Source organism: Pelodiscus sinensis, chromosome 2, assembly GCF_049634645.1.
Source record: "Pelodiscus sinensis isolate JC-2024 chromosome 2, ASM4963464v1, whole genome shotgun sequence".
NCBI lineage: Eukaryota > Metazoa > Chordata > Testudines > Trionychidae > Pelodiscus > Pelodiscus sinensis.
Window position 1 is genome coordinate 218,200,844 of NC_134712.1, and position 71,676 is coordinate 218,272,519.

General features: G+C 44.0%; 2 protein-coding genes and 1 long non-coding RNA gene across 5 annotated transcripts in view; 1 reads left to right on the forward strand and 2 right to left on the reverse strand.

Annotated features, from left to right (window-relative positions):
* Window positions 1–1,829: 1,829 nt before the first annotated feature.
* PTER (phosphotriesterase related) lies at window positions 1,830–45,300 on the forward strand. 3 transcript variants are annotated; one of them, XM_075922450.1, is made up of 5 exons: window positions 1,830–1,969; window positions 23,776–24,257; window positions 30,095–30,360; window positions 38,389–38,529; window positions 43,895–45,300. In XM_075922450.1, exons 2-5 carry the CDS (start codon window positions 23,826–23,828, stop codon window positions 44,103–44,105), a joined length of 1,050 nt encoding a protein of 349 aa, XP_075778565.1. In that variant the 5' UTR covers window positions 1,830–1,969; window positions 23,776–23,825; the 3' UTR covers window positions 44,106–45,300. The 3 variants fall into 3 exon arrangements, with proteins under 3 accessions (XP_075778565.1, XP_075778567.1, XP_075778566.1); XM_075922452.1 differs by lacking the exon at window positions 1,830–1,969 and adding an exon at window positions 2,423–2,444; XM_075922451.1 differs by lacking the exon at window positions 1,830–1,969 and adding an exon at window positions 13,479–13,615.
* Window positions 44,898–53,882, reverse strand: C1QL3 (complement C1q like 3). The gene is made up of 2 exons (XM_075922453.1): window positions 52,391–53,882; window positions 44,898–47,496 (listed from the first exon to the last, which is right to left on the reverse strand). The coding sequence occupies exons 1-2, from the start codon at window positions 52,976–52,978 to the stop codon at window positions 47,317–47,319; spliced, it is 768 nt and encodes a 255-aa protein (XP_075778568.1). The 5' UTR covers window positions 52,979–53,882; the 3' UTR covers window positions 44,898–47,316.
* A 16,668-nt stretch (window positions 53,883–70,550) lies between these two features.
* The window catches only part of LOC112545179 (uncharacterized), a 5,903-nt gene continuing 4,777 nt past the window's right edge, over window positions 70,551–71,676 (reverse strand). Inside the window, exon 3 of the long non-coding RNA XR_003088618.2 lies at window positions 70,551–70,854. This is a non-coding gene — a long non-coding RNA (uncharacterized LOC112545179). The remainder of the gene's footprint in view (window positions 70,855–71,676) is intronic.

Sequence of the window (71,676 nt, forward strand, 5' to 3'; positions counted from 1 at the left end):
AGGGGTGCTAGGCAGGGTAGCACAGTGCGGCATGGGCCTGCCCACAATAAGAAGAAGCATGATGGCATCAGCTCAGTGCCAGGAGGGCTACTGTATGTCAGTTTGTAATCAGTGCCCTTGTACGAGGCTGGGTGGAGCAGGGCTGTACCTGCGGTGACATGACACATTGACCCTGGACAGACAGTCGCTATGAGGCAGTGGACACCAACCAGTAGATAGGGATATACTGGTACATCTTGTAGCCTCTGTCAGGTGATCCTGACTGGTGTGGGCAAGAGGATATCAAGTGCCAGCACTTACATGCCCCTCCCCCCACTGCTGTGGATGTCCTGCACTTTGCCTTGCAGCTGATACCACGCCTGGGAGTCTGCTGCTTTGTGTGCACAGCAGGGGAGGAAAAAGAGGGGTGCTGATGTCAGGGTTCAACTTATACCATTCTGTATCCTTTCAACACAGGACCAGGGATGGAGTTTTCTTGCAGCTTTAGGGAGTGTTACAGGGCAAGGGCATGGGTAAGCCTGCCTTAGGCACACTCCACCACCATCTAGGAGTCACCAGCAGTGACAAAATGGAGCATACATCACTAACTCCTACCCCTGGCACGAACCCAGTCCTGTATCCAAGCCCTTATCATTGCTCTGAGCACCCACGCATCCAAATACCCTGCCAAAGCCTGCACCTAGAACACCACAGTAAATGCAAGCTCCAAGAGCTGCTCAGAGCCCTTCTCACGCTCCAGATCCCTTAAGCAAAGACCAGAGCATGCGCACTCAACCGTCTGTCCCAGGCTGAAGAAAGAGACTGAGGATGGGCAAGAGAGGGAGGATAGAGGGTGCAGGATCTGGGACTTGGAGAAGGGGTAGGAAGGAAGCGGGAAAAGGGTATTTATATATAAGGTACATATTGGATTGCACTTTCAAAACGTTGGAGCCCCCTGCTCTGAGCTCTCTGACCCATGTCCCCATTGACAACGGGAGGAATCACTAAAATTTCACTTGGCCATGTTGGCGAGGAGTCCTGTGGCACCTTATAGACGAACTGAAGATAGTGCCACAGGACTCCTCAACGATTCTTCAGATTCAGACTAACACGGCGACCCCTCCGATACTTGTTTGGTGATCAGGATCTGGGACGGAGTTTGGGTGCATGAGGGGTGCTTGCTAGGGGGAGTTTGGGGGACAGGTGCGGGCTCTGCCATGGGTCAGGGGATTGCAGTACAGGAGAGGGTGTGGATGGGAGGGACTTTAGCACATCAGCATAGTACACAAGAGAAAGGAGATGCAGTGACTTCTGATAGAGAAACGAAGAGAAAACTATTAAATACTAAAAAAGGGACAGGAACCGTATGTAGAATATTCCACACTTGTACACATACAGAGGAACCGTGGTGTCTAAGCATTGACCGCCTAGGAATTGGGAGGCCTGTGCCTTTAAGAACTCAAGCCCAGGAGCCTGCCCCCTTCTCCGGGGCTGACAGGCAGTGTCCAGGGAAAATAAAGAAAAAAAAGACTTTGCACCCCTGGAAAACCGATATTTACAAGGACATCAGGTGGCTTGTCCCGCTGGGTGACTGTTCCCACCTCTCCCCCTCTGTAAACGGGGGTTTTGTCCCCGCACAGGGTCTGGCAGTGTCGCCCCCCCCCCCGGTTTAACCAAGGCTACCACTCCCTCCCCCCCCCCCCATTTTTCAAATTTCATGCCTCTTCTGCAGCTAAAAAAAGAAGATTGATGCCTCCAGCCGGTAAATTTCTGCCCCATGCTCAGAACCTGACACCCCCCCCCTCCTGCAATTTGCCCCCCTTCATCATTTTTAACCCCTCCAAAGAGGAGGGAGCAAATCTGAGGAGGCAGCGGCTACAGCGAGGGATACTGAGTGCGCATGCTCAGAGCACCCAAAGTCACACATTCTGAGAAGTTAGCGTTTCGGTCGCTGCACCGGCGGGTTGGGTCGCGCCGGAGGCGGCAGGGGGTAAGCGGCGTCGGAGTCAGAGCGCCCCAGGGAGCGGGCCCCGGGGGAGGGCTTCCCATCGGGCAGCGAGGGGCCCGGCCCAGAACAGCCGCGTCCGCCGTGGGGCGGGAGTCGGGGCTGCAGCGGGGCGCGCCTTGAGGCCGCAGAGCCACCCCCGCGGGTCTCGCTGCAGCGGCAGCCCCGCCGGCTCTGCTGCCCTAGCCCGCTCGCAGCTGCGGGGCCACGTGCTGCGCTCCCCCGCCCTGGGCCGTGCAGCCCGCGGCGTGGAAAGCGGGCGGTTGAGTCACACGCCTCGCTCGCTTTTTCAAAGGCCCCGCAAGCGGCGAGGCAGCGAGACAGCTTGTCCCGCGCCACGCGGTGAGTCAGGAGCGGAGCGGAGCTGAGCCACGAGGAGCTGGATTCTCACGCCTGTGCGGAGAGCTCAGCCTCCGCCGTAACCCTTCCTGCACCGAGCTCGTGAAGATCTGCGCATGGGGTTTGTGTCGGGTACTAGGTGCTTCAACACGCCTGTTTTGGGGCGGGGCAAAGGGGTTTTTGCGCAAAAAGAAAACGTCCAGGCTACCGCTACACTACAAGGTTTTGGGGCAAAAACCTGGGGAGCGTCCCCACCTCAAATGAGCTCTAGCACTATTAAATGGGCAGTTAAACGGCAGAACAGAGGGATTTTTCCGCCCTAGGGAAACTTCCTTTTCTGAGGCATAACTGCTTTTAGCACTACAGCTGTTGCAAAAGAAGCAAGTGTGGACACTCCACAGAGGTTTTTCCGCAACACTTGGCCTCCAGGGGGAAAAAAGGGTGGCTGCTGGGCCACTCCAGCCAACTCAATCAGAACTTTATTGTTCCTATCCGCTGGCACCCTTTAAAGCCGCAGGCCTCCTGCACAAGCATTGTGGCTGTAAGTTTGCAGGGAGCAGGTGCCTTCAGCACACTGCTCTGCTGCAGCCACAAATGGCCTCCCACTAAGCTTCCCGAGACCACCCTGACCCTTCCAGGGACCAGTCAGAGGGGTCACAGGACCCCCTCCCCAAGGGGGACCAAGAGGTGTGCCCCTATCTGGAGCAGGCCAGAAATAAAATCCCTATTGGAATTGTGGAGTGAGGAGGACTCCCTGCAGGACCCCCAGGCAAAGCGCCCCAATGTGGTAATCTATTCTCGCATGGCCATATCCCTGATGGAGTGAGGTCACCCTGCCCCGACCATGGAGCAAGTACAGGCAAAGGTGAAGGAGCTCCATCAGGGATACGTGAAGACCAGGGAGCGGAGGAGGTGCTCAGGGGCAGGACCCGAAACCTGCCCATACTACCAGGAGCTCTACCACATCCTTGTGGGGGAGAGCCCTCTTCCCCCTCCATTGTGGTAGACTCTGGGCTGGAGCAACCCATCCTCAAGCTCCTGAAGCCTGTCCCCGAATCAGAGGAGATGGTGGGGCAGGTCCAGCCGCCACCGACAGAAGAGGAAGAGGATGGCGACAATGAGCAGGACAGTGGCACCATCACCCTGTCCCAGGAACAAGTCCCTGCCAGCCTGGATAGTCTCCCAGGCCTCCGAAGAGGCTTGGGAGGGAACCTCAGGTACGTTGGCGCACACAGACACACATGGGGGGGCAGGGGGCACACACTGTCGCACCAGCTGCTAGGCCAGCACATGCTGCTGCAGTCTGGCCATGTGCAACCACATTCAGCGGGAGGGTGTGGCACACGGTCACAGCAGCCAACCCCTCTATGTGCCTGGGAGCCTGCTGCCAGCCTCATGCCTGGGCACATGAGTCTTGCCCCCAGGGAGGAAGAGGGGAGCACAGCCAACTTCAAGCAGGCTACTCGCAAGGGCACAAACCTCCCCCTCTCCCTCCCCACTCTGGAGTTCAGCACGCAGCACCTGGTCATGCCTGCACATGAGAGGCAGCAGCTGCTCCCACCTAATAGCTCAACCAGCTGCAGGTATGTATGCAGACCCCAGAGAGAGGCAAGCTTCTCACTGTGCAGGGTGGACTGACCGCCCCTCTTGTGTCTTCTCCACAGCCAGAGCAACCGGGACAGAGGGCCCAGCCACACCACTGCCACAGCCACCACCCAGAGTCTGGAGAAGCCACAGATGAACCAGGCCTGGGGAGGAGCTGATGCGCCAGCACATTGGGGTGATGTGCGACATCCATGCCACCATGTCGTGCCATTCGGAGTGGCAGCAGCAGGCGTGGAGTGACCTGATGGTGCGCTGCGACACCCTGCTGGACATCCTGTCCCGCCCGAGGGAACAGGCGCCGGCTGCCGCTGCTCCTGCCTTCCATCAACCTGTCTCCCCTCCCCCATTCCCATGGCCCACCCATCTGCCCACCCTGCCATGCCTCTCCTCCCTTCCCATGCAATGCCTCTGCTCCCTCCCTTCCCCATGGCCATAGCTCCTCCCCAGTCATGCCTATGGCCCCTCCTATGGCTCCTTTTCCTGCCCCCCCGCCAACCCTGGCCCCACTCCTGCCGCCTCCCTGCCCAGCACATTGGGGCCCCCAGAGCCGCCCAACCCCAACGACGTATCTGCACACAAGGGGGATCAGCTATCTGCCCCAGTACTCCTCCCAGTGCTCATCCTCCCTCCCAGTGATGATCCCCCCTCCCATTTCACACAGCTCCCCCTCCCCCTGACCACCCTCATTTTTGTTCAATAAAAAGGCTAATTTTGATTGGAAACCAAACAAGTGTGTTTATTGGGAGGTCGGGGTAGGAGCAAGGGGAGGGGGCGAGAGGGGGAAGGGACAAAGAAGGAAGGGTAGAGGCCCTGGGGAGCTTTACAATGGTTCCTGCGAGAACCTCTCCCTCAGGGCCTCCTGGATGCGCGCCCTCGCTTCATGGGCCTGGCGGGTCGCAGCTGTCCGGGGCTCCTCAAAGCTCCGGCCCTTGTGGGAGGCCTCTGCCACCATGCTGGGAGGAAGGTCTCCCCCTTGCGCTCCACCAAGTTGTGGAGCACACATCAGGCCGCCACCACCTCAGGGATATTCTGCTCCCCAACGTCCAGGTGGGTGAGGAGGCAGCGCTCTGTTCAGGTGAGCATTGAAAATGTCCTTTGTGCAATCCAGGTGGCCAGTGTAGGGACGCATTAGCCAGGGCACGAGTGGGTATGCCGTGTCCCCCACTATACACACTGGCATAGTCTGGTCACCCACAGGGAACTCCCATTGGGGGGAAAAGGTGCCCGCCTCCAGCTGGGTGCACAGGCTGGAGTTGCGGAATATTTGAGCATTGTGAGCCCTGCCCGACCACCTTACATAAATATTAGTGAAGTGGTCCACCAGGGCCTGTAGCACTACAGAGAAGTAGCCCTTGCGGTTCACAAACTGGCCCGTATGATGGTCCAGGGCCCGGATGGGGATGTGCATGCCATCGATTGCTCCCGTGCAGTTGGAGAATCCCAGTACTGCAAAGCCGCCCATGATGGCGTCGAGGTCCTGGAGCCGGATGACTCTGTGCAGCAGCAGGGAGTTGATGGCCTGGACAACCTACGGAAGGAGAGACGGGAACCCATACAATAGAGCTTGAGAGAAGAGCTATGTGGTCCCAGTGGGGCGTAGCCACCCCCCTTTGGGCCGGCCACCCCTCCTTCTGGCCCCCCACCCGCGGGAGCCCCCCCCATTAGCTGGTGCCTGCCCCTCCTCCCCCCAACCAGGCCAGTATGCAGGTGAGAAGGCACCAGCCCACAGGGCCAAGGCTTTCCCCCCACTCCGTACAGTGCTCAGCCCCCCTGTCCTGAGGGTCCCGCTAATGCAACAGTCCCCTACCCCCATGCAGGGGCTGCATCCTGTGATGTCCTTATCTGCATGAAGACGGCCCCAACGGTGGACCTCCTCACCCCAAACTGGTGTGCCACCGAGCGGTAGCTGTTGGGGTGGCCAGCTTTCACAGCGCAATGGTGACCCTTTTTTGGAGTGGGATGGCAGGCCATAGGTAGATGTCATGTTGTTGGAGGGCAGGTACAAGCCAGGTACAGAGCTCTTGGAAAGTGGCCTTCCACGTGCGGAAGTTCTGTATCCATTGCTGGTCATCCCACGTCTCCATGACTAGCCGGTCCCACCACTCCGAGCTGGTGTCCAGCCTCCAAATTCTTCTGGATATGGTGGGCTGGGGCACCCATAGAGGAGCACCCGCCGCCAGACATAGGTTAAGGAGGAAGATCTTGGGGTCCACCTCCATGAGGAAGAGATCCCCTGCTTGAAGCAGGCACTGCAGGGAGTGCAGCGTGGCCCTGGGAGTTTGTGGCATGCCCAGGGGCAATTGCGGCTCCATAGCGCAGGGCAGACTCGTGGAAAACTGTGGTCTGCAAAGGACAAACACAGCAGGCATTGCTGAGGCTTTGCTTTGCCAAAGAGGCTAGCAAGCAGGCACCAGAGACAGAGAAGCGGCTGTCCAGGGGCTCCCTTTAAGCATGCGTCTCTGGAGGGCTCCAGCAACAGTACTCAACACCAACTGATGACCTCTAGCCCAGCTACAAGTGGTTCTGGGTGGCTTTTATATGTGGGAGAGCGTCCAATAGTGTGGACTCTCTCTTGTGCAAAAGAGTCTCACAAAAGTGAGGTGCTTTGATGTGTGGACGTGGTCTTGCATAAGAAGCCTTTGCACCAAAAAACTAGCGCTACAGACTTCTTGCACTAGAACACTGCAGTGAAGACGTAGCCCCACACTGCTTGTTTTTGCGCAAAAACCCCAGCGCAAAAACGGATTGGCAGAAAATATGCAAATGAGATCACAACTCATGCAAATGAGCCCCTCATTAGCATATTTTGTCGATAGATCTCGTAGTGTAGACATAGCCTAGTAGTGGCATCCAATCCTCTGCTTCTGGGGAAGAAGCAAAGGAGGACACAGGATAGGAAACAGGAAATACAGATCATTCTCACAAAAGAAAGTGGGTGCCTGCCAGTTGGACTTTCCCCTGGTGTTAAAAAACAGCAATCCTTTTAGGGGAGATAACAAACCATATTGGGAGCACACAGAAGGATTGGAAGAGACTGGAGTGGTAGAAGTCAAACCCCCGGCCTAAACCAAAGTTAATTGGCCAGGTGTCACTCAAAGGAGAGACACAGCTCTGTTGAAGCATGGTTGTTTGAGGAACTGCAATCCCAAAAGTTGGCCTGCTTGAGTACCCCTTTGCCCAGGAAATCTGTCAGCAGGGTGGTAGCAGTGTTGTAACAGAATGAGAACTAGTGGTTGAACTACTGTCAAACCAGTAAAAGGAATTTCTGCACTGTGTCAAAGGATTCACTGTCCTTAGTGTTTTGACGGTTCGTACCCATGAAGCACTGGCAGGCTAAGCATCAGGAAGGAATGCTCTCTTTCTAGTTGCATTCAACTTCAGCACAGAGAATCACGTAGTTTTTACAACCTCGGCTTCCAACTCAAGCAGTAATCGGGTTGATAATCTGGACAAGGCACCAGCGTTATCCACAGCAGTGAAAGTAACTTAAAATATCTTACAGGTATTGTCCTATTGCAATCTGGGTCCCTGCCAGCTCTTTAAATAGCTTCCTGCTGGCTTTTGCCGCAGTTAAACCGGTTCTTGATAGAGCTACGTACCAGGGCAAATTCGCTCACTTTCACCCGGGTTATCCGTCAATGCTGTCATCAGAGAAGGCACGGTTTGCTAGATCCTATTATGAGGTGTTTAGATCCCCAGAGCAGTTAAATTACAATCAGCATATAAAGGTCTGGGTTATTATTTCTGCTGTGGCTCCCATGTTAAGAGGACAAACCAGGGAGCAGAGGAGAAAGCACTGTGGGGTCCCATTAAGCAGCCTGAAACAGAAATAAACAAATACAACACAACATTGTAAGATGGTGTGTCCAGACCATGAAATGGATGGCATAGTATCTGGTAGCTCCCATCTCCCCATGGTGATGAAGGCATCTCCCAACTTTCCTGCAGAAGGTTGCTATGGAAACAGAAGACAGCTCTTCAGAGTCCCAAGGACTCTTCATGGAGGTCATCATTGAGAGCCACATAATGTGTGATTTTTATTGACATGAATGGCTATCAGCATAGGTAAGTAAGTCACCTCAGTGGGAAACTCAGTACAGAGGAATAGGCCTAGTTGGTATCTGAATGCAAGCTCTTAAAGGAACCTGTAGGTATTAGATTATGGAACGTAGTGTTCTTCAGCTTTTATTAGAGCTAGCTAACTGAATCCTGCGCATAGTTTTAGCACAGTCTGCTGTTAAAGATATCATCTTATGGGTAGAAGCAAGGTTCTGACCATTTGTGGTCATTAAAGATTTGCATGGCATCTCTTGCAAGAAGCAAGATCTTATCCTTGACTGAATTTCCATTGGGCAATTGTATTCTGCCTGTCCAAAGTCACCCCGGTAGTTTGATGCATATGTCAGACTTCACTTTCTGTCCTCATCTGTTCTGTGGTGTTAAAAGGTTGCAGCCTTCTGCCTATGCTGTGGCTGAATTTGAGTGATGGGTGAAGTGATCCCTTTAATAAACAATTTTGTATTTTTCTGTCAGGTACATCGGGATCATTGAATTAAAGACACTATATAAATGTCAGGTATTATTATTAATGACACTTTTGCATTTGAGGATTAAAACAGGCATAATATTCTTCCTAGTGTCATCATTGTCATATTCACTTTTGTTGTTATAATCAGAGATGGCAACAATGACATTCAGATGTTTAATTACATTTCATAAAGGTGACTAGTACTGATTTATAACAAGAATTAGTGCACACTGCAAAAGAAATTAACATTACTGCTTCCTTCTGTTGTTAACAAGCAGTCAGTTTCCAGACCTGTTGAGGCATTTAACATAAGAACGGCCATACTGGGTCAAATCACAGGTCCATCTAGCCCAGTAACCTGCCTTCCTGCAGTGGCCAATACCAGATGCCCAGAGAGAGGAAGTACAATAGGTCAATGTTTCTTAAACTGTGAGGCAGTCAGTTCCCAGCCTGTAACAATGTTTGGGATTCTTCCGTCCCAGGTGCAGAACTCTGCACTTGTCCTTGTTGAATCTCATCAGATTTCTTGTGGTCCAATCCTCTAATTTATCTAAGTCACTCTGGACCCTATCTCTGCCCTCAAGCGTATCTACCTCTCCCCCTCGCTTAGTGTAATCTACCAACTTGCTGAGGGTGCAATCCATCCCTTCATCCCGGTCATTAATAAAGATTATTGAACAAAACCGGTCCTAGAACTGAACTTCGGGGCACTCCACTAGAAACTGACTGCCATCCTGACACCAAGCCATTGATCACTACCCGCTGGGCCCGGCCTTCTACCCAGCTTTCTATCCATCTTACCATCCATTTATCCAATCCTCATTCCCTTAACTTTGCTGGCAAGGATATTGTGGAAGACCATATCAAAAGCCTTGCTAAAGTCGAACTTCAGACTTGTAACTTTAATTTCCTTTGGTGAAGTTAAAGGCAGACTTGAGATGACAGGATCAGGCCCAGAGTTCTCTTATAGCTCTCTACCAGGCTATGCAAAAAAACACAGGGGGCATTCCTTGAGTGAAGTATAGTAATATAGGCTTTTGCTTTGAAGTCACTTCCTATATGCTGTGTATATAGGGGTAATTAGTTGCATTGATTACCTTAAAACAGTTTATCATTCAAAGGTTTACAAGTAGTTTACTAAAAATTTCCAAAAGAAAGAAAATGATATTGTTACATCCAAGTTTAATCCAGTTGCCAATGTTCCCTTTTGATCACCAAATCAATAGAATATAGTAATGAAATATTACAGACAGGAACCAAAGTTTAGCATCTACATGCTAATTATATCACATTGTTAAACTTCTCACAGATATAGGTAAATACAATTAGGGTTTGTCTATACTTCAGTGGATGCAGCTGTGTCAATTTAGTGGGGCTGGTCAATGGCAGAGCACTATCCCATGGGCATCTGCACTTCATCTCCCCAAGAGGTAGAAGGTAAGTCAGCTGGAGCTCATCCTCTGTTGACATAGGGAGTTGGAGACAATGGTGTAAATTGACCTAAGTTACATTGACTGTAGCTTTACTGTAGTATTTACCACTAACAACGCATAACTCTCATCCATTAAACAAGTAATTGATAACTATCTGCAAGGAATGGTCCTGTTTACCTCTTCAATACTTTTCTAGTATGTTCTTAGAGGTTGATCTTTAGGTCACTTTAGCCTGCTGGGTGCTTAACCCTAGTTGGTTCAGTGTCACACCAGCAAAATGGTATGACACTTCTGGATCCTGCTGAACTCTGCATTAAGCACAGATGACCAGTTAGTATCATGTCCTAGTTTTCAAAGCAATAAATGGCTCAATTTCGAGATATATTTAAGACTGAACTATGTTTTTCTGGGACAGTGCTCAAACAAAGCCCAAGATGAAATTTGAGAAACTGGGGGCCAAACCATTGTTGGCAAAGGGGATCTGGGTAATGAGAAAACTTCCAGCAAAAGATGAGGCAAATTCAGAATCTATCTTTAGGAACTACTGTAAAACCTTCCTGTTTGAAAAAGCCTTTCCACCATAAAAATGACATAACACTGATGTCTTCTTCAACCCAATAAACGTTTACTAATCAAAGGATATATATCTAATAATTATATATATAATTAAAAATTAAAAAATGTACCCTATGCTAAGCAGATTTATTAGCCTGAAAAGTGAAAAGTACCTGAGCTTCTATGAAGTTTTCTAGGGACTTCACTGTTGCTGTTGATTTTATGGGGAAGGTACTCTTATGTTACATTGGTGGACAACATTATACAAATCTGTAATTTAGATATATGGATGTGTGATAACTTCAATAATTTTCTTAGTGTTGTAGGATGTCATTTTTGCTCTTCTGAGACAAATATTTTTAAGAGGGTTTTACATGATATCAGCTACACTCTCCCAGTTACAAGAGATTAATTGATTCTACTAGTCACTGCAATAATGCAAACAATAGCATGCTTCAGTATGCTGTTATATTTTATATGTGTAGTTTTCTACAGCAAGGGTAGGCTGCATATTTTTTTATATACACATGTAATATTTATAAAAGTCAGTAGTTCAATGAGAAGTAGTAGTATTACAAAACTTCTACTTGGTATTGGTACTAACTAGTGTGCATGTTTCTGAAATTATTCCTGAAAAACTACTAGGTTAATTTACTATGAAATATTTCTCTAAATATAGGCTTCTCCCTGTTCCACTAAAATCATTGGGTGCAGGATCGGGCCTTTAAACCATTTTCCTCTATTTATAAATAAATATGTAACCTGGGCTATGTCACATTTCCTGTGTTTCTAGAATTGTGTCAGGAAAGATTCTATTATGCTCTTCATGAAACAAGGCAACCCTTATTTTCAAAACAGAAAATGCATTAATCTTTTCTAAAATGTAACAAATAGCTACTGAACCATGACTATTAGATTTCATACATTTTCTGTCACAGTAATCTGGATTTAGTGTTGTTATAATCTCACATTGTAATGTAATGACAATAAAATGATTTCCATGCAATTCTAGGGAGACCCTGTGCTAATACTGCTCTAATGTGCTTACCAACTCAAAACTATTGTAAACATGTGGGGCTATGTTTATGTGATTATTATGTTGTAAGTAATATGAGATTACCATGGGAAACAACTAATTCAAGATGAGGGAGACTTCTCAATACAAGACTATTATAATGGCATAATGGCACAAAAGCAGATCCAGATGGGAAAACAACAAAGGGACAAATCCTGCTATTGGTATTCAGGCAAAACGTCTGTCAAACTTAATGGAGGCTTTGCCAGATTAAGGACTGCGGGACTTATTCATGGTCTTATTACCAGTGGACAATAATACCTGCACTAGTGTTTAGTAGCAGACTAAATTTGAGGAGGGTATTTTGTGCAGTTGATTGTTGTAAAGATTCTGCTAGAGTTATTATAATAAATTCTGGATAGCTGTTTCAAGACCCTAAAGAAAAACTACAGTACTTAGTTGCACCTTATACAGAGAAAATGATAGTTACTCTATCGAAGTGTCATGCGCTCATTTATTTTTTAGAGACTGTCATTTCTGTGTTTATACAGCACCTGGCACACCTAGGATCCTGGCCCATGGATCCTAGAGCTACTGTAGTACAAAGAATAGTTTCAATGCAGTTTTTAGAAATTCCCATCTTTGTTTTAGTATTTCCAGACCAGATCTTGCCTTGCCTCTCTTTTTTTCTCAGTGGGAGTGGACATTTTACTTGTGCTTTTTGAAAGCAAGTTGGGATTCAGGAAATATATCTTTCCATTGGCATATACAGGCAGTCCCTGGGTTACGTACAAGATAGGGACTGTAGGTTTGTTCTTAAGTTGAATCTGTATGTAAGTCGGAACTGGCGTCCAGATTCAGCCGCTGCTGAAACTGATCAGTTTCAGCAGCGGCTGAATCTGGACGCCAGTTCTGACTTACATACAGATTCAACTTAAGAACCCCAGGCATCCCCAAGTCAGCTGCTGCTGAAACTGATCAGCGGCTGATTCCAGGAAGCCCGGGGCAGGGGCTTCCTGTAGTCAGCCACTGGTCAGTTTCAGCAGCGGCTGACTTGGGGACGCCTGGGGCAGAGCAGCTGGGGTGCTGCTGGGTTGGTCCAGTAGCGCCGCCGCTCCTCGGCGCTACTGGACCAACCCAGCAGCACCCAAGCTGCTCTGCCCCAGGCGTCCTGATTCAGCCGCTGCTGAAACTGACCAGCAGTGGCTGAATCAGGACGCCTGGGGCAGAGCAGCTGGGGTGCTGCCGGGTTGGTCCAGTAGTGCCCAGAGCAGCGCTACGGGACCAACCGGCAGCGCCCCAGCTGCTGTTCCACAGGCGTCCGGAGCAAAGCCGCGGAGCATGGGGGCAGCGGGACAGCCCAGATGCGCCGTGGTTGTCCTGCTGCCCTCGGGCTCCGTGGCTTTGCTCTGCTTTGCTCCCCATCTCCCTGGTCTGCAGATTTAAAGTGATTTAATCTTTCTAATTAGTGATAGTGATAAAAATAATATTATGCAGTTGTTTACTTTCAGGAATTAAGTGCTCTCTATAATGAGGTACAAATACTGTCTTTGGCTCCGTACTCAGCCAAATACAAGGAAGCTGGGACAGAGAATCCTTTACCCCAGACTTCACACCAGCATTTAGTTGTTCCATGGCTGTTAGTGCAGCCTCACGCAGAAAGGTAATTGGAAGATACTGAATTTTTAGAGATGTCCACTTCCTTCCTCAAATCCTCTTCAAAACCAAAGCTCAGGAAATGGAAGTATCTCTTTGTTTTTGAAGACTCCATCCATTGTAGGGAGTGGGCAGCTCAGGGAGTGCCCATTAGTCTTGTTATCTAAGTTGGGAAAACCTGCAGTGAACTAAGTAAAACTGACCAAAGGATGACAGTTCTGTTTCTTGGCATCTTTCTGGGTTTCAGAATTTGTTTGTTTGCATTCTGCATTGGAACAAAATCAACACTGTTTGAATGTTTTACAAAATATGTTTGTAATGAAATATCCATTTTCAGATCAAAACTTGACTTTTGAATTCAGGAAGGAGGGCAGAACCATGGCAGATGTGATCCTACCAGTCTGGGATGTGGAAGACCCAAATGCAAGTCTCTCTGCTGTTTCATTCAGAATTGAGTTTTTCACCTCAGATTGTCAGCAGCTTGACTCATGATTAATCAGGTATAGCAAGGCTCCCACATCCAAGACCAGTGCTCTAACCCCAAGGCTACGAAGTATGAGAGAATATCTTTCTCTCCCCTGATAAAAACAATTATAAAAGGATATTTTTCTGAAAATGTTTCCACAAGCCTTGGAATTTAGTCCTCAAAAGATAGATGTTTCTATTCAGAGTTGTTTCCATTCTGATTTCTAACATGCCAAAAAAGCTAGAATCTTTGTCAAAACTTGAGAAGTCAATAACTGCAGTCCCTTGAATATTCAACTGCATTTTTCTCTTCTGTTTCCACATGCTTGTGTGTGTGTCGCAAAGTAATATAACGAAACTATAATGACTTTCATTTAAGTCTAAGGTGATTATAGAATCATAGAATACTAGAACTGGAAGAGAGCTCAAGAGATCAAGTCTAGTCTCCTGCCCTCACGGCAGGACCAAACACCATTTAGATCATCACTGATAGATGTTTGTCTAATCCAGGTGTGGGCAATAATTTTTGCCCAGGGGGCCACTTCAAAGATTTTTTTAAGTAGCCCTGGGCCACCCTGAAAGGGGCGGTGCCTAAACGGGAAGGGTTGGGGCTGCACCACTCTCTAGACCGGGCTCTAATTGTCCTGGGGCAGGGGGAGCACACAAAGCCTCCTCCGCTCTCCCCCCCGCCCTGAGTGCGGCGCTTCAAAGCGCCACATGCTCCTGGCAGAGTGGGAGGAGGCTTCACACGATCCCCCACCCCCAGGCCAATTAAGTGCAGAGTAGACTGGAAGAATGACTTCTCGTTTCTTGCTCACAAGCCCCTTTGCCCCCCCCATCCCACTAGGCACCTGTGCCCTGGAAGAGGCTTGGCATGCTCTCCCACCCCCAGGCCAATCAGGGCCTGGAGCGGGGGAAGCCTCCTCCCACCCTGCGAGGAGCCTGTGGCACTTTGAAGTGCCGCAGGCTCCTCGCAGGGCCGGGGTAGGGTGAAGGAAGCTTCACGCAGCTCCCCCGCCCCAGGCTCTAATTGGCCTGGGGCTGGTGGAGCATGCAAAGCCTCCTCCGCTCTCCCCCCCCTCCCCCCCGCCCTGCGCGCGGCGCTTCAAAGCACTACATGCTCCTGGCAGAGTGGGAGGAGGCTTTGCATGATCCCCCATCCCCAGGTCAATTAAGTGCAGAGTAGACTGGAAGAATGACTTCTCGTTTCTTGCTCACAATATTCTTCTTAATGCATCCCAGAATCATGTTTCCTTTTTTTGCAACAGTGTCACACTGTTGACTCATATTTAACTTGTGGTCCACTATAACCCTCTAAATCCCTTTCTGCCGTACTCCTTCCTAGATAGTCACTTCCCATTCTGTATGTGTGAAACTGATTGTTCCTTCCTAAGTGGAGCACTTTGCATTTATCCTCATTAAACTTCATCCTATTTACCTCAGACCATTTCTCCAGTTTGTCCAGATCATTTTGAATTATGACCCTATCCTCCAAAGCAGTTGCACCCCTTCCCAGGTTGGTATCATTTGCAGACTTAATAAGCATACTCTCCATGCCATCATCTAAATTGCTGATGAACATATAGAACAAAACAGGTCCCAAAACAGACCCCTGTGGAACCCTACTTGTTATATCCTTCCAGCATGATTGTGAACCATTAATAACTACACTCTGAGAACAGTTATCTAGCCAGGTATGCTTCCACCTTATAGTACTAGGTTGTATTTGCCTAGTTTATCGATAAGAAGATCATGCCATATCAATTGCCTTACTAAATTCTAAGTATACCACGTCCACCGCTTCTCCCTTATCCACAAGACCTGTTATCCTATCAGAGAGCTATCAGATTGATTTGACATGATTTGTTCTTTACTAATCCATGTTGGCTGTTACCTATCATCTTATTTTCTTCCAGATGCTCACAGATGAATTCCTTAATTACCTGCTCCATTATCTTCCCTGGCACAGAAGTTAAACTGACTGGTCTGTAGTTTCCTGGATTGTTCTTATTTTCCTTTTTATATATGGGCACTATATTTGCCCTGTTTCAGTCTTCTGGAATCTCTCCCGACTTCCATGATTTTTCAAAGAAGATAGCTGAAAGCTCAGATACCTCCTCTATGAGCTCCTTGAGTATCCTAGGATACATTTCATCAGGCCTTGATGACTTGCAGACATCTAATTTTCTAAGTAATTTTTAACTTGTTCATTTTTTATTTTATCTTCTAAATCTACCCCATTTCCACTAGCATTCACTGTTAGCATTCACTTCATCATGAAACTTCTTGGTGAAGACCGAAACAAAGAAGTAATCAAGCACCTCTGCTATTTCCAAGTCTTCTGTTATTGTTTCTCCCTCATCACTGAGCAATGGGCCTTGGTCTTCCTGTTGCTTGTAATATATTTATAGAATGTCGTCTTGTTGCCCTTGATGTCTCTAACTAGATTGAGCTCATTTTGTGCCTTTGAATTTCTAATCTTGCCCCTGCATATCTGTGTTGTTTGCTTATATTCTTCTTTTGTAATTTGATAAAGGATTATATGTATATATATATATATATATATATATATATATATATATATATATATATATATATATATATATATATATATTATACACACACACACGTATATTTTGCTTAGGAACTCCTGATCATTGGCCAACACTTGGGTGAGATTCTTCATCATCTATTCTCATTGAACAGTATATATTGAAGGGAGTAGATCCAATGAAATTAAGAGAGGAAGTGCTACTCATCATGAGTCAGGCTGCAGAGAAGAGCCCTGTCAACTGGAAAAGCACTTCAAGCTAGGAAGTAGTTATTCCAGTGTAGGGAGTGCTATGGCTTGTGTACACTACAAAATTAGGTCAACGTCATTTAGGTCAACCTATAGCCTCTTTCTTGCCCCCCTCTCCCCTCTTTTTTTGCTATTTATTTGTACCTCTGGACCCCTTCCTCCATTTATCTGCAGAAGTGGGTTGTGCCCACAAAAGTGCATGATACTATCTATATTTTTTTGGTTAAACTCTAAGGTGCTATAGGACCATTCGTTGTTTTAATGTTTTTTCTATAGCCGGTAGTAATTAGCTGTTGATGTCCACACAGTTCTCTGCTGCTGCTGATGGAGCGCTTCCTCACCAGAAGCACTTGCACTGCCTGAAGTGGGGCATTGTGGAGCACTGTCAGCCATATGAGACTCACAGTTGTAGCCGCCCCATGGTGACAGCCCCAGCTGTGAGTCCCATGCAGTCACATCTTTACAGCATAAAGCCCACCTGCAGGGAAATGGACATTCTTGTCAATTTCACATTGCTATTGTCTGGACTCAGTGCAATCAGACTCTGTAAGCTCTGTGTGAGAAGCTGGGAGCCCCAGTTCTCAGTGCGTGGCAGGCAAGCTAGGAGTAGGGAGCTTGGGGGGAGGTGGAGGCAGCGGGGCTCCTTACAGGGAGAGGGGAGCCCAGGCAGCAGCCCAACAGGAGCTGGGAATCCAAAAGGTCAGCCCCAATCTAGCTGGAACCCCCCCAGCTGTCCCAAGGTGACTGTGAGCCAAATGCAGGGAGCTGTGAAATTGACACAAATTTACATTTACTTACAGTTGATGTAAGTAGTGCAGTCTATATGAACACTGTGTTATCATAACTATACCCACATAACAGAGTGTAGACATAGATCTATAAAGGTACAGGTTATAATTGCATTCTTTGTTTTTGCTGAAACAGACTAGCATGGCTACCTCTCTGAAACCTTCCTTAATAATGTTTACTGATGTTCTGACTGTATATGTAAATCTCATTGTCTTACCTAAGAGAAGAAACATGTTTTTATGGAAATGAATTAGATGTGTATAAGACAAGGAAAGTGGGCAATTAAGCCACCATTCAGCAAAGTACATAAGCAGAAGCTTAATTTAAAGTCCATGAGTTGATCCCATTGACTTCATTGGGGCTACTCACGGTTTTAAAGGTAAGCACAAGCTATTTGATGTATTGTAGTCTCAATTGCTGTTTGTAGGTTAGTTTATATATGTGAATTAGCTACAGTACCATCATGTGTATTCAAGGCAAGAATATCATTATAGTATGCTAGAATTATGGTATTTATGAAAGTCAATACAGAAGCTAACAGGACAGCGATTAAGACTTCATCTCAATTAGAATATAAATTAATTATATTTTCCATAATTCTTAATTGAGGATTGTGGGTTTCTAAAGCTGCGTTAGCTAGCAATTAACTGACGTCAGTGAGAGTTACTTATGTTTTTCAGGAAGAAAGCCCACTGTATGATCTTGCACAAGTCACTTAAAATGTGAATACTTCATACATTTGTAAGGTCATTATACGGCTTCAGACAGAAGGTGCTACGGAAGTATGTACTTGTATTTCTCTTAGGTTTGCATATATGCAGTAGTATAGAATCGTAAAAGTCAACATATTAACCCCTCTACAAGAAGAATCCAGCACGGGAGTAAATAGTTCTAGGTTTTGTCTGGAAGAGATCAACAGACAACACCCATAGGCTATAAGTGGATCACGCACACAGACAAGGATCTTTGCAGGGGTCAGGTTAGATTAGTAGAGATTTAATCTAAAATATCTGTGCCAGAAACTAATTAGCAATAAATTCATTTTGAAAATCAACATACATATCAAAATTGCTGTCTGAAGGCAATCAGAAAGCCTGATTCAATGAGAGTGGCTTTTGTTGAGAAATATATATATTACAACATGATAAAAAATAAATAGAAAGATGTAGAAAATAGAAGAAAATACCACAGTCTAGTTGTTAATTAGCAGTATCTAGTTTTACCTTAGAGCTTCTATTTACATTATTTCCATGGAGGGTCCTATGAGTGGACTATCACCTGGGGCACCATAGTCAAGAGGCAAAGAGAGGTGTAAGCCTGGGGTGTGAGGCTGTGGAAGGGAGCTTGGGGTAGTGAGTAGGGGGGAAGGTAGCCGTGGAGCATGGAAAACCCAGACAGGCTGTGGGGACCAGAGGTGATTGGGCAGAGCCCAGGGAGGCTGCGAGGGCTATGGATGATGGGGAGAGGTGCAGTCCAGGAAGGCACTAAGGCCTAGGGGCAGTTGGCGGGGGGGGGGGAGGCGAGGGAGGAGAGGACGGGACTTTCGGGGGATGGCTAAGGGACCAGAGGAAGCAGCAGAAACCATGGTTGATAGGAATGGGGGCAGCCTGGGGAGGAAGCAGGAGCCCGGGGTGCCAAAATACTTCACCAGAATGCTATTTGTCTTAAGACCAGCCCTGATTACATTATATGTACTTGTTCAAACATATTTATAAAAGTAGCTTCATCAGACTAAAAAGGGCACTTAGGAAAGGCTGTGCACGAAAAAATCACTTGAAAGGGTTTTATTTGGAGTTTAAATATCACTGGTCATAATGCTAGGTTTTGGTTGAAGGAGAGAGTATAGTTTTTTTAGTGAGAAGAAAAAAAAACAGCAAAAAAAAAAAGGATTGAGTGTTTAAGACAGTCATCTTACTCTTTTCGCCCGGACTGCAGGAATGACTCAGATCATTGAATCTTTTCCAAAATAGTGGGCTGATCTACACAACACCAACTCTAATCAAGAACATTCAATTAATGATGAGGTCAGACAACTTGATTTTAATCACAACCAACCACAGTTACTGAAAGAGAAAGGTACTTTGCTTTTAATGATTCACACAAGTGCAGTCCCCTTTGAAATCTTATTCTTGTGACTTTATGTGACAAATACCAACTCATTATATTAATAAATTAGAAGTCTGTTTTAGCAAAGCTCTGCTTCCTTTACAATCACAAACAAGTCAACAGAATGACCCACCAGGAGCACTATTACTGTAATCCTATGTTATGGAAATATCCCCAAGTAATGTTTTATATTAAGTCTACCATACAGAGCACAACCATTTCTGCTGGCATTTACCCTTTAAATCCGTAGCAGAGCAGTCTTTTCTAATTGGGATTTTCATGCAGCATCTTCTTATATACAAGACACACACATATAGTAAATCAACCATATCTATCTCTTATGGTTGACCAAGTTTCATAGCTAGATTAACCACAGACACTGAAAACTCTTTACTTTACAATGTCAGTCTCTAATCTCTAAAAGCTGGTATTTTTTGCTTAGATTGGAACACTTTGGGTAGCTCTCTGTCGCTGTGAAATGATATTACTCATACTAATATTGCACTTTGTTTATCCCTAAAGATCAGAGATCTAGACATTAACCCCTTTGATATTGAGGGTTCAGTGCCCTTTTGACATAGTTCTTCTGTTGCATTAATAGATAAAAACTTAAACATGAAAAATCTGCTCTTAGGGCTTTACCAATAATAGACCCATGTTTATGATATTATTCACAAAAAGAGAGACACAAATGGAAAGGCTTCTCTCTTTAATCAGGAATGTGTGCTCCAGTTAGTACTATCCTCTGGACATCATTAAACATGTATTTTGTTTTGTAAGTCATGATTTTATTTGACTAGGAAATATAATTATATATCCTCAAGCCTTTGCAGCTAGCATCAGGCAGATCTAACTTGAACTGGGTAGTCAGCCTTGTTTAATGTTAGTATGGGAAGAAAACTTAAAAAAATAGAGAGAAAGAGAGTTGCTATTAAATCTAACCAGTAGAGATTCAAATTAAATATGTACAGATTGAAAACCTTTGACATTGTCGAATTATAAGTAGTAGCCTCAAAGATCATCATAGTCACTGCCCAGTTAATAATTAAAGAAATAAAATAATTATAATTAAAGAAATAAAATAACAGTGTTTAATCCTAATTATCTGAAAATATAATACTGTAGATTCTCCTCTAGGAATTCCTGCTGTTCGAGTGCCTAATTCCACTCTCATTTACGCTAGTGTAAATCCCGAGGGATTGCAATGTAGTTAATCCATATTTACACCAGTGTAACTGAGACCAAAATTTGACCGCTGGTTACTTAAATAGGTAGAGAGATTGTTTCAAAATCTGCACATAGTGGGGGAAACAAAGTGGCCAAACATAGGCAGATTCTGATCATTAAAAGGGTATATTCAATCTTAATAATATTTTTTATTAAATGGAAATTATCCAGCAAGTAATAGTCAGCCTTGATGCCAAGTATATACAGTTGGCGGCTCAAGCTTACAAAATGTGGCAGCTGCTAGGGAGTAGAGAGTCCTAAATGATTATAGAGTGGTTGCCCTTGAAAAGGAAACATTTGTTTTATTGGGATGTTGCATTTACCACAGTACGTTGTGATGTTTTCCTTCAATTTGAATGTGATTTTTTTTTTCCTTGCAAAACTCTTGATATAAATTTAACTTTAAATTTAGCTTTATTTCAGATGACAACCACCTAACTAAAATTGACAATCAAAGAACAAGGGGACTAGGATATAAGGGTGGGAATTCACAAATAGTGTCAGACAATGACACGACAGGGTGCTAAATACAGCAGAAATGCTGCTGGGATACTGGATGGCTCAAGGGATGAGTAATGGAAATGTCATATTTGTCCTCTAGCGCAACTGGTGGACTCAGTCGCAACTCCAAAACTCTTTCCACACTTTGGGTGCCAACAGCCCCAACTGCCTCCTGCCTAATTGACAGAATCTCCAGCTTTTCCCGACAGCTTCTATAATGCTGCTGTTTTTTGTCATTGTGAAAATCTGTGTCACACTAACTGAATGTGTGTGAACAGTTTTAAATAATTGACTTGAACAAGAAAATAAACATAGTTTTGCCAGTCGCATTATTCATTTCTCTACATAATCTGATAAAAATGTCCACCCTGGAAAGTACTAGAATCTGCCATTCAATTTCCAGCTGCCCATAGAATCCAGGGGGACCTTCCTGCAGGGTTCAGGTCCAGCTTTCTGCCAATTTCACAGGCCCTTGCCTGATGTGGTTCACAACACCAGATAGGAATTGACAAATATTCAGTGAATATTCACAGCCACAAAAGAATCCAATGGGGATTGACTAATGAAGAAACAGTGAAAGAACTAAATATATGTATGGAGCCAAATGGAGCCCCCATAACTACTAATGCCAATCTAAATGTCAGAGTCAAAGAGGAATTGTTCAGGGTTCCCTTTCTCAGCACCATCAAGTTTAAACTTACTTTCCTTGCCCTCAGGTTCCTATATATCTTTACAGGGCATCTCCACTATAAGTTACCCCGGTATACATCCGTTCCACAGTAAAGTCGTTGACGTTTGTAGGAACTGATGCATTCTAAGTCCTCCCATTCCCTGCTATAAGTCGTGTGAAACACTCCCCCAAATTTGCTTAAATGGAAGTCAGCTGTAGGAAAAAAATTCCCCGCTTTAAGTTGTTTTGCTATAAGTTCAAGTTTTTTGGAACGTATCTTGGAATTATAGCGAGGACAGCCTGTACCTCTCTGTTTATCTGATCTTGTTTCATATTGGTTCTCCCCACTCTCACACAACTATCTTTCTTCATTTAGCCTGCATCTATACTCTGAGCTAAGGGTGAGTTTCAGCTTGCCTAGATGTACTCACATACGTTTTCATTGAGTTAGCATGCTAAAAACACTAGTATAGCTGTGGTAGCAGGGACAATGGTGACACTTCCTAGATGCCAAGAGAACATATCTATGAAGTTCAGGTGGGTTTCTACTGGAGACTGCTAGCATGTTCTGTTGCTGCCCATGCCATCATGGCCACTATTTTTAGCATGCTAGTTTAGATGAGAACTAGCACAAGTAGGTATATGCAAGCAAGGAATCATACCCCTCGCTTGTAGTGTAGACATAGCCTTATCCAGCACAACAGTAAGTACCAAGAGCAATGCTCCATTTTTATGCTTCTCCTATAGCCATCTCTTTGCTCTTTTGAGAGCCACCCCCTTTGTGAGCTAGTTGGCAAGGCTGCTATCTTCTTTGTTTATAAATTTTTTAATTAAATAAAAGTTTAATGGAGATTGCCTAACTCCTAGAGCTGGATGGGACCTTGAAAGGTCATTGAGTCCAGTCCCCTGCCTTCACAGCAGGACCAAGTACCATCCCTGACAATTTTTGCCCTAAATCTCTGAATGGCCTCTTTAAGGATTGAACTCATAACCCTGGGTTTAGCAGACCAATGCTCAAACCACTGACCTATTCCTCCCACCATACAAATTCAGTCATATTCAGTTTGAATCCCACCCTACAAATTCAGTCTTAGTGGGGTGTATAAGGATTAAATAAGGGGTCTGGGTAATCGCTACGATGATGGTGTGGGTACAGCATGGGCAGGCATTGTCCTTATTGATTTATAAACCTATTTTAATGCCCCTTTTTCCTTTTCCTGCTTGCTTGGGATAGATAATCATATAGCTTGTACCAAAGATGTAACTTCTAATGAACACTAGTTGTCTATAACTGTATGTTATCTTCCTCCTTCCAAACTGCTAGGAAACATATTCAGGGTCACAGCTCCGTCTTTCCCCCCTTGTAAGTTGCTGATTCAAGACGTTTGTAATGTAAAACTGCTTATGTCAGCTAAAAAGCTGTAAATGCTCAACAGGGCAGGTATTTATCACATGGTTCTGATTATGCATTATATGGGTGTTCATTTTACTAAATTAGGGTTTTACGTGTGAAGTAATTGATAAGTGTATGTATGTACTAACTAAGATAAAAAAGTATGTCTGTGGTTAATTTTTTGCTCACTCGGACCGGGGCTTTGGGTGTCTGAGGCATAACAAGTATCTGCAGTGAAGCCTGTTTACTCCATCTGCCTCTGGGTCACCTATTCTTTTCTAACAAATCTGTCACTATTTCTGTAGGATATCAGTGTGCAAAGACATTTATTATTTTTTTCTCTATACATTACAAACAAGTAAACAAAGCATGTTTTAATATTTTCCATTTTCCAAACAGCTGTCCAAAATATGAACAATAAGGGGGTCCAAAGCAGAATAAACGGGAGTAAGGTTCATAAGGAAAATCTAGGCTGAATATAAGGGAGATTTTCCTGCTAGTGAAGCCTGCTAAACTAAACTGTTGGATAGTTTCTCACAAGGAAATAAAGGAAACTCAATCTTAAAACTTGTTTGGACAAAACATTTGAAAATATGTTGTAACAAGCAATCTACATTGGTATTGGGAATGAAATTCCTGTATTTTATAGGAACTTTGTTGCTTTTTATAAAACTTTATTCACTTTTATTTCCCTATCTCTTTTTTCTAGCAAATGCTTGTTTGGAATCTGGATTTGCTCCTTTTAAAATAAGAAGAAAAATGGCTTCATTGAGTGGGAAGGTACAGACTGTATTGGGCCTTGTAGAACCAAGTCAGCTTGGCTGCACCATGACCCATGAGCACTTGACAATGGACTACACCTGCTGTTATGTCCCACCTTCCTCAGGCCAAGAAACTTTGTCTGATGAGCCCATTGAAATGAAGAACTTGTTTTGGATTAAACAGAATCCCTATAGCCATAAAGAGAACCTTCTTCTGTATCAGGAAACAGATGCGGTAAAGGAAGAGCTATTGCAGTATAAAGCAGCAGGTGGTGGGACTATTGTGGAAAACACAACCATGGGTATCAGCCGAGATGTGAAGACTTTAAAGAAGCTTTCACAGGAAACTGGGGTACACGTTATTGCTGGGGCTGGGTTTTATGTGCATCACACTCATTCTTCTGAGACACAAGCTATGTCAGTGGAGCAGGTAAGTACAAACAAGTACTTAGTGAAATACTGCCCTACAGATAATGTACAGATGACAGGAGATCAATGACTGTTCAAGCACAACTTGACAAAAATTTAAATATACTCTGCTTGAAAACAGTTAAAATTGTGTTTGTTTATATTGTATCTGCACCCAGCATTGCCACTAGGATCTATCAGCATTTCAATTTTCTTGTACAGATTTACTGTAACTTAGCAGTAAAGAAATGACTGTGTGGCTACCTCTAGACTGGCATGATTTTCCGGAAATGCTTTTAACAGAAAAGATTGTCTAGATTGGCAGGGATGCTTTTTGCGGGAAAGCGTCCGTGGCCAATCTAGACGCACTTTTGTGCAACAAAAGCCCCGATCACCATTTTCGCGATCGGGCCTTTTTTGCGCAAAACAAATCTGAGCTGTCTACACTGGCCCTTTTGCACAATAGGGACTTTTGCCCGAACGGGAGCAGCATAGTATTTCCGCAAAAAGCACTGATTTCTTACAGTAGGAAGTCAGTGCTTTTGTGGAAATTCAAGCGGCCCAAGTTTTTCCAGAAAAGCGGCTGATTTTCCGGAAAAACTGGCCAGTCTAGACACAGCCAGTATGTATAGCATCCTGGCACAGCAGTGAAAATTCTTTTTACAAAATACTGGGATGGAAATAGTATCTCTCCGTTGTCCCCTTTATTTTCCTTGTCCCTCTTTTCAATTAAGCTGTCCCCTCTGAACCACCAAAAGTTTTTTTAAAAGGAAATAAATATATAATTGTGGCACTGATAAGCAATTTGCAAACTGTCCCTCTGTTCTCTCTGCCTGTACATTATATCCTGTTCCCTTCGCATACTGGTTCCTGCCTGCCTCCTTCCCCCCAATGTGTAAATGTGAAAATGCTTAGGCTGTGTCTACATTGGCATCCCTTTCCGGAAAAGGGATGCTAATGAGACACTTCAGAATTGCAAATCCGTGGGGGATTTAAATATCCCCTGCGGCATTTGCATTTACATGGCTGCCACTTTTTTCCGGCTCGGGGTTTTTGCCGGAGAAAAGCGCCAGTGTAGACGCGATTCTCCGGAAAATAAGCCCTTTTCCTTGAAAGCAGGAATAAGGGATCTTCTGGAAAAGGGCTTATTTTCCGGAGAATCGCATCTACACTGGCGCTTTTCTCCGGCAAAAACCCCGAGCTGGAAAAAGGCGGCAGCCATGTAAATGCAAATGCTGCGGGGGATATTTAAATCCCCCACGGATTTGCAATTCCGAAGTGTCTCATTAGCATCCCTTTTCCGGAAAGGGATGCCAATGTAGACACAGCCTTAATGTTTCAGCAGGAACACGTATACCAAAATAAATACATTTTGACATCTCTAGGTGAGATCCATGCACATTACTATGATAAATATCCATTCAGCTGTTTTTAAGCTGATACGAGGTATTAACTATAAAACTCAAGAAGATGATAGAGGAGGTATCTGGGCCTTTAACTATTATCTTTGAAAAGTCATGGAAATCAGGAGAGACACCAGCAGACTGGAAAAGGGCAACTCTAGTGCCCATCTATAAAAAGGGAAATAAGAACCCAGGAAACTACAGACCAGTCAATTTAACTTCTGTGCCAGGGAAGATAATGGAGCAAATAATTAAAGAATTCCTCTGCAAACATCTGGAATAAAATAAAGTGATAGGTAATAGCCAGCATGGATTTGTAAAGAACACATTTGTCAAACTAATCTGGTAGCTTTCTTTGATAGGATAACAAGTCTTGTGAATAAGGGAGAAGCAGTTGACGTGGTATACCTAGACTTTAGTAAAGCATTTCATATGGCCTCATATGACCTTCTTATCAATAAACTAGGAAAATACAACCTATATGGGGCTACAATAAGGTGTGTGCATAACTAGCTGGTTAACCGTTCTCACAGAGTAGTTATTATCGGTTCACAATCATGCTGAAAGGGCATAACAAGTGGAGTTCCACAGGAATCTGGTTTGGGAGCAATTTTGTTCAATATCTTCTTCAACGATTTAGATATTGGGATAGAGAGTATGATTATTAAGTTTACAGATGATACCAAGCTGAAAGGGGTTGCAAGTGCTTTAGAGACTAGGGTCATAATTCAAAATGATCTGGACAAACTAGAGAAGTGGTCTGAGGTAAATAGGATGAAGTTTAATAAGAACAAATACAAAGTACTCCATCTAGGAAGGAACAATCCATTTCACACATACAGAATGGGAAGTAACTGTCTGGGAAGAGTACTGCAGAAATGGCCACCGTGCTGTGCTGACCATCAGCTGATCCGGCACAGTGGGAAGTCTAGACGCTCCACGGTTGACACGGGAAGCCTTTGTCGACCGCTTTGGTATGCCTCATGAAACGAGGTTTACCAGAGTGGTCGACAAAGGCTTCCTTTGTCAACCGCAGAGAGTCTAGATTACCCACTGTGCCGGATCAGCTGTTCGTCAGCACAGCACGACGGCCAGTTTGATGTAAACGAAGCGACGATTATTTAAATCGCCACTTCATTTTGCTATGTCTAGTAAACTCATCTACATGGCTCCGTTGACGGAGCCATGTAGTCTAGACATACCCTAGGGGTCATAGTGGACCACAAGCTAAAATATAAGTCTACAGTGTGACACAGTTGCAAAAAAAGCAAACATGATTCTTGGATGCATTAAGAAGAGTGTGGTGAGTTAGACACAAGAAGTCATTCTTTTGCTCTACTCTGCACTGATTAGGCCTCAGTTGGAGTATTGTGTCCAATTCTGGGCACCAAATTTCAAGAAAGATTTGGAGAAGATCTACAAAAGAGCAACAAAAATAATTAAAGGTCTAGAAAACACGAGCTATGAAGGAAGACAGAAAGAATTGGGCTTGTTTGGTTTAGAAAAGAGAAGACTGAGGGGGGACATTATAACAGTTTTCAAGTATCTAAAAGTGTGTTACAAGGAAGAGGGAGAAATGGTTCTCCTTGACGTCTGATGATAAGACAAGAAGCAATGGGCTTAATTTGCAGCAAGGGAGGTTTAGATTGGCCATTAAGAAAAACTTCCTGCCTGTCAGGGTGGTTAAAGACTGGAATAAATTCCCTAGGGAGGTTGTGAAAGCTCCATCCCTGGAGATATTTAAGAGCAAGTTGGATAGACTTCTATCTAGGGTGATCTAGACCAGGGGTGGGGAATAATTTTTAATGGGGGGGGGGGGCATTCCAAGATTTTGGAAAGTGGCCAAGGGCTGCATTTCTGTGGGGGGGGGGGTGCAGTCTGGGTTGAAGGTTGGGTGCAGAAGTGAACTTGAGATAGGGAAGTGGTGTGAGGAGGCAGTGGGGGGTCTGAAAGGGAGTTTGGATGAAGGAGGGGGCTGTGATCTGGGGCAGGGACTTGGAGTGCACAGTCTAGTAGGCTGTACGGTTCAGGAGAGGATTTTGACCTGGGGAGGAGTTCTTTGGGGGTGCAAGGTCTGGGAGGGGGTTGTGTCTTGGGAGAAAGAGGAAAAGAGTTCTGAGGGTTTGAATGGTGGCCTGGGGCAGGTAATCAGAGTGGAGAGAAGGGCTGGGGTGCCAGAGGCAGGCTCTGTCTGGGAAATGCTTACCTGCAGAAACCTGAAGCAGATTGCTGCAGGCTGCTTGTTGCTCCACATGGCTCTGCTCCTGGCATGATGGGGAGGTTTAGTGGGAAAGGGAGGGAGAAGGCTTCTCATACTGCCCCTGCTCCCAGTAAAAATTCTCAGTTCCTGTTGGCTGGAAACTGAGAGATTGGCCAATGGGAAATGAGATATTTTGCTGGGGTGTGGGGTGGGAACATCATGAGACATTCTCCCTCCTCCCTTCCCAGCCATCCAGAGTGGAGAACAGCTGGCTTTTTAAACAGTGAGCTGTTTGTTCTCTGACTAAGGATTCCGGCGAGGTGGCTGTGGGCCTGATCTGGTGGTTTGGCAGGGCAAATCCAACCCACTGACAGCCTCTTGGTCCTGCTATGAGGGCAAGGGACTGGACTTGATGATCTCTTGAGGCCCCCTCCATTTCTAGGATTCTGTAGTTTCATTGATCTTAATGATTTATGGCAGCTGAAGAACTGGACCAAATTGTTTCCACTGGTGCAATTTCTCAAAATTATGAGTGAGTTTAGATTTAGACATCCGGCAAGACAGGTCAATTTTAATAGCGCCATAGAGTAAAAGTTTCCTAATTGTGGTCCATGGACCACTGGTGACTTAAAGAGTGAAGAGTATGTGGTATTGTTGAAGCTATGTTGGTCCCACAATAATAAAGAGACGACGTGCATTAGGTAGTACCTTTTTATTGGACCAACTTTTGATGATGAGAGAGACAAGCTTTCAAGCTGTCTTTCAGAGTTCAGTGTAGTCAGAAGTCCATTCCAGACTTGATTAATCCAAGCCAAGATGTTGACAGATAACTGGTTGAATATAGATGTCTGCAGTGACCAAGCAACGAAAAAGGATCAATGATTCCGTAGAGAAATTGGTACGGACATTGTGGTCTAGCTCTTTTGTTAGGACACAGCTAAATAAGTTTTGACATTGGTTAAACAAGGAAGGAATTTAGTGTCTCCAGCAATCCATGCCATGATTGCCAAAGCCTGTTGAAGATCGAAGTGTGGTAATGTTGCAACCCAAATGGTGTTCTTCTGACAACCATAAGGAATTCTAAGAACTGTATTCTGTTTCTAGTGCATGTTACCCATCCTTGTGACAGTTCAGTTGTATGCATGAATTGAAAGGCTTACGATTATAGTGGAGAAGTATTGGAGCAGATCTTTAACTAGTTTCAATTGTCATAGCTCCATTAAGTTCAATTTACAACAGCTGAAGATCTACTCCATCGTGTTATGTGTCCATGTCCGGGGAGACAGAATGAGGAAGAATGAATAGCAGATCAACTTGACATGGATTTTTTGTTTTTTTTCCTGGTGTTCTAGTTTTAAGGTACTAGCTTCTAGGTTAATACAGTAAATTAACTTTGCCAATCCTTTCTCTCTCCTTGTTCACTTGGTTTTTACTATGTCCTGAGCTAATGATTAGATATTAAACATTCAGGGCCAGATATTTAAAAGGTCTCTATCATTGGTTTTGCACACAAATGTGTGTGCCTGTTTTTGTGCGGGCAAATAATGGCATCAAGAAGTTTAACCACCTGACCATGCTTGCAGGTATCTACATGCTATTGTCTGTGCCTACAGAATTACAAGCTGCTTTAAAAAATTACCCTGAAAGAGTGTGGACCAAAGTTTATTCTTGGTTACAATTCAGAAGTCAGTGGAGTTGCTTCAGATTGATTTTGGCACGTCTGAGAGCAGGATTTGGCCTCATGGTTCTTCTTTAGGTCTTGACAGCTAGAATCTTCCCCAAGCTTTAAAAAATCTAGTTTTGTTCCTTCTCTACTGGTATAATGTGTATTTACTTTCACCTTGAGACCTTGTCTGAACACAGAAGTTTCATGGGTTTAACTTACATAGATGTAAAACCTGATTTGGGGCTTTTCAACACAGTTGTGCCAAGTTAACTATATCAGTTTAGAAGCATTAGTTTCTTGGTTAAATACAGTTATATTGTTTCAACTATTGGGTGTAGACCTGCTCTTAGTTAAACCAGTGCAAGCTTTTATGTTCATGCTCTGGTTTTGGTTTAAACCTGGCTTATGTTGTTGGTGTAGCTTGCACTTGGTCAGCCATTTTTCAACCACTATAAGAGCGGGTACCCAGAAAGCTGGATATAGTTCACTAATCAGGTTTAAAATCTGCAGCTTTGTGTGTAGCCCATAGCTGACACTTTTCAACACAAAGACTATCATTAACAGAAGGATTTATTTTTTATTTTTGTTAGCTTACAGACATTATCATGCACGAGATACTCAGTGGAGCTGATGGAACCAACATCAAGTGTGCTGTGGTAGGAGAAATTGGCTGCTCATGGCCTCTGACTGAGAGTGAAAACAAAGTGCTTCAGGCAACAGCGCATGCTCAGTCACAGCTGGGCTGCCCCATTATAATTCATCCTGGCAGGAACAGCAATGCACCTTTCCAGATTCTTCGCATTCTGCAGGAGGCCGGAGCTGATATCTCAAAAACAGTCATATCTCATCTTGACAGGTAAATGAATAGGCTACCCCTGTATCACATGTCTATAATTTTCCTGGATGTGCTCTCTGTTAGGGATGTTAGCATATACTTGTTTACACGATTAACCGATAAACCTGGATTTACCAGTTAATCCTAAGGGTTACATGCATTCCCTCCTCTTCCCCCTTGCTGCCTCTGTATCAGAAGCAGCAGTGAGGGGGAAACAGGAGGGTAGACGGGAGCAGTGCTTGGAGGGACTGTCTTAAAAGCTGGCTCCCCACAAGCACCAGCTCTCACGGAGCCGCCTGCTTCCCCCTCCCCACGTTGCTGCCTCTAATAGAGAGATAGCAGCGAGGGGGGAGGCAGGCAGGAGCCTGCTCCCCACAAGTACCGGTTCCCCTGTGCTCCTCTGCATATAAATGTATAACTGCTAAAAAGTTCAGTATCTATCTTGTTTACACAAATACACTTTTTTAACATCCCTACTCCCTGTAGATAGTATAATTTCTGGATAATACATGGCAGCTTCAGACAGTTGGAATTTATCCAGTGATCTAACAGTGTAATCCACACACCTACTGCATATGATTCAGTGTCCCATATAGTGGTGCTTAGATCACTTTACAGAGAGAGAGAGAATGAGTGTGCTCTACAGCCTTAGCTCAAAGCTAACTTTTAGCTCAAGCACTAGAGGCTCATGCACTGAGCTCCATAGGCCCCAGATTTGGTTCTGCCTGTCAACTTTACAATAGCACTACAAGAAACATTGCTTTGTGTTTAGTGATTTCAAGAACACAGTAATGCTTCTTCATACGTAACCCATATGTTTCTGGATGAAGCTCCTAGTTTACAAACAATCTTGGCCAAGATTTTAGAAAGTCAGGGTATGTCTACACTATAAAGTTAATTCGAACTAACGGATGTTAGTTCGAATTAACTTTGATAGGCGCTACACTAGCGCTCCGCTAGTTCGAACTTAAGTTGAACTAGCGGAGTGCTTAGTTCGAACTAGATAAACCTCATTCCACAAGGACTAAGCCTAGTTCGAACTTACTAGTTCGAATTAAGGGCTGTGTAGCCCCTTAATTCGAACTAGTGGGAGGCTAGCCCTCCCCAGCTTTCCTGGTGGCCACTCTGGCCAACACCAGAGAAACTCTATTGCCCCCCTCCCGGCCCCGGACCCCTAAAGGGGCATGGGCTGGCTACGGTGCCCGTGCCAGGTGCAAGCCTGCCAGCACCCAGCCAGCAGACCCTGCACCTGGCACGGCTCTAGCCAGCCACCCGATGCCCCCCAGCCCTCCCCCTCTTCCCGGAACCAGGCTGGCGGCTCCCGGGAGCCTGCCCTGGTCCACAAGAGGCGGGCACCCGCCTGGTCAAGTGCAGATATCGTGGACCTCGTCCACGACCTCTGCACTAGGCACAGGAAAGTGGCCGTCTAGGGCAGGAGAGCTGCCAGCCTGGCCACCCAGGAGCAGGTGTGCATGAAAATCAAGGTGGTGCAGTGAGACCCCCGACCCTGAGCCCTGAGCTTACAATGGCCATACTGGGTCAGATCAAAGGTCCAGTTAGCCCAGTAGCCTGCCAACAGCGGCCAACACTAGGGATCCTGGAAGGGATAGACCAAAGACAGTGACAAAGCCATTTGTCTCGTGCCATCCCTTTCCAGCCTTCCACAAACTTTGGCCAGGGACACCATTCCTACCCTCTGGCTAATAGCACTCCATGGACCCAACCTCCATGACTTTCTCTAAGTTCCCTTTAAACTCTGTTCTAGTTCTAGCCTTCACAGCCTCCTGCAGCAAGGAGTTCTACAGGCTGACTCTTTGCTTTGTGAAGAACAACTTTCTGTTATTAGTTTGAAGCCTGCTACCAATTCCTTTCCTTTGGTGTCCTCTAGTCCTTTTATTATGGGAACTAATGAAGAACTTTTCTGTATGCACCCTCTCCACACCACTCATACTTTTAGAGACCTCTATCATATCCCTCCTCAGTCTCCTCTTTTCTAAGCTGAAAAGTCCCAGTCTCTTTAGCCTCTCTTCATATGGGACCTGTTCCACACCCCTGATCATTGTAGTTGCCCTCCCCTCTCCCACCCTCTCTCTTTCCCTCTCCCACCTCCTTTTCCCAGTCTCCCCCAGTTTTGTTCAATAAAGAGAGATTCTATTTTTGACCACACGTTTTCTTTATTTTGTACATCAGGAAGGGGGGCTAGGGAAGGGTAAGTGGAAGGAGGTGAGGGAGGAATGGGGTACGAGCCCCCGATGGGGAGGACTGGGCTGGCTCTGCGGGCTTCTGGGGGTGGAAGCTCTCCTGCAGCCCCCCAATTTCCCCCTCTCCCCAGATGGCAGCCTGCGGCAAGTGCAGCCGGGCTGATGGTCGAGTGCTGTGATGTGCCAAGTGTGGGTACTCCGGGCAATACAAGCCAGGACTGCTTTGCAAGCGGGGCACCCCTGAGAACTGTCTGTCCGGGGTGAGGGTCGGGACCCTTTAAGCACAGCCCTCGGCTAGCCTGAGACAGCAGCTCCACGCTCTAAGTCCTCATCTGATGCCCTGCCGGCACTGCTTCCGGCCATCCTTAACCTCTGCTCAGGGTCCACTCAATGTGGACATGCTAGTTCGAATTAGCAAAACGCTAATTCGAACTAGTTTTTAAGTCTAGCTGCGCTAATTCGAATTAGCTTAGTTCGAATTAACTAATTTGAACTAAGTTAGTTCGAATTAGCGCTGTAGTGTAGACATACCCTCAGATCCTAAGTCAATACGTAGGCTCCTAAATCAGTGACCTGGTTTTCAGAAGTGCTGGACATTCAGCAGGTCCCGCTGATTTCTGAGAGATTTCTGGGAGAGCTCCTGGGAGTTTGTCCCTTTTAAATATCAGGCTGTTTTCCAGGGACCTGATCCAAAGCTCATTGATGCCAATGGAAAGACTTCCACTGACTCCACTGCATTCTGAATTAGACCCCAAATCAGGTTTCTGCTGCCAATTTAAAGTCATGCAACTTTTAAAAAAATCCCAGTTAAATTTCAGATAGGTGAGTGAGATATTAGCTCACTTGAAAACAAGCACAGAAGACTATCCACACATAATGGGGAAGAGAGAATATTCCGCCCTCTTCAGAAACACAATTCATTTGGCCACAGCAGGTTTATGTGACCTTGTGTAGCTGATGATCATTTGGCAAATGTCCACATATTGATAAATGTTGCTAGCTGCTGAATGATAGAAACTATTTGTGGTCATATGACTCTCAGCAATTCAATTGTTTGTCCTCATCAAGGGTGAAATTCAGACATAGAAAATATATCCAACTCTGTTGCATTTATTAAAGATTCCTGTAAACTACATGTGTTGCAGCATTGCATTTGAAGCACTGGTTTTTGTATATATACCAGAGCCTCAAATTACTCATCTACATTTTGGGTACATTTGGTTATTTTTTAAATAATGCTTTAATGCTATATAATTAAAAATAAATACATACATGCAATCTCTCTTCATGTATTAATATGTGGTTAATCTTCTGTAGATATTCTAAAAACTATATTAACCCCCTAATCTGAGGATATAAGAATGCAGAGCACCTGACACAGTTAATGCCAGGGGTTTTGTAACCACTTTAGTAGAATGCAACAAAACAAATTGTTTTTAAACATAGTGTTTGCATCCCCTCTCAGTTATACTTCTATACTAGAGTCTCCAGATCCCCTAAATTTACAAGTTTGGCATGTGGATTTAAACTTCATGCCTGTCTTCATTCAACACATTTAAATGGCTGGAATGGATGACTCTATGATTCTAGCTACATCTAGCTTTTTATTACATTCTGTGTGAGGGGTCTGTAATAAAAGTGTGGCACGCAAGAGAACTGGGAAGAGATAACTTTTTATTTCCTGGTCCCAGTTACCTATCAGGGATTAAGGTTACAGAGGTTCCCTGTCACATGACTGGGTGAGCATTTGCTAATAACAATGGCTACTGTTACAGTATCCATAATACATATATTTTGAAGCTATGTAATGGATAATGCTTTATACGTTAATAATCATAACTTGTATTGTCCCATGTGAGCCCTACCTCCCCCTAACAATTGTTTTTAAATAATTTTTCATGGCTGTGACATTACTCTTATGAAATCTGGAATTTAAAAAAATAAAATTGCTATTCGCATTCTAACTGGCTTCATTCTTGTGGCTACTGCAGCCCTTTGAACTATACAGAGCTGGCACTGAAAGCCACTCCTTCTGCACTGCACTTTGAAAGCGGATTTGATCACACACTCTTATCTTGTGTAAACTGTGAAAGTATTTAAAATAATTAATTTTTGTTAATTACAGTTGACAATGCTGAGGCTCCTCCTGAACAAGGGTTTTCTCTCTCTCTCAGCCCATCTGTTCCTCCTACTTGATCCTGCTGTTAAGTGATAATATTGAATTTGTGACATCAGTCATTTCCATAGCAATAGACTATGATGTAATTAAACAGAGCAAAATTACTTTGAGCATCAAAAAGAAAGAAAAGCTCTGGGTGAACATTCTTATTTAAATACAAATATTTGTGCTTGTAATAAGGAACAGAGGATATTGTTTACAAAGTAAATTGTTGTTTTACTCTTTGTATTTGCTTTTTTGTTAAATGCCCCTCCTTCCCCAAATCTCTTCCCTCATATGAGAAGATCTAGAATTCATCCTTTGGAGGAATTCTGAGGTGGAAGAGCCTACTCTGAAGTGGTCAATGAGGACATTGCCAAGAAGCACCTTATATGCTTCCAGAAGTTGTTAGCTGTTGTCACCCATCCCCCTGAACTGGTGCTCTAACAATGTGTCATATTTTAGTTGAGATCTTGACTACTTCAGGATGCCATTACATTGTTTTGCAGGAGTAGGTACATTAATTTGGGGAATCCTGGCGAAATTCCGGCATGGGCCTACTTAAAAGCATCTCTATCTTTAGTTTCTGTTAGGTGGGATTTCCAGTCCTACACTAGTGTGTAGTGTAGTGTGTCTAACATTTGCAGCATTTTACCCCAAGGGGGGTGGGGGAACATGGATCAGCGTACACTTTGTGCTCCCCGTCAGTACCCAGCCTGGGCCAAGGAAGCTAATGATTCATTCAGTGAACCAAATTCAGTGATGAATCCAAGTTACATGCTATCTGAGACATGTTGCATATACTCTAAGACAGAAGTGTGCATTAAAAAAAGGCAGCCTGCCAGGGTTAGTCCCTGGCAGGCCACCACCACTATGTTTACCTGCACTTCTGTAGGTATTGAATAATCTTAAGTCTTCTTAGCCACAGACCAGGACACTGCTTCCCACTGCTCGCATTGGCCACAAATGGCGATCTGCAAACAAGAAGAGCTGCAATCACCCAATATCTGCAAAGGCACAGATAAACATAGAGATATGCACTCACCAGGGATTAGTCCCGCAGACTGAATAATTTGCTCTAAGAAGATCCCAAAAAGCTGCTGTTCAGTGATGGATGAAATACACTCTCTTTGTAGTACCAGATCTGATATGCCTTTTTTTGGGTGAGTAATCCTTTAAATAAACATCCCTCTAATTTTTTTTTAAAACCCAAACAAACACCAAAAGCTTCCTTCCTCATGAGTGTGACAGGACACTTTCTGATACCATGCATGCATGTCTTATAGACTCATAGACTTTAAGGTCAGAAGGGACCATTATGATCATCTAGTCTGACCCCCTGCACAATGCAGGCCACAGAATCTCACCCACCCTCTTCTAGAATAATTCTCTTAGCTATATCTCAGATACTGAAGTCCTCAAATGGATTAAGGACCCCAAGATGCAGAGAATCCTCCAGCAAGTGATCTGTGCACCACGCTACAGAGGAAGGCAAAAAACCTCCAGGGGCTCTGCCAATCTATCCTGGAGGAAAATTCCTTCCCGACCCCAAATATGGTGATCAGCTGAAGCCTGAGCATGTGGGCAAGACTCACCACCCAGACACCCAGGAAAAAGTTATCTATAGTAACTCCTATCATCTCACCATTGGCCTATTTACCACTGATAGTGAAAGGTCAAGTAGTTGCCAAGATCATGTTATCCCATCAAACCATCCCCTTCATAAACCCATCTAGCTTAATCTTGAAGCCAGATAGGTCTTTTACCTTCACTACTTCCCTTGGAAGGCTGTTCCAGAACTTCACTCCTCTAATGGTTAGAAACCTTCGTCTAATTTCGAGTCTAAATTTCCTAATAGCCAGCTTATATCCATTTGTTCTTGTGTCCACATGGTATTAAGCTTAAATAATTCCTCTCCCTCCCTGGTATTTATCCCTCTAATATATTTAAAGAGAGCAATCATGTCCCCCCTCAGCCTTCTTTTGGTTAATGTAAACAAGCCAAGCTCCTTGAGTCTCCTTTCATAAGACAGGTTTTCCATTCCTCAGATCCTAGTAGCCCTTCTTTGTACCTGTTCCAGTTTGAATTCATCCTTCTTAAACATGGGAGACCAGAACTGCACACAGAATTCCAAATGAGGTCTCACCAATGCCTTGTATAACAGCACTAACACTTCCTTATCCCTACTGGAAATACCTCGCCTAATGCATCCCAAGACCACATTAGCCTTTTTCACAGCCATGTCACAATGGCGACTCATAGTCATCCTGTGATCAACTAGGACTCCGAGGTCCTTCTCTTCTTCCATTACTTCCAACTGATGTGTCCCCATCTTATAACTAAAATTCCTGTTATTAATCCTAAATGAATAATCTTACACTTCTCACTATTAAATTTCATCCAATTGCTATCACTCCAATTTACAAAATCATCCAGATCTTCCTGTGTGATATCCCGATCCTTTTCTGAATTGGCAGTACCTCCCAACTTTTTGTCCTCCGCAAACTTTATTAGCACACTCCCACTTTTGGTACCAAGGAGAGTAATAAAAAGATTAAATAAGATTGGTCCCAAAACTGATCCCTGAGGAACTCCACTAGTAACCTCCCTCCAACCTGACAGTTCACCTTTCAGTATGACCCGCTGTAGTCTCCCCTTTAACCAGTTGCTTATCCACCTCTCAATTTTCATATTGATCCCCATCTTTTCCAATTTAACCAATAATTCCCCATGTGGTACTGTATCAAATGCCTTACTGAAATCGAGGTAGATTAGATCCACTGCATTTCCTTTATCTAACAAATCTGTTACTTTCTTAAAGAAGGAGATCAGGTTGGTTTTGGCAAGATCTACCTTTTGTAAAACCATGTCGTAATTTGTCCCAATTGCCATTAACCTCAATATCCCTAACTGCTTTCTCCTTCAATTTTTTTTCCAAGACCTTGCATACTACAGATGTCAAACTAACAGGCCTGTAGTTACCCGGGTCACTTTTTTTCCCTTTCTTAAAAATAGGAACTATGTTAGCAATTCTCCAGTCAAATGGAACAACCCCTGAGTTTAGAGATTCATTAAAAAATTTTGCTAATGGATTGCAATTTCATGTGCCAGTTCCTTTAATATTCTTGGAAGAAGATTATCTGGGCCCCCCCAATTTACTCCCATTAAGCTGTTCAAGTTTGGCTTTTACCTCGGATATGGTAATATCTACCTCCATATCCTTATTCCCATTTGTTATGTTGCCATTATCCCTAAGCTCTTCATTAGCCTCGTGAAGCAAAGTATTTGTTTAGATATTGGGCCATGCCTAGATTATCCTTAACCTCCACTCCATCCTCAGTGATTAGCGGTCCCACTTCTTCTTTTTTTGTCTTGCTTAGTTCTTTTTGCTCATTGGAGTTCATTACAGTTGCACATGTTATGCTACATGTTAACGTATATTAAAATGCATGGGGAAAGATGGAATAATGGATTGGTTTATTGTTATTTATTAACTTAAATTTCTCAAACAGTAGCTCAATTTCTCAGTAAACCTGATCAAATATTTTTAATTCCTCGGAAGTAAGATTTCCCCCAAGTGATAGCTTTAAATGCTGTAGTCCATATAACGTGGTACTCTAGAACCATTTCCAACATGCATTCTAATTATTTGTTTATGCACATTTGCACTCTGCTTTGTATTTTCTGCAGGACTATATTTGATGAGAAGAAACTGCTGGAGTTTGCTAAACTTGGATGCTACTTAGAGTATGACCTCTTTGGTACAGAAATACTTAATTACCACTTCAATCCGGATAGAGATATGCCAAGTGACAATGAAAGAATTGCAAGGTACCTAGTGCAATGCAATGAAGTATAAATAATAACACTGCTAGCTATTAAAAATTATTATTATTGGTATGCAGGTTTCATGTGCTTGTTGCTCATACCAATATGCTAAATGATGGTAGTTTATTGTTACTGGTATTTCTGTCTAGTACAATAATTATAACCCTAGTTAGGTATGCATAATGCAAACATTTCTTCGTACAGAAAATGCAGATTTTTCTATGAAAAACAAAGCTAATGGGCTATTTTAAAGATGTTTATTCATAATTATTTGTTCATTTAGTTGGATATCACTGCGTTCAGTGGTTTCTCTTTTTTAACATCCTGGTCTCCAAGATGAGGAATTACATGTGATTTCATAAAGGTTTGGCCTTTGTTTATACTCATTCCAGTTTTAGGTGTTATTATTAATCACTGTCCCGTCTAATTGTAATGTCTGAAAAATGGACAAAAGATTGTAGCCCAAATTCAACCCTGGCCTTACTGGAACTGCTGCCACTTAGATGAAAGGTGCACTTAGATGGAAGGTTCATTTGCTCTTTTCCCTTCACTGTGCAGCACTATCTGTTGCTCTGCTAGGGCTCGTCTAGATTACATTCCTAATTTACATCCCTCTTTTGAAAGAGGAATGTAATCTAGGGCTCGTCTAGATTACATTCCTCTTTCAAAAGAGGGATGTAAATTAGGCCGATCAAAAGTGCAAATGAAGTGTGGATTTAAATATCATAGAATCATAGAATCATAGGACTGGAAGGGACCTCAAGAGGTCATCGAGTCCAGCCCCCTGCCCTCAAGGCAGGACCAAGCTCCGTCTACACCATCCCTGACAGATGTCTATCTAACCTGTTCTTAAATATCTCCAGAGAGGGAGATTCCACCACCTCTCTTGGCAATTTATTCCAATATTTGACCACCCTGACAGTTAGGAATTTTTTCCTAATGTCCAATCTAAACCTCCCTTGCTGCACTTTAAGACCATTACTCCTTGTCCTGTCCTCAGAAACCAAGAGGAACAGTATCCTGTGCTTCATTTGCATATTCAAATCCAATTGCTGTTTCGAAAAAGGGTATTTTGAAAGTGAAACCGCAGTCTAAATGCAGTTCTTTTGAAAAAAACCTCCTTTTTTGAAAGATCCTGTACTCCTGAAAAAATGAGTAGTACGGGATCTTTCAAAAAAGGGTTGGGTTTGGGTTTTTTTGAAGGAACTGCATCTAGACTGCAGTTTCACTTTCAAAATATCTTTTTTTGAAACAGTGATCGGACATGAATATGCAACTGTAGCGTGGGATACTTAAATCTGCGCTTCATTTTCACTTTTGATCTGCCTAATTTACATCCCTTTTTCAAAAGAGGGATGTAGTCTAGACATAGCCCTAGGCCCTCTATCACTTATCCCCACCACCGCCATCACGCTCCCAATCCGAGAGAGAAAATTATTTCCTCCTGAAAACTCTTTAATGGTCCCCATGTTCACTTCTTTTTTACCTCTTCCCTGCCTTTAATCAGCATCTCCAATACCAGTCTGTTCAATGAGATTTTATTAGCATAGCAGACTGTACAAGTGTTGCCAGAGAAGAGACAGACCCTTTAGGTATGTGTCAGAGGTGGGTACAGCTTCCTGCTAAGTTTGGAGTGGGATCCCCTGTGTCTGCTTGTCAGCAGTGTCATTCCTAATCAAGTAGCAGATTACTACATTGCATGATGCCATCACTTCTTTCTCCCAGGGGCAGAAACACTTTTTTCTCCTCACTTTTTGATGAGAGGCTTTTATGGTTTCTGATAATTTGAGGAAATATAGGAAATATCTTTCTAGTTTTCACTCCTATTTTAGGCATTTCTTTTTTGCCTCCACCTCCTCTGTAACATTGGCCACACGATCTCTCTTGTCTGGTTTCAGACTGTTATCTCTTTTCTGCCAAGCATTTGTCTGATTCTGCTCTTGACTTTCTCTGTGCCTGAAAGATCTCCAGCTTTTCAAAAGATGAAATCTTCTCTCTCTATTGCTTTACAATCTTGCACTCACGATCTCAAATCCTGCTCTGTTGTAACAACAGTTTTTCACACTTGGCCTTTCTAACATAGACTTGCAAAGCATTCAAACAGTCCTGCAGTTGTTTTCCATATGCAACTCTTATTGAAAACTGTGAGCTATGCATCCAAAAGCAATGGTCTACTGGGCTTATGGTAATGTGTCTCTCCTTAATCATGGTAATATTTTTTGTCCTTTCTCCCAGCCACAGCTGTTCCTCCTTAGCTCCCTGGCATTGAATGAGTGTTGCAGCAGGCTTTTTATAAAAAGAAATACTACAAGATTGCCCTTTGTTCTGGTTTTGTGTGTGTGTGTGTGTTTGGGTTGGAAATGCCTTTAATCTGTTTCTTGTACTTTCAGAGTGTTCATACGTAAACACCATGACAATGGCAATCTCCTGTTTTTCTGCAGATTCATAATAGGCTGACATTTGACTTATATTGAACACAGAGTAATACGTATCAAATAGACCCCTACATTTCTTTGTGCAAGTATTCAAAGAATATTTTCAGGCATATCCATGGTCAGATCCTATACGTACATATGAATGCACTTACATAAATGTGTATATCTAGAAACACAAATAGAGATATCAATATGTATGTGTATGTACATATGAGATAAGTATATGCAAAGGGTATGCAGAAAATTATTTTTAATGAGCAGGCGTGTAGATATATTAAGATATATTTTTAGGAAAGTTATGGGGTAGAGGTAGTTGTATTTCTGAGGCTGTCTCGATCTTAGTTTGACCCAAAGTCATCATCTCTGACATCTCTTTCAAATGTTTTATTTCTTCTTTAGTTTTTGAGGGGTTTATGACACATCTTACCTACTTTTTCTTGTATCTGGTTTTCCTTGTTCAAATTTGGTGGTCTAGTTAGTATTGAATTTTGATTTACAGGACTAACCACTGCCATCTTATCCTTTGAAAGCACACCATCTTGCACTGGCGGTAGTTTTGGGAGAGAAGAATACTTGTACTGTGGCAGTCCTAAAGTACTTACAATGTTAGGCTGTGTCTACACTGGGCCACTTATTCCGGAAAAGCAGTCGCTTTTCCGGAATAAGCTGCGAGCTGTCTACACTGGCCCCTTGAATTTCCGGAAAAGCAGTGACGATTTACTGTAAGAAATCAGCTGCGTTTCCGGAAAAACTATGCTGTTCCCGCTCGGGCAAAAGTCCTTTTTCCGGAAAACTGTTCCGGAAAAGGGCCAGTGTAGACAGCACAGTAGTCTTTTCCGGAAAAAAGCCCCGATTGCGAAAATGACGATCAGGGCTTTTTTCCGGAAAAGCGCGTCTACATTGGCCACAAACGCTTTTCCGGAAAAGGGGCTTTTCCGGAAAAGCAGCCTGCCAGTGTAGACTCTCTTTTTCCGGAAATACTTATAACGGAAAACTGTTCCATTTTAAGCATTTCCGGAAATTCATGCCAGTGTAGACACAGCCTTAGTGTGTGTGTTTTATGAAAAACCACCAGTTTGGCACTAAGCCCCAAAACTTATCTTATTTACCAGACTCGGGTTGACTATGATTTTTGCCCAGTTATATTCACTGACCTCCCTATAACTAATCTTCTGTGTAAATCTTGCCCTCACCTGCCGCAAGCTGACAGTAAGAACTTCCATGTGACTGTTGACAAAATAATACAAATGTAATTTGTTCTGGATCAAAACGCATTCAAATAATAAAATATCTAAACTGCAAAGTGCTAGTAAAAATGTTGGCATTGAAGAGTTTACATGAGATAAGCAATGAACAATCATTAGTTTTGCTAATATTTATCATTTCCACTTTAATGTTGCAAGCTAATTGGAGCTCAGGATTCTTGCTAACATTGTCACATCTTAATGGAGTAAGACCTACCTCTGGCCAAAACATTACTGGCAGTCACTTCTATTGCTGGTAGATGCTGTCAGAGAATGACCTTCAGATATAGCTGCCTCTTATTAGGAGGGTATATCAGCCAGCAGAATTTCACCAAACCCCACTTTGGGGGCAAATCATACCCACATTTTGCAAGTATGGAAGGAACATGCTGAAGGGAATGGAACTAAAGAGGTTCTGCTGACTGAAAGAGGGGAGCAGAATGTAGGAAGGTTCATGAAGCTCCTTCTGCATTGCCATAGAGGTGATCTTGCAGATCCCCCAGCCAGACTTCACCCTCAGAGGGAAAGACACTAGCCAGGGCTTATTATCTGTCCCAACTTGGCCCTTTCTCTGCTTGTACAAAATCTGTTCACTAGGACTCCAGAATTAGCTCTGTATGCCTATTATATTGCTGCTGTTACTTTTTTATTTGTAAAGCACTAGCAAAGACAGCTGCTGCCAGACTAGCCATTTAATTGACTTTCTCTGTATATGAGTAGCTGGGGGTAGGAGAAAAAAACAACAAATGGTCTGGTAGCATGTTATAGACTAACAAAACTTGTAGATGGGATCATGAAGTTACCTGTGAGATTTTATCTTTTTGGAAATTAATGACTCTACGACTTGAAGTGCTTATAGCCCAATTGTTCCAGATGGAAGTTCACTGAAGAAATGTTAATATTTGCATAGTCCACCCATACTTTAATCTGTGAATAAATTTCAACAATCTGGATCAAATCCTCAGCTAGTTTGACTGACTTCAGCGGAGCTACAGCCATTCACATCTGTGGTTATGCTTTTCCCTGTGTGACCGCGGAATAATAAACCATAATTGTTAAGAAAGGCTGTTCAGAGTGAGCAAAAAACCTCCAGGAGATTTTCTTTTTCAGCTGAAAGAGGCAAAGTTACAAATTGTCTAATCCTGATACATTACCATGTTCTTTGTTTGAGAAAATCCCTTAAAAAAAAGTGTGGAAATGCTATGGAACTACTTAGCAATACAAGTGAGGAAATAGTTTGTGTTAGCTTAGAGGTAGGAATTAACCCTGTTACATGATCATTTGAAGAAAAGTGAATGTAGGAAATGGTTCTTTAGGCTTCTGGGCCAGGCCTGCTCATGTTGAAATCTGTGAATTTGGCCCGACACTGATTGTGCAGAACTGCAAAGCGTATAATAAATCCTAGTAAAATGGATTTTCCCCACCCATTGCTCTTGATATATGACGTTGTTTTGCTTCTAAAGGGATTTCTTTTCTCTAAAATGGATCTAGGATAATTTAATCTTTTGTGTATATTTAGGAAACATGCTTTCTTCTTTAAAATATCCTGAAATAGTTCATTTCATTTATAATACAGACTAGAGAGGAGATGTCCCTATAAAATATTTAAATATTAATTATTTCTGTATTACTTCCAGAATTATATGAAGCCTTTGGAGGCAGATGTACATTGAATTTACTTTTTTGTAGGGTTCGGATGTTGATTGATGAAGGCTATGAAGACAGAATTGTAATTGCTCATGATATACACACTAAGAATCGACTGATGAAATACGGAGGTCACGGATATTCACATATCCTCAAAAACATAGTTCCTAAAATGTTATTACGAGGTATATCTCAAAATAGAATTGATAAGATACTAATTGACAACCCAAAACAGTGGCTGACTTTTAAATAGGGTTCATGATTATGTATCCACATCTTGTATGTAAACTTGCTGAGAAAAGTCAGATTTGTTTTGATATTGTGGTCATTTTAAAGCTAAAGTCTTTTTGAGGAAAATTTGTAGGATATTGATAAGACCCCCCCCCAAAAAAGCAGACAATCACTCCCCTTTTTAATTAGAACAAAAATGTTATGTGCTATCTATTAATCTGATCACCCCTAATAATCTGGTCTTGAATGAGTTATTTGTAATGAGCACAACTACAGAATCTTTCCAAATAAATATTGATATAACTGATTCGAAAGTGCACATTTAATACTATAGCTCCTTATTATTCAGGAGCTAGTTCCTCAACTAAACTACTTGAGGAAATGTTAAATTTCTAGTTAAATGACCCCCTCCCCCCCCACCCCTGGAACAATTTGATGTTCCGTATAATATTGATGATTCTGTTAATTATCCTGCTGTTCTTTAATGTTTAAAAAAGAACATGGCACTTTTAAATAGCTTTTGCAGAAAACAGAATAACAGTGGGAAGACAACATGATTTTTAAAAAGGTGAAGTATCTCTCAGGATTAAGAACATGAAGAAATTATTTTAAATGAAAATGTAAAGAATACATGGAAAAGATATTTTTAATAAAGCAGTTTCTAGACTAGTAACAATCACTACTCTTTTGCTTTAAAGACTTCTTTTAAATTATGTTTCAATTTTGAGTTGAACTTTGGAAACTTTCAGGTGAAAATGTGAAAAATCATTCAAATCAGCCTGATGTTGAAAAGATGAAAATCCACAAGTTGAAATATATACATAATATAATTTAATGAATTATTACAGTTATAACAAAGGCCATGTTTTAATCAGTTTACAAATCAGTTTGTCAAGATATGATTCAAAAGAGAAATGTTTGCCTCATATATGTTTTTCATTTAAATACTTATTTCTTCTAAACCAAATACAAAGAAAAGATTGTGTATTAGCAATGGCAATCATATTTCAACAATTTATTCTTTCACGTGTCCAGCTTTTGATGTCCTGTGGTAATGAAGTATTCCTGGTCACTCCTGGATGAATGTGCATTGCTAGTTATAAATGATTTTTCATTTGAAACATTGTTTGACACCTATATAAGAGAGCACCACAGCTTTGCTGCCAACCACTCTTTACTGATGACCCTTTCCAATAAAAGAATTTGTGATATGAGAAGGTGTAAAGTCAATTTTATGTCCATTATAAAATATATTGCATATAACCAGTACATCCCATGAATATGGGTCAATGTCTTTATCATAAGGAGTTTAGAAATATTTAATCAAACTGATGTGATGTAATGCGGGAAGAGAGGGAGGCAGTTATGAAACACAACTCTTATAAATAACTGCTTTCTAGAAGGATGTTTCTATCTTTAAAATCTCTGTCTTAAAGTTATTAAAAAATCAAAGGTGAATATACTTTATTAATTATGGCAGATATTTGACTCTTCAGTATTTGATAAATCTCCGTTTATCCTTTTCCCTTGGTATAGTAGAGAAGGTTGCATGTGGCAGATTATGTAAAACAAAAAAGCTAGATCCTGCCTCCCACTTTCCAGAGCAATTTATGCAAATAGTATTTTTATTCTGCCATGAAGGTAACCTAGGATCTATACTCCATCAGCATTACAGCCGGAAGCTACATTATTATTTTGACCCTGTGGTATTCCTGCTATTGTTTTGTTTTAGATTTAAACTTGCAAGTATCATTTTGGGAACAATTAAAAACGTCATTTCTAAATAAAAATCCTTTGTATAGAGATATTATTGATATTGCTGCTCTTACTGATTGTAAAAGATTTTCATAGAATTATAACTCAAACGTATGTTTTTACAATGCAATTCTCTAGGCCATTAAGCTATTATACTGATAAGCCTTCACTGTTTGAGATATAGATATATATGTATATAGCTATATAAGAAAAATAGGCTTTAATACACAGGTTTTTTGCATTTCAAAATGCAAAGCAAGTTTAAGTTTCCCTCTTTGCATAACTGGTTTTTATATTTGGTAATATGCTTATCTGTTAATTACAGTCACACCATACTACAAACTATGCAATACCTTGTAACAGGTACTGTGTGATGGCATAATTATATGGGCCCAAATCCCATTCTCATGCAAGTATCTACACTGACTTTAGCAAGACTGGTTGCATAAATAAGCTGAGCAGGATTTTGGCCAGTGGTTTTTTCACAATGTTCTGTGCAATGATTCTAGTTGATTCTTTATAGTATATCAAGTCTTAAATAATCTTCTGTTAAACAAAAGTAGTAACTACAAATTTACATTGAAAACTAATTGCAGCAAAGAAATCATTCTGGCCTGGCCTGGGAGTATGGGTGGTAGACTTGCTGAAACAGTATTTATGCAACAAACCATCAAGAACGGGTTTGTAAAATTGTCTAAGTATATGTATTAACACATATGTTTACATATTAAGAGCCAAAATACATTCCCACTGAAATTAATGGGAGTTTTGCAGTTGGCTTCAATGGACCCAGAATTTGGTCCAAATATAGGCAGTTTATGTCATGTCATTTCTTATACTTTCATTGAACTGTTTCTTCTGCCTTTCTTTCTTAAAACACAAGGCTAGAGCAGGGAAATTTAAATGAATGGGTGGAAATTATTTAGAAGATAAAGAGTTAAGGCTTGAAATATGTTAGTTTCTTGCTCTAGATAGCAGGATAACAAAAGTACAAGGCAAACAATTCCTTTGGAGAGAAGAAGCATTTCAATTACTTCTTCCATTTATTGTAAACTCATTTCTCACTATGAGTGGACTCCAAGCATCATAGTTAGCAGGTAAGTCACAAGAACCAAAGCTGACATATGGATAAAGCAGCAAGATCATAATACATCAACGTATCATATATACTGAAGAAATAATTCAGTTTCTTTAGATTTTCCTATAAAAATCGTGATCTATATAGGACTTCATTCACATCGACATTAACAATAAGAAGTATTTGCTTTGGTGGTAGTGGCTCACACATCTGTTTAACTTGGTGTATATATATATTAATATAAGGTTTCTCTGGGTCATACAGATGTGAGTCAGGTAGCATTTGATTTTTCCCCGCTACTGAGGTGTCCCACGGTCAGTATCCGCTGGATTCTTGATTCATTGACTTTTGCCACATGAATCCATCGTTTAGCAGAACAAGCTTAGTTTTTGACTCATGATCAGTCAGCATAAATAATAAATCCAGAAAATGTGCTGTATTTGTTGTTGTTTCCTCCATGTGCTTTTCCTCCATCTAATTTTATGTAAACTTCATCTCCTGGCTCCAAGTGAAGAACCACACTGTTACTCGCATAGTCGTAATTCTGATCAGCGTCCTGAGCAATTGCACTAGCTCGAACCTATGTAAAACAAAAACAAACCAAAAAAATGGTTGGTTAAGACATCTGGACATTCTTCCTGCATAGTGGAATTAAAATATGTCTTAAGAATGAGCAGTACATATTCAGTGCCACTTTAAATGTGCAGCATGCCTAAACACTTCACAGCTGTAGTTCTTTCCCTCAATATCATCAGTATTTCTGACATTGCTAGAAATGGTTTACAATATAGCAGCAAGTTCTCTAATAAGTAGGCTAAATATTTTAACTCAGTTCATTGTCACATGGCTTGCTTGCTTCCTGAGTAATACAAAACTGCTCATTCTCACATCTCCAGCTACTTAGCCCATATGGACAATTTTTCTCCCATCTCCCCTCCCCAAAATAGACTGCAGGGACCTGATGATTAATTCACTTCAGTTTTAAATTGATGTAACTCTAACTGTGGTGGACCTGCTCCTGATTTACACTGGCATGAGATTGTAATCCGCTCCAGGTATTAAGATGTTTTTCAGAAATGTTCTGATTATAATAGTTACCAGATCGTGTTGCCAAAACATAGAAATAATTTCTGGCTGCTCTCAGAATAAGCGATCAAAATTTAAATGAAATGAACAACAACAAAATTAATAAGCAAACAATTTAATCCAAAGTAGGAAATTCTGTTATCGCCACATATTTCTCTTAATTATGTAATTTCTGTTCAGTCCTAAAAGACATACATTTAAAATTACATCAGCATGTACTTTAAGATGATTTATGGAGTTTTCAGATTTTTTTTAAACCTGAATATGCAACTTTAATGCAAACACATTTTCCCTTTAATTATTCTTACTGTTTGTCTACTAATTGAGTTTGTCATTTTTAGCAAAAGAAAATGAATTTATTAGCAAAAAGGACTTTATAATCAGTCTCAAACTGAATGTCAGTTTTTGATCAAGCACTATCCTGTCCTATCCTCAGGTAAAGGTAATACTCCAGATCATTTAACTATAATAATTTACTTCTGCTTTGTAAAATATTTAAACTTATTTGTATGTGATTGATTTTAGTGTAACACATCATCATGTCTGCTTGGCCCTATTTTAGAATAGATATAGAGAGCTGTAAGTGATTTACTGGTTTTGTAAATCTGAACTAAGTAATAATGCATGACTTTGCTTACAATATGTGGGATTTTTATCTTCATAATTTTAAAAAAGAGCTATAAATCTAGAATTTCCAATCATTTCTTTTAAAATTTAAACGATGGGTTTTCAAATTAAATTTTCATGTGGAATGATCCCACCTCCATACTGAAATATTAAGAAGGGAGAAGCACTCTAGATCTCCAGTTATTATATTATGAAGCAGAGTGGAAGAAAATTCTCTGTGCCCCACCTAACTGGATGAGACCGTCTTACAGGGGATGTATTTGCATAACAATGTGCAAATGTAAACGAATACATTAATGCTGGCGTTATTGGTTCCCATGTATAATTGTTTATTGGAATGATCTGTTTTGACCATTAATTCAGCAATAACTATCAAGACACGGGGCACTTCTTTGGGATGAATGACCATCAGGGTGGAATTGATCTCTTTGGGCCATTAACTCCAGAAATACTCCTCCACAGAAAATAGTCTCCACTGAAGTCATTATTGCTATTATAAATGGGGGAGGAGGAAATAAATAGGTGGTTAGGTTTAAAAAATATATATTTTTCTAGGGAATTAACGCCTTGTACACTGGGAAATTAAATTATTTAAATTACCCAACCCTCCCCACACACACATTCCATTCATGTCACTTTTCAATGCTACTTATTGGAGCTAATATTTCTGCCAGTGTGGTGACTATGTATATCTTCTGCTGTAAACTCTTTAAATGTGCACATTATGAGGTGTGGGGGACATCAACTTGCCTATAGCCACACTCATTTCATTGCTAAGACTAGGTAGTTCTGATGTCTGTACTGAAAGAATGATTTAGACACTGCAAACCTATAACTAATCTCCGCAGATTGTATTAATTTGTGCATGGCCACACAGCCCTGGAAATACATTACCTTGGGCCCATAGTCCAGGCTGTTACTTTTAAGATTTCTGCCTCTGGGAAAGCCAATGTAATTTCTTTTTAAAGCCTATGAAAAGAGTCTCAGAAGGCTTGTAAGTGTACTGCCGTAAGAGTGCAAATGTATTTCAAAATTAAACCATTAATGTAGTATCCATTGTACACGTTGCATGAGTGTCCAGCTCATCATTTTATACAGGTACATTGGGATGCAATAATTGCAAACACATACTAGGTAAGCAATGTGTTTTCAGCACTTCTGTGCTTAAGCTCTTTCTCTGTGGGAAGGCAAGGTGTTACACTGGAGACCGGGAGCTTCGCGATCTACCTTACCTTGGGATTCTCTCCCTATAAATTATGCCCTCTGGAACATGAGTAATCCCCTACGAATATTACTGAATATACAGACCTATCTGGGGCAGACCCCTTTTAAGCAATTCATTTGATAACATCCGGCCTTTTCCTCCTGCTACCACATTGCATCACTTACCAGTGTTTCACGAACAACACACACTTTAAAAAGCCCCCGGTGCATTAAAACTACGAATTCATTTCAAATCAACCGAGTCCCACTATTCAGAACAAAATAATATTCCTTGGACACAAGCAAGACCCGTCTTTCATGCGGCGTGAGCGCTGTATGGGGAGTCACGCCGGGGAGCTGAAGTCGGGTTTTTTGGTTAGTTTTTCAGGTTCGCTGTACCAGTGATCAGTCGGGTTTCTAAATGCCTGCCGCTCTTTGCAGCGGTAGTTTATATTGTGCTTCTAGCCTGTAGTGGGGAGGACTACTTAATACATTTTAATACCAAATACAGACTCGTGTTTTAATGGTAAATAGGGCGGTCTCGCTAGCTACTCTACACAGCACTGCTTTTGAAGGAAGCAGCCACAGCGGTCGTACTACACGGAACCGTTTAACTAGTGCGGGCTCATCCGCAGACGCAGTATTTCTAGTGAACATTTGCTAATGTAATTAATTGCCGCTGACGTCTCCATAACTCCATTTCACGGTACTTCGGAGAAACCATAAACAAAAGGTTAAGTGGCAGATCAGTTTAATTTACTGGCCTTTGATGCTTCCATCTGTGAGCTTGCGTTCAACACAGTGCCTGAGCGCAATGGGTCTCTCCTGCTTACGGCCCCGTGCCATACCAGGCGTGTTACGCATTTTTAAGCTTCAGTTTTTGTGCCTTTCCCGGGGTGGGCGGGGAGGTTTAATCCAGAAATCGACACGGACCAGTGAGCATGGCACAGTGACACGGAATCCCAAATTCCAGCTATGTGAGAGCTGAGAACAATCCCTGACGGTCCAAGAAAACCTGGCCAGCCCACGCTTTAGCCTGGAATCGAGCTACCCTGCAGTGTGCGCTTTCTATGCTAGCTGGAGGCATCAATCCTGCAACATTTCTCATTTCCTAGAGGGGAATCCTTTCCCTAGGGGTCTAGAATTTTGTCAGGCGCTGGCTCGGCTTGATTACTAGTCCCAGAAGCGTCCTTTAGTGGGTTAACACTTTATAGTGCTATTGCATTACTTGTAGCAACTTTCCCTGTGCGGTCAGTTCATATCCACAGTATTCAGAAAAAGGAATGTCATCTTCATTTATGGCCAATTTAAAGCTTCTGCAGCCACGTGTCATTCTGGCTCCATTTCAAACGTCTCCGCTCAATTCAGAAGGCATGACAAGCTTTTTCTACCCGTTGGCCCGGGTCAGGACAGGAAAATAGCAGAAGTGAAGGGTGTGAGGGGAGTAGGGTGTAAAGAGGTGCAAAGTTACAGGGAACGTTTCCACAAACTCAGCAAGCGCAGTAGCAGCATTTAGATTAACTAAAATGGACCGTTCCTCTGGCTGGTAGAAGTAGCATCTCAAGATCTTTGAATATTTCAGTCTTCCTGGGGGAAAGATGGCGAATCTCAGCCTCCGCGCCCTAAAAACTAGGGCTCTTCAATGTTTGGTTGGTCTGTCTTACATTTTGGAAGAAATCCACAACCTAGCTCCATCTATATCTAAGAAAGTAGTGACAGTGTGACAGCACTGTTCTGATACAAGTTCTTGAGCAGGGGGATTATGCCAGAATCATAAACTGCCCGCTCTGCCCAGGGTGCCTTAAAAGCCCTTAGCTGGCTGTCAGCCTGTCACTCCGATAGCCTGGGCAGTGATTTCAGTGCAGCGCAGGTTTCACACGAGCGATTCGGGTTCCCGCTTGGCTCCCTGGCTTTGATCGGGGTTAGTGGCCAGGCTTCCTCTGCCCGCAGCTCGGCCCCCTCTGGCCCGTTACACTCCCGTGTATCCCGGTTCTCACGAGGAAACTCTCGGGGCGCCCGGATTCTCCGGGCCCGCCATGTGCCCTCTAGGCCGCTATCCGCGGCTGGGCGTGCCAGAGGAGCAGCCCGGGCCAGGTTAAAAGAAGATCAGTGGGGGCTGAGCACAGCTGGCGGGCGCGGGCTTCCTGCAGCCGGGAACGCGTCCAGCCAGCGCCTGCTCCCGCGCCAGGACCCGGAGCCTGAGCCCCGGTCGGGCGAACTCTGCTTGCCCGCCCGGCCCAAAGCCGGATCGGCGCGGCTGGAGAGGAGGGACTGAAGACCCTGGCTCCCCGCAAGCCCAGGAGAGTGTCCCCATCGGCCTTCATAGGGCCGCACCAGGCCCTGCCCCGCCTGGCTCCTAACGCCCCCCGGCAGCCTCCTTAGCCCCAGCCCCTTGATCGACACTAGCCCCGGACCCTGTCCTTGTACCCCGGGTCCCCCTTCTCCCGCGCCGCCTCCTCTGCCCAGGCTCCCGCTGCCCCCTCCGGGATCCCCTCATCTGGCTCCTCTACCCTGCCCCGCCGCACACCCCCGGCCTGGCTGCTCCCCCGGGCCCTCACCTGGTTGTTTTTGCACAGATCTGCCCACATGCTGGTGCCGTCGCCGCCCCGCATGAGCACGTGGTAGGTGAAGAAGTAGATGCCCGGGATGGAGCACGTGAACTTGCCCGTGGTGGGGTCGTAGTGGTTGCCCAGGTTGGTGACCACGTCGTCGAACTTGAGCACCTCGTAGCCCTCGTGCTGCCGCTTGAGGCCGGCGTAGAAGGCGATCTTGGGCACGGTGCTGTAGGTGGCGGCGCTGATGGCCCCGGCCGCGTTGAGCCCCGGCGCCCCGGGGGGACCCGGCAGGCCCTGGCGCCCGGGATCGCCCTTCTCTCCCGGGGGCCCCACCGGCCCGGGCGGCCCCGGTTCCCCGGGCGGCCCGCGGGGCCCCGCCTTGCCCGGCCGGCCGGCCTCGCCCTTGGGCCCGTGGATGAAGGTGGGCAGGGACTGCATGAGGCCGCGGTCGGGCGTGGCCGCCGTGCTGGGCGCCTTGGTGCCGCCGTAGGGGTCGCAGACCATGCGGCAGGTGCCCAGCATCTCGTAGTGGGCCGAGGTGCCGGCCGAGCTCACCAGCACCGGGATGAGGATGACCAGCAGCAGCACCATCACCACCCCCAGCGCGCCGGCCGCGATCAGCCGCCGCCTGCTGCCCACCAGCCGGCTCAGCGCGGGCCGCTCCTCCTGCCGGCCGCCCTTGGACAGAATCTTGCTGGTTGCGCGGGGACCTCCTCAGCGCCGAAAACACCCCGACCCCGGCGAGCCCGCGGCTCGGCTCCGGCTGCTCCGCGGCGGGGCAAGCGCCCGCGGCCGCTCCGCCAGGCGACGTGTGAGCCCGGGCACCTGTGGCTGCCGCTGCCCTAGCGCGCCAGGAGCTGCCGCCCGGCGCCGGAGCCGCTCACACTTTTATGCTCCTGCTGGCGATCGACTTTTTTTTTTTTTTTTTTTTTTTTTTTTTTTTTGCATACGGTGCCACTTCGAATCAACTTTCCCTCGCCATCGCCCCGCGGGCCTGCCCCCGCCTCCTCCTGCAGCGCCGACCAGCCTCCCAAGGCAGCGCTGCCGGCGAAAGTTGCGAGAGCGCACGAGGGCAAAATCCCCCTCCGCCGCCGCGCCGGTCCCGGCTCCCTCAAGTCCCGCAGCGCCCCGCTGGCTGGGCCGGAGGAGCAGCCGCCACCGAGCTGCGGGAGGAGCGAGCGCAGCAGCCTGCCCCGGAGCCACCCGCCAGGAGAAGAGGAGGCTGCGAAGGCGCCGGAGCAATTTATAGGCCCCCGAAAGCGCAGGGGAAAGGGGAGCTGCTCTGGCATCTCATTCCGGCATCTGCTCCGCGCTGCCCACTCACCGAGCCTGGCACTACCCGGGCGGGGGGGTCCCCGCCGCAAGCGGCTGAGGAGTGAGCTCGTGCGCGCTCCCTTGCTGAAGCGGGGCGCGCCACGGGGAAGAGCCGGGGCTGGGCACCTGGCAGGTCCCGAGCGAGAAGTGAAAGGTCACCCCCCTCCCCCCCTCCCGCCGCTCCTCGGGCCCCGGGCTCTCTCCCGCCGCGGGAGCGTGTTCGCGCCGCTCGCACTTTTCACAGCGGGACGAGGCGCGTCCGGGGACAGGGATTTGCAGCCCCGCCTCGCTCCGCTGGGGACGAGCTGCCTCCCTTCCCTCGGGGCACAGGCAGGTGCCGTGTCACACCCGTACAGACCCCCCCGGGACATTTCTCTCTCTCGGAATTAGCATTCAATGATCAGCGGGCAACGTGGCCCAGGCGGCTTCACATTTCACCCGGCTGTTTTCAAAGCCCAAGGAAACGTGCCACCGCTCGGGCAAAGGGGAAGCTCGGGGCTGCGGGGCACCTGGGGCGCTGAGGGGGCGGGTGGAAGACCAGGCTGGCAGCTACTTAGGTGCCCGGTTCCCCCAGAGCCTGTTAAGCAAGTTACCCAGCTAAGGAACCAAGCGAGGAGCGGCACAAAGAGCTCGTTAGCTAACTAAGCAGAATTGATCCTGAAATCATCCTCCTGCATTCAGGAGCCTCGGACGTCAATCAAAGGCGGGTGACATTTGCCTGTCAATACGCGGATGATAGCTGGGAAGCGTGTGACTTATTACAGCGGGGCGAGAATCCGCAATGAGCCCCGGCAGCAAACAAGACAACAGCCAAATCCTACCATCTCCAGCGCCGATCAGAGGGGGCTGTGATCTTGTCTGGGATTTTGTTAGCACGAATCGCCTCCTCTCCCCTCCACCCTTCCCTTTTCTTTCTTTTATGCTCCGCAACACAATAAGGTCAAGCAGGCGGGCGGTGGGAAACAAAGATCCATCGATTCTTCCTTTTAAGCAGAAATGTCAGCAGCTCCTTTTGCTCTTTCCTGAGAGACTGGAAGGCAAGGAGTGAGTCCACGCGGGGCAGAGCTGGTCCGGCCCCGTTCCTTATCTCCCCAGCAGGCTGCTGATAAAGGTCCTGCTTCCTGCACTTGTAAATAGTTCCCCCTTTTCTGTTTTTTGTCACCGTTCTACCTCTTTTTTAAAAATCTTTATCTGGCAAAGACACAAGCTAGTCCGTTCCCTTAGCTCTGAGCTTCCACCCCAGCCCTTTGGAAGGCTGCTTGAGCCCACTTTGGGATTTTGTTTAGACCACATCCTACTCCCCCTCCCAAAGGCCAAACTATAAATATCTGCTTTTTGTTCAGTGCAAGGAAAAGTTATAGGTAAGTGCTAAACTATTCCAGGACCTGTATCCTAGGCCATTCAGACTCCCCCAGCCCCAATAGCATCATGCTTGGTGCTGTTAGTAGCCATTTACTACTGCTGTAAAGTCCCAGGTCAAGTACATCATTCTACACAAGCAGTGCTCATCTTAAATGCTCATGCTGCCTATGGGTGGCTGGTCAGGGACCATTCCGTGATCTCAGAGGGTATATGGAAAGAAATATTGCCTAGAACAATGATCATCTTCCTCTGGATTAGAACTGCCCTGGTTATATAGAAATCCGAATCGTTCCATCCTGGATTTGTTCAGATCTCAGCACTCCCAAAACATGCTTAAGCATTCCCTGTGTTTGATATGTTACTTGCTGCCTGAGGGATTAGGTGTACAGTTCTAGTTGAGGGCAGAATTTAGCCCTCAAATATTACAGAAACTCACTCAGATGCCAGAGTGCAGTAACTGAGCCAATAGGAATTTGTATCAAAAGCCACTTTGGTTCTAAATTCAGCACAGTCTATGATAGGCTCTTGTCCCACTCCTCTATTATCACTGATCCTCCTTGTCCTTGTCTTTACTGACCACACACATTTAATGTTGTCCATACACCCAGCACGATTTCTCCCTGGCCACTGGGGTGAAAGATTATGCAATTGTTTTTCTCATCTTTCTTAATAATCAAGGCTTTCTGATTCTCTCTTTCCCAGTGTTTTTTGAGCCCCTGTTCCTGGTCCACTTTGCACAGCAAAAGACAGTTCACCCAAAGAACAGATATCAAAGTCATAGAAAGAACAGTTCAGGATTGGCGAGAAGAGGCACGAAGAGTCAGGCAACAGTATTTTAAACTACAACAGTTGACAAATGGCAGTTTCTCATGAAGAAAAGAAAACAAAACAAGACAAAATACTGAGTGTGGCAGATAATCTGTTCATATAGCCCTCCTTACCCCTATATCTAAGTACCTCCAAACTAGGATGTCTGTGAGATAAAAACATTATTACCCCCTATTTTCAGATGAGGGGCATCTTGTCCCACAGAGCTATGCAGAGCTGGGCATTCAACCCAGAGTTTTCTGAGCTCTAGCCTAGTACCTTAACTACAAGACCATCCTTCCTTTCTAATAGAAAAACGCACACATATAAGAAAAGTAAGAAATTGAGCCAAAGGCATCAAATGTTACGCTGAAGGCTCCAACATTCTGAAACTAGAACAAAGTGAAGGCATTGTGAAATGAAAGATGTCTTTTCTCATTCACCCTTTGGCTAAATAAAGGCGGTAGAACTGGATTATAGTGATACTTTGGAGCATTGCTATGCTATAGTTAAGGTTTCAACAGCACTTACTTTGTTATCTTCACTTCCAAGATTAAGGCTAAAAGTTTGGGTTGAAGGCCCATTTTTAATTTATCCTATTATGCCTACATCAGGGGCTACGTCTACACTGGCCCCTTTTCCGGAAGGGGCATGTTAATTTCAGAAGCCGTAATAGGGAAATCCGCGGGGGATTTAAATATCCCCCGCGGCATTTAAATAAAAATGTCCGCCGCTTTTTTCCGGCTTTTAAAAAAGCCGGAAAAGAGCGTCTACATTGGCCCCGATCCTCCGGAAAAAAAGCCCTTTTCCGGAGGATCTTATTCCTACTTCAAAGGGCTTTTTTCCGGAGGATCGGGGCCAGTGTAGACGCTCTTTTCCGGCTTTTTTAAAAGCCGGAAAAAAGCGGCGGACATTTTTATTTAAATGCCGTGGGGGATATTTAAATCCCCCGCGGATTTCCCTATTACGGCTTCTGAAATTAACATGCCCCTTCCGGAAAAGGGGCCAGTGTAGACGTAGCCCAGGTGTTGCAAGTTTTACCACAGTGATCATTGTTACATACATTTATCTAGGGCTTTTTCTTTAAAACCTCCTGTAGACTTGTGCTGCCCTTTGTGTGTTTCTAACCAGCTCCGCTTATCTCTGTTTCTGTGTAAGATACCTACTGTTCACACAAGGATACACTGCCTGGTGCCTCAATTTTGACTTGCCTTCTCCCCCCACAGTCCCTGCTCTTTGCAATGGCTACCTTAGAGCTCTTTTCCTTAATGATCAGTTGGTTAGAGTTGTCATAGATGCACTCTTGGAGGGGCAAAGCTTAACATGAGTGTTCCATATCTTTGTGAGGCAAAATCAGAGAAAACAGATTAGATGATCACTAACTAGAAGAGAAGGAAATATGGTCAGCAACAAAATGGCTACTTTCGGGCTACAACTCATAAACTCATAGACTTTAAGGTCAGAAGGGACCATTATGATCATCTAGTCTGACCCCCTGCACAAAGCAGGCCACAGAATCTCAACCACCCACTCCTGGAATAATCCTCTCACCTATATCTCAGATATTGAAGTTCTCAAATGATGATTTGAAGACCCCACGATGAAGAGAATCCTTCAGCAAGTGATCTGTGCCCCATGCTATCTCCTCATTGCCACATGCAAAGGGTTAGGCTAGGAAAAAGTTCTGACAGTCCTGCACACTGTGGATCAGCAGAGCAGCAATGGGCCACATGAATGACCCTCCTTCACTTCAGTGGGCCACATAATTGAAATCTAGTGATGGGAAACCTGAGGCCCATGGCCCACTGGGCTGCCACCTGCAGTCAGAGCACTTCCTCTCTACCCCCATACTTCTCACGCACTTCACGCTTCCTACTCCTCCCCCATCCCTTCAGCGCTTTTGGAGTGCCATGAATCTGCTGATTCATACTCCGTCCCCACACCTCCCCCTCCTCCACAGAGCTTGAACAGCCATGAACAACTGATTTGACATTCAGGCTTTGGGAGGGAGAGGAATGGGGACAGTGTGGGAATCAGGTGATTCAGGGCACTCCAAAAGTGCTGGGAGGAAGGAAGAGTAGGAAGTGCAGGGCTCCAGTGCCCCAGTGCATGAGAAATGTGGGGGGAGGGCAGATAGAGGGTTGTGGGTCATGGGTGGATCCCAGTAGGCTGCATGTGGCCTGCAGTCTACAGCTTGCCCACCACTGCTGTATATCTAGTAAGGCTGAGGCACATGTCAAACAAGGGGCTGCTTTGATGTTGTACCAAGTATCATGATTACATCTGAAATTGCATGTGAAGCCTTTTCTTTTCTTCCTTGTCTACATCTCATTTGTTCAGATATTAATTAACCTTTACAGGTTTAAAAACCATAACAAAGCACTTTAGGTTACAGCTGGTTAGAAAAAAGAAAAGAAAATAAAGTTGTGTTGTTTTCTATCTTTCAAATGCTGATTTAATGGGATATATTTCAATCATAAAGCTAGGAGCCAAAGTCAATGCTGGGGTGTACCAAAGAGTTACACCCAACTTACACTAACAATGAATCAACCGGGTTCAAAATATGTAGTTTGAAATATAATGTGAATAGGGAAAAGTGCACACCAGAATGAAGGGCTGGACTGGAGGTACCACTGTGAACTTCCACATGGGGCACCTGGGCTATGCTTCCTGGACTATTCTAGTCACACTTTATCCATTGCTGTAAAATCTCAGCAACAGCAGATTTGTGGCATGGTAAAATCTGGCCAGCCCTATGCCACTCAACAGCATCATCTGGTGGATAAAGAATTGTTTAGCTGAATGTTGGTGAAAACTCAATTCATCCCATCTGATCAGGGAATATATCTGTGGTGATGCAAGTTGTGCACTGGAATTTTTTAATCTTACTAGATTTCCTGGGTACCAAAGATACTATGTATTAGAATCCTACTGCTCTGAGCATCATTTTCCGCACATTTTTGAATTTACACTTTCTGTTAGTAGGACATTTTCTAAGAGTTGAGACACGTTTTTGTGGTCAAGAATTCTCCCGAGTGCAGACTACATCTTACCACAATGTAAAATGTTCTTTAATACACCAATCATGGTGGTCTTGGTACCAGAAGAATGTCTATATCAGAATAATCTGCAGAAAACTTAGTTTAGTCTTGAAAAGAGTGCAACTAATTTCAAACCAAAATCAGCAGCAGTTCAAGAGGGCTGTCACTCAAGTGGCAGGACCCAGCAAAGGGAATTTGCAACATTTACAAAGGGAACACATTCAACATATCGCTTCCTTCTTAGCTTTTAATCTGAAAAAAAATCAGTAAAACATGACTGGATAGTCAGGAATGGAGAAGAATTTTTAAACAGAAAGATATATACTCAAAACATATGTACAGTATCTTGACTGATGAATTATTGCAGATATAAAATGATTACTGCACATATAAAATCAGTCTTAATCAAATAGGAAGTTAAAGAGTGAACATTCACCTAGTCAAGTTTAAGGATATTAAATGATCACATATAACTTGATAATTGCACATATAAAGATCAGGGACTAACTATATAGAAATTATTCATAATCACATCTGTTCTCATGGATAGTGCTACATGACTATTTACTGTTTTATAAAATCTGTTCTCATGCATTGCACAAATTAAATGGCTAATTGAACACATAAAAAATCAGCTGCTGTAGTTCTCCCCTCCCCAACCAGAGTTGTACTTATAATTTTCCTACATGCTTCAATTTCTGCCTTTATTCTAAAATGAAAGTCAACTAGTTATATTCTCTTAATTCCCACTCATAACCCTCTAATATGTTCAATATAATGTTGAAGAGATGCACATGAAAATTACAGCAAGGGATCCACTGGAATATTTTTAAAACCAGTACAGGCAGTCCCTGGGTTACGTACAAGATAGGGACTGTAGGTTTGTTCTTAAGTTGAATTTGTATGTAAGTCGGAACTGGTACATATTGTAGGGGAAACTCTAGCCAAACATTTCTCCAGAGCTCAGTTTTATTCTCCCACACCTCACTTCCCTCAGTCCTTTATTCTCAAGCTAAGGTGTCTACTGAGAAAAGCCGCTCTGCGTCTCCCTGGTCTGCGGGGGGCGGGGCGCTAGCTTCGCGTCTCCCTGGTCTGCTGGGGGGAAGCAGCTAGTGTGGGGTTGCCTCACCCCGTTTGTAAGTAGGGATCCGATGTAAGTCGGATCCATGTAACCCGGGGACTGCCTGTACACATATTTTAATCCATTTTAATAACACACAATAACACACACTTCCAAGGGTGCATCTAATTATTGAATCATTTCCTGTATAGCCAGACTATTTCTGTAATACTTAGATTGTTGTAACTTCAATGGTTCTATTCTTTGCTTAAGGTCACTGTTACGGTCCCTAGGTTGACTACCCTTTCTGAGATTGTTATCTAGAAGTGCACTCCTTCAAGTGATAGGCCTTTGCTCCCACGTCTCTTTTGGGAGGTCCCTATAAAAGCATGACTTAACCTTGGTATCTCTCCCCATTCTTTTGGTGATCAAGGTACATCCGTCTTGCTGCAGCCCCTGACTCCCCAGCAGTCTGTGTCTGCCTGCAGCAGCAGATATCTCTCCTGTTCCCTTTCTGCAGGGCATATGTTTTAACTGATCAGTGTCTTTTATTCTCTGGATTTTCAGCCTTGGCAATACAGCTATGTCACCCAGTTTGGGGCTGTGCAGGAGTCACCTTTTCACAGCTAATATCTTTCAGAGGCCCCTTCTTTGGGCCATTGTGAAGCCTTTTCTAACAGCCCCCTTTTGATCAAACTCCACATCAATAACCCATCATAAACAAACACACATAGGCAGGCACAATATTCATACAAAAATAACACTGAGATGTCCCGTGTCTCCCCAGCCAGCATTAATTCACATGATATCCTACTGCTAGCAGTAAAGTAACAACTGCAACATTTTTTACAATAGTGTAAACAGGAGGTAGAAGATAAATGTTTCTTATGTGGTGCTAAAATTAAATCCAAATCCTAAAATCGGAAGAATAAGACAAGGTATAAATCATGCTGCACGTCTATTAAAAGTTACATGAGTTGTTAAAGGCAGCCGGGGGAAGATTTTCAGATTATTTGATCAGGAGGAAGGCTTTGGGTACCTCTGAAATGGCAATCATAAGGCCAGAGCAATTAAACAGAAGAAAAGGAAAAGCAAAAGGAGAAAGGAGCATTTCCATATTGTCATCAGCAGTTTCCTTCCACTGCCTCAAAACCTGCAAGACTCTCTTTCCATTATTATCCCAACCTACCACTCTTGTGAAGTGATATATGGCATACTGTGGTCCTTTATATTCATCAGGCATTTGATGGATGGGCAATAAGAATGGATAGCTGGGAGTAGAAGCTCAAAATTAAAATGCTAAGAGTGGCAAGTTACCCAAAGGTTTATTTTTTTGTCACCTACTCATTATATTTTTCTCTTTGTTCCCTGATTATTAATTTCAGCGTCACTAATGGTGTAATTTACTTCATAAATTTATTGCTATTATTTCTAACTACTTGTTTGTCTAATATTTAAAAAAATTCAAACAGACAGTATTTGACCCTAAGCAGCCACTTGAAAATAAAATAGTGCAGCTCATTTGTATAGTGACCACTTGGCCCGATTCAATAGGTGCAGAGTGTCCGAGCCCTATGAGAGTTGAGCATGATCAGTGATTTGCAGGATCAGAGCATGGCCTTCTCTGGGAGATAGCACATTACAATACAGATTCTCAGAGACTAATTAACAGTAAATCAGAAGTCGCTCATGACAGCAACGTAAATGAGATTAGAATCAAACTCAGAAGGTCATACATGAAATTTAGACATATATGAAGTGCCCCAGCAGATTCAGTATTGTGTGCACAGACAAAACACAAACACAGCTGGAAAATGCCTTCTTCCCTCGAAAGGGACAGATCGCATGTTCATTTACCAAGGATGGTTTCAGGACCTCACTTCCTACCACAGATCATCGACTCACACAACAATATCATTGTGGTAGTTTCTCATCATTATATTTTTCTGGACTCATATTAAGAGTTTATCTGCTATTGGATGGTTTTTTCTGTTTCTTCGTTTCTTAAACTGTATTTTGATTTACATTCATACAAGCAGTAAAAAAGAAAAAAGTGCAGTAGCTAGAATATGGGATAACATCATCATCATGTCATGATATATATTCTTACCCTATCAACTTTTACAACTGTTCAGTCTCAATTTTGTTTCTATTTGGGAAACGTAATATATAAGGTACTTTGGATCATCTTATTCTTAAAACAAGCCCATTTCATTCAACAGATGAGATTCAGTATTTTGATTATTAAAAGGACTTTCTTTTGGTGTCCTGTGGAATTTTCAAGTTCTGTGTTAGCAACAATGGCATATGTGTTCTCTTCAGAAGGTGATAAATGATTTTGACTAACCATGTGGCTGGCATTGCGACTCTTTATTCCAATACATCAATATATAAAAAAGTACATTGAACACCTCACATAAAACAATCCATCTCACACAAGTTTACACCAGTGCTCTGTTGTAACCTGATTGGCAAATAAACCATCAAAATATAGCATACTAGCAGTTGAGGCCTGTCGTTGACTGCACAAAGTCATTTTGCATAGATTACTCTGATAGGAAAGTTTGAGAAATTAACTATATGTAACAGAATTTTTTATTAATGTGCTTGCAAAAGGGAAGTAAAAGAACAGTTGTAAATTAGTAGAATTTCAACTTCAAACTTTATTCATTTTATTGAATGATTACTGTACATAGTAAATTTGAATCAGAAACTCGTATAGCTTCCACTACTCGTTCCATAACTAATTTGTATTATTTTGTGATTTTTAACAGTAACATTTTTCTTTGCACTAAAATGACAGTGACTCAATTTTAATTTTGATAGCAAATATTTTTATAAACTCTAATCATAATAGTCATGAATTTTTTCCGATGAAAAACAAAAATAATTATTTAAACTTTTCACTCAGTGTATTCCAGTGCCAGAAAGTAGTGCATTCAGCTAATTTAAGAGGCAGGATTGTTTATGCAAAATTTGGTATCTGCAGCTAATCAGGAAGTATGACTTTATTTTGCACAAACAAATCTACAAACAAACAAACTCTTCAAAATAGATAATAGATACTCCTAATGTACTCTTAAATTGTACTCTTAAATTGAGCTGGGTGCTGGGAGGAATCTGATTGGCCATTTACAGTTCTGTATTAGACTACTCATGCAGGAAATACCTGGAATTTTTCCCTTCATACAATGGCTTTAATCATAGTGGTTTTGCCTGAATCATAACAGAGGGCTTGTGGGTCACCTTAAACAGTTATTCACCTTATCCTGTAGTATTGTTTTTAACCAAAAACATGCTCTATTAGAAACCCACTAGCTCTTGTCCTAGCACCATCAATTAGTGTGATGGCATTACACGCCTCTAAAGAAGAACAGAATTTGGCCTGAACTCTGCAGTTCCCTTGGCTTTAAATCACTAATATGATTCTTTAAATATAGCAGATAAGAATTGTTTGGCAAGTTTAATGTGTGCCAGAGGGAGCATGAATGGGGAAGTATTCTCATTGCTCATACAAGTTCTGATAAATGCCCAATTTCTTTGTTAACTGGCAGTAGGAACAAGGGAAATGTGGGGAAGGAAATGGGTCACCTCTAAAGCAGTTACCATCAGCAAGGGAGGTTATTATGATTTTGATGACCTTTTCCTACTTGTGATGGAGTTGTCTTGAACTTAGGTCACTGCCAGGTGTGCGAGTTCTGGAAAGCACCTTTCCTAGGAATGAAGGTGCAGTGATGACTGCATCTTATTTATTGGAGAGGTGTCGCCAAACACGGAACAATGTAATGCAGAGATTTGCCCTACTATTGGGATCATTAGTATTTTGGGACATATGGGGCAGTTCTGCAGGGACAAGTGGAATCTCAGTACTTTCAAGACAGCTTGGTCCAAATTCTTCCTTCTGATAACTCCATTGACTTCAGCAGAGGTACATCAGGGGTGAACTTAGTGGGCCTTTTTGTTTTCACTTCAAGTTTCTTGTTGAGATGGAAGCATAGAGGAAAGGATTCAATACAGACAGAGATATTAAGATGGGATTTGGAAGAGGATACACTTTGGGTAGCCATAACTTAGACCTCTCCCTGGGCTGTTTAAGATATGCCAGGACCACTCTAGCCTATTGGAGCAGTCTGGGATCAGGAAGCCACCTGAAAGTCACCTCCTCTTTAAGGCACTGCAAAAAAACTCAGTGTTGCAGTTTTGTCAGGTCTATCTTCTTTGAATACAATTTATTAGTAAACTTGTGCACCCTCTATTGACTGGATGGCTTTCTCTGCACAATGCAAAAGCATTGCGAGGGTTATTTTACTGAGGCTCTGGTTAGGTGTTTTGGTTTTGAGGGATTTGTAAAGTCTCTTGACCAAAGTCATGGATTTTTTTAAATAGGTATTTGGAATGCAACAGGCATTCCTCGCCAGATTATAACAATTTTCAGGCATATTAGCTTTTGCACCCAAACTACTCTAGTGTTCCTTTAAACTAGAATATAGTTTCTGAAGTACACATGGAAACTGTAGGAGGTGGAACAGAGAGCAAAAGTCTGGGGCTGATCTCTTTGAATGGGACAGATGGCAAACCTAGCCAAAAATAGCTTTGCTAGAAGTATAACACATGGTAAATTGCATTAATTTTAATAATTGCTTTTTATGCTTTGATAAAAACTGGCAAAGACCTAGAACTCCTTTACCCAAGCTAATTAGCCTATTTCTTCTCTACTGCTTTAGAGCAAGCACTTTTTTGCAGGCTCTCAACATTTCCAGACATGTGCAGGATGGGCCTCCCCACTGGTGCAAGGAAGGCTCACTGCTGTAACATAACACCCACAGCCAGGGGTTTGCAGCATGTCTTGTGCTCTTGTAGACTGGGCACATTAAATAAGTGCTATGCTTGGGCTGTGGGAGAAATGCCAGTTGCATCTGTAACAGTATTCACTTTCTGGCAATACCATGAAATCCCAAAGTATTCACTCAATGTGCAGCAGCAGTCAAAAAAGCAACAGAATGTTAGGAATCATTTAAAAAAGGGATAGAGAATAAGACAGAGAATAACGTATTGCCGCTGTATAAATCCATGGTACACCCACATCTTGAATACAGCATACAGATGTGGTTGCCTCATCTCAAAAAAGATATCTTAGCATTGGAATAAGATAAGAAAAAGGCAACAAAAATTATAAGAGTTTGGAATGGGTCCCATAAGAAGAGAGATTAAAAAGACTGACTTTTCAGATTAGAAAAGAGGAGACAAAGTGGGGATATGATAGAGGTCTATAAAATCATGACTGGTGTGGAGAAAGTGAATAAGGAAAAGTTATGTACTTGTTCCCATAATATAAGAACTAAGGGGTCACCGAATGAAAATAATAGGTACCAGGTTAAAACAAACAAAAGGAAGCACTACTTCACACAATGCACACTCTATCTGTAGAGCTCTTTGTCAGAGGATGTTGTGAAGGCCAGGACTTTAACAGGGCTTAAAAAAAAAGCAGGATAAATTCATGGATTTGCATGATTGGTTTAGCTTAGGACCATAGGTGAGAAAATCAAGGTTTCAAAAAAAATAATAGGCATAACCGCAGAAGCAAAATTGCCTTTCACCAAAGCAAGAGACTATAGGGCTACGTCTAGATTGCATCCCTTTTTCGTTAAAGGGATGCAAATTAGACGTATCACAATTGCTAATGAAGCAGGGATTTAAATCTCCCCCGCTTTATTAGCATAAAAATGGCTGCCGTCTTTTTTTGGCACGGAGCTTTGCCGGAAAAAAGTGCCAGTCTAGACGCGGATCTTTCGGAAAATAAAGCCTTTTCTGAAAGATTCCTTATCCCTTATTTTAAGAGGGATAAGGGATCTTTTGGAAAAGTCTTTATTTTCCGAAAGATCCGCGTCTAGACTGGTGCTTTTTTCCAGCAAAGCTCCGTGCCGAAAAAAAGCGTCAGCTATTTTTATGCTAATGAAGCGGGGGAGATTTAAATCCCTGCTTCATTAGCAATTGCGATATGTCTAATTTGCATCCCTTTTACAAAAAAGGGATTCAATCTAGATGTAGCCTAGAAGTTTAGCAATAGAAAATGCTGTAAATGGAATTTAATAGGAAATAGCATGGAAAATGGGGAAAGTGCTGCTGGCCAATGCAGTAGTGATTTTATGGAAGAGCAGCCAAATATGTCTGTTGTTCACCTCAACAAAAAAGTAAAGCAGGAGAGAGTGCAACTGTAGTAATAATGAACACTCTCACTGGTAAAACACGCTGTGCACTAGAGCCTCTCCGTATAGCTCCCGATTGGAAATTATAGGTGCATTAGTCTGGTGACACAAAGAAACTAAGATAAAACTCCCTTTATCACACTAGGAGACAATTATTTCAAGCAAAATGTTTAAAACCAAGGCTACATTTACACTACAGCCCAGATTGATGCTCTGAAAGATCAATCCACTGGTTGTCGATTTAGCGGATCTAGTGAAGACCTGCCAAATTGTCCACAGCTCACTCTCCAGTCGACCCTGTTATTTTACCCTGGATGAGAAGAGTAAGGGAATTCAATCGGGATTTAAGTACCTGTTGTATACCTTGACTTTAGGTATGTTGACTCCAGTTATGTTATTTGCATAGCTGGAGTTACGAGACATAAGTTGACTTCTTGCTTTAGCGTAGAAGTAGCCTTACACTTCATCTTACATACAAACATTCCACTGATCTAACTAAATCGCTTTAGGGTTCCTTCCTGATTTCAGCTAAACTGAGATGAGGCACTCACAGTATCCAAAGGGGAGGCACCAATTTACTAAACTGGTTTCTAATTGGTTAGTTCAGTGCAACTTTTGTGTTCAGGCAAGGTCGAACACAACTTCCCACTAACTGCAGGACATAAGGCAGCATGCAGTATGAAGGGCTCTTTCAAAGATATTACATTGGATAATATAATACAATAAACTCTCTCTATATTTTAGTGTGTGTTTGTCTGTGAGTCCATTTGTTCAAGAACTCCTCCTAAACTATAAGAGCTAGGGCCACCAAATTTGATACGCAGCTTCCTCTCCTCCTAACTTAAAAGCGAGTTCAGGGTTTGGTTGTGCCAAGGCAACCAGAAGCCCCAGTAAAAGGACTGTTTTCCATAACATGCAAAAGGAGGGGCTGCTGTTCAAGGGACGCGATATGACAATGTCCACAGGGGACAGAGAGCACACAGGGGAGAGCTATACTGCAGAGTGGCCATTGGAGGCAACCATACCATCAAGGGAGTTGCCGGCAGGGCTGAGACGCCACCATCTTGCCTGTGAGCACACTGAGTAAGTAGTCCCACTTGGCTGCAGCACAGGAGGGGAGGAGAAAAAAGGCCCCTGGCAGCTGAGGGAGGCCTGGGAGGACAGAATACATCCCTGGCAGGTGGGGGAAACCCTCACCTTGCGCCCCTCCTCACCCCAATCCTCATTCTTGTAACCCCAAGCTTCCTGAACTCACCCCCTACATCCTCAAGATCCTGCCCTGAAGGACCCAGGCAATGCTGGGTAAGTCTGCTAGATATAATATAATACACTGGACAATATGCTGGAGAATTACATTTTCTGTTTTAAAGCTAGGAGATAAACACATCAGGCCTAATCTAAATTAAAAATCAGTCCCAGATAAGGATGTTAAGAGGCAGGTAACTGACTAATCGCAGGGCCGGACTAAGGGGTGGGCGAGCCGGGCAGCTGCCAACTGATGGGGGGCGCCTGATGGCAGCTGTAAGGGGTGCGTGGCGTCCCTTATAGCTGCCATCAGGCGCCGTGCACCCGGCTCCCACAGCGCCGGCCTCCCCGCATCCCTGCAGCGCTGGCCAGCAGCACCCTTCCTCCCACGGCCACGAGGCCCTGCATGACCAGGTACGGCCCGCCCCAGACTGCGCGCCAGCAGAGGTGGCCAGGCCGGGCTGGGCAGCGCATGAGCTGTGTGCCCCAGGGGTGGGCCCATGCACCCAAGGGGGGCGGGCCCATGCACCCTAGGGGGGCGGGCCCACACCCCATGATGGCACCGCATGCCCGGGCCCGGGGTGCCAAAATGGCTCAGGCCGGCCCTGACTAATCGTGTAGTCCATACAAGTTGTTGATAAGATGATTAGTTGATAAGGAAAGGTGCTCTGTACCAGCTCACGCCGGTCCAGGATATACCCTGCTGCGGCTCTGCAGTGTAAATGTTGTAGGAGCCAGGTGTGCAGGTGGCTCTCACTACATTTAAAATGCAGAGCTGCAGTGGTCCCAGAATGACATGATCTCATGCTGGGTCCAGCAGCCTCTGTTCGTGGAGGCTTGGGCTGGCCGCAGGCAGAGGCTGCTTTGCGGCAGCCTCCCCTACCATCCCTCTCTTATCAAAGGCAGCAGTGTGGCAGGGGTGGGAGGCGCAGATGGCAGAAGGGACTGGGGAGACAGTGCGGAGGGAAGTGGCTTTTAAGCTTGCTGCCCACAACACCGGCTCCTGTCCCATCCCCCTGACCCTTGTGGAGGGGAGCAAGTAGTTGTGTACTCGACTTGACTACCCAGTAAGCTTAGGCTTATCGGGTAATCAAGTACACAGCTACCGTATTTTCCGGCGTATAAGACGACTTTTTATGCGGCTTTGCTCCCGGTGCCTCTGGTCCCTGCCCAAGGTTTGTGGAAGGCTGGAGAGAGATGGCACGAGACAAATGGCTTGGTCACTGTCTTCGGTCCATCCCCTCCAGGGTTCCTAGGGTTGGCCGCTGTCGGCAGACAGGCTACTGGGCTAGATGGACCTTTGGTCTGACCCAGGACGGCCATTGTAAGCTCAGGGCTCAGGGTCGGGGGTCTCAGTGGACCACCTTGATTTTCATGCACACCTGCTCCTGGGTGGCCAGGCTGGCAGCTATCCTGCCCAAGCCAGCCACTTTCCTGTGCCTGTGCCAGCCTGGTCCCGGGAAGAGGGGGAGGGCTGGGGGGCATCGGGTGGCTGGCTCGAGCCGTGCCAGGTGCAGGGTCTGCTGGCTGGGTGCTGGCAGGCTTGCACCTGGCACGGGCACCGTAGCCAGCCTGTGCCCCTTTAGGGGGTCCGGGGCCGGGAGGGGGGCAATAGAGTTTCCCTGGTGCTGGCCAGAGTGGCCACCAGGGAAACCTGGGGAAGGCTAGCCTTCCACTAGTTCGAATTAAGGGGCTACACACCCCTTAATTCGAACTAGCTAGTTCGAACTAGGCTTAATCCTCGTAAAATGAGGTTTACCTAGTTCGAACTAAGCGCTCTGCTAGTTCGAATTAAGTTCGAACTAGCGGAGCGCTAGTGTAGCGCCTATGAAAGTTAGTTCGAACTAACATCCGTTAGTTCAAACTAACTTTGTAGTGTAGACATACCCCCTGTCTCTTTAGCCTCTCTTCATATGGGACCTGTTCCAAACCCCTGATCATTTTAGTTGCCCTCCCCTCTTCCACTCTTTCTCTTCCCCTCTCCCACCTCCTTTTCCCAGTCTCTCCGAGTTTTGTTCAATAAAAAGAGTTTCTATTTTTGAACACACGTGTCCCTTATTTTGTACATCAGGAAGGGGGGGTAGGGAGGGATAAGTGGAAGGAGGTGAGGGAGGAATGGGGTACGAGCCCCCAATGGGGAGGACTGGGGTGGCTCTGCGGGCTCTTCGGGGTGGAAGCTCTCCTGCAGCCCCCCAATTGACACCCCTCCCTCAGATGGCAGCCTGCAGCAAGTGCAGCCAGGCTGATGGCCAAGTGCTGTGATGTGCCGAGTGTGGGCACTCAGGGCACTCCAAGCCAGGACTGCTTTGCAAGCGGGAAACCCCTGAGAACTGTCTGTCCGGGGTGGGGGTCGGGTCCCTTTAAGCACAGCCCTCGGCTAGCCTGAGACAGCAACTCCACGCTCTAAGTCCTAATCTGATGCCCTGCCGGCACTGCTTCTGGCCATCCTTAACCTAGGTTCAGGGTCCACTCAGTGTGGACATGCTACTTCGAATTAGCAAAATGCTAATTCGAACTAGTTTTTAGGTCTAGATGCACTAGTTTGAATTAGCTTAGTTCGAACTAACTAATTCAAATTAAGTTAGTTCGAATTAGTGCTATAGTGTAGACATACCCTTAGATACAACAATTGTTAACAAGCGTACTTAATTGCAATCTATATTTATTTACAGGGCCGGCTTTAGGCCAATTCCCCCGAATTGAGCCCTGCGCCTAAGGGGGGGGGGCGCCTAAGAAGGCCCTACTCCTGGGCTTGCGGCGCATGTGCGGTGCCCCGGACCTCAGGCGCATGGTGCGAGTGCAGCCCCGCCCTCGCGAATTGGGCCCCGCACTTCCTAAAGCTGGCCTGTTTATTTACTACAACCCATGTATGAGTGTGGATGGAGATCTGCATGAAGTCAAAAGGATAGAAACCATTTTTGAGTTAGAGGCCAAACCAAAATATCCAATCAAGGTGGGTCATTCACAAACTAGCACAAAATCAGTGTGGCAAATTTAGAGTAAAGCTGGCAGCTTTCCGACAAACCCACATAAACAGGCATTATCCTGCTATCATTAGTAAGAGCACACATGCAGTGACTGAAAGCAGAATGCATACTGGCCATGTGTACATTCAAATCTTTATGGGACTCTACTTTATCTTTTGTAGCTTTAAAACTTTGAATTTTTCCTTCTCAAGTTTTTCTTTTATTCTCTTTAGAAACTTCACTGCAGTCCAAAAATATTCCTCTTTCTCCAGGCTTACCTTCTAGTCTGTTTTGAAAATGTAGCTGTTTTCTTTGATTCTAAGAAGCACACAAACCATGGATCATCCTTGTTACTACATGTATTGACATAAAAAAGCATCATGCACAGAGGGCATGAAGGCAGTACAGCTCTATGCATAGGGTTTTGATATTCACTTGTGCTCCTTCTGCTGACTGGTTGCCCAAACTGCAAGATAAACAGTGGGGACAAGTATTACTCACATACATACATACTCTCAGAGCTCAGCAAGATATGACGTTTAAAAGATTATTTGAGCACTGGCACTGTAAAATATAGACAGACACATCCACCTTCCTGAAGACTTTACTGTCTGGAAGGTTATATGTCTCATCCCAGTGAAGTGCAGACATGGAGAAGTTGGGAAGCACCATGCAACATAAAGAAAGGGGGAGACGTTGGCTTTTCATGGGGTTTTTGCATCCATAGACACTTTTTAAGGGCATAGAAGATATAGGTTTTGAGGAGGGATTTAAATGAGAGTGGTGGTTTGACATACTGGGTTTGTAAGTCACCATATCCATAGGCATGTTGTGGCAAAATATATTTAGACAGGAATAGGAGAAAGAAGTGAATGGAGCGTTGAGGATGGTGCCTTTTACAAAGCAGAGAGAGGAGGTAAAACAGGAAGTGATACTGGCTGAGGCCAAGATGTGGAGAGTCATGAAGGTGAGAGCATTTAACTTAATACACATCTATCAAAGGCATGCAAGGAGTGGTGACAATGCACTCAGATTGCTGTGTAAGGAAAAGATGTTCGGCAGCTGCATTTGAGAGGTTCTGGAGTAGGAGAGAGGCCAATGTGGAAATCAGACAGTTCAGAGGAAGAGGAGAGGCTGGTAAGTGAGGGTTCAAGATGCATTTTGGCTGCATAATTCCATTTACTTCAATGGGAATTTCCCACATAGAACACATTAGGAATACAGAAACTGTCATGGATGGGGCTGTTTAAGTCCAGAGATAAATAGGTACATCCCTTAGCATTTGGAA

What these genes read in the sequence shown, in the direction of transcription:
- PTER (XM_075922450.1), top strand. Translation starts at nt 23,826, where the DNA reads ATGGCTTCATTGAGTGGGAAGGTACAGACTGTATTGGGCCTTGTAGAA. An exon ending in GTCATATCTCATCTTGACAG is followed by an intron (nt 30,361 to 38,388) that starts GTAAATGAATAG and finishes TATTTTCTGCAG; the next exon opens with GACTATATTTGATGAGAAGA. An exon ending in GACAATGAAAGAATTGCAAG is followed by an intron (nt 38,530 to 43,894) that starts GTACCTAGTGCA and finishes ACTTTTTTGTAG; the next exon opens with GGTTCGGATGTTGATTGATG.
- C1QL3 (XM_075922453.1), bottom strand. Translation starts at nt 52,978, where the DNA reads ATGGTGCTGCTGCTGGTCATCCTCATCCCGGTGCTGGTGAGCTCGGCC. An exon ending in ATCTGTGCAAAAACAACCAG is followed by an intron (nt 47,497 to 52,390) that starts GTGAGGGCCCGG and finishes TGTTTTACATAG; the next exon opens with GTTCGAGCTAGTGCAATTGC.